Source organism: Arachis hypogaea, chromosome 20 (genome assembly GCF_003086295.3).
Source record: "Arachis hypogaea cultivar Tifrunner chromosome 20, arahy.Tifrunner.gnm2.J5K5, whole genome shotgun sequence".
NCBI lineage: Eukaryota > Viridiplantae > Streptophyta > Magnoliopsida > Fabales > Fabaceae > Arachis > Arachis hypogaea.
The window spans coordinates 138,322,262-138,394,350 of NC_092055.1; the positions used below are offsets into that span (position 1 = coordinate 138,322,262).

The 72,089-nt window shown below is 34.0% G+C and overlaps 5 protein-coding genes across 12 annotated transcripts in view; 1 reads left to right on the forward strand and 4 right to left on the reverse strand.

The window, feature by feature from the left end:
• The window catches only part of LOC112782478 (uncharacterized), a 3,560-nt gene extending 1,726 nt beyond the window's left edge, over window positions 1-1,834 (forward strand). Inside the window, exons 2-4 of the mRNA XM_025824871.2 lie at window positions 1-425; window positions 730-1,015; window positions 1,549-1,834. The exon at window positions 1-425 is cut by the window's left edge and continues 197 nt beyond it. Coding sequence (XP_025680656.1) covers window positions 1-425; window positions 730-1,015; window positions 1,549-1,599 — 762 coding nt within the window. The 3' untranslated portion in view covers window positions 1,600-1,834. The remainder of the gene's footprint in view (window positions 426-729; window positions 1,016-1,548) is intronic.
• A 2,324-nt stretch (window positions 1,835-4,158) lies between these two features.
• LOC112783085 (transcription factor MYBC1) lies at window positions 4,159-6,532 on the reverse strand. The gene has a single exon (XM_025825850.3). The coding sequence runs from the start codon at window positions 6,065-6,067 to the stop codon at window positions 5,084-5,086; it is 984 nt and encodes a 327-aa protein (XP_025681635.1). The 5' UTR covers window positions 6,068-6,532; the 3' UTR covers window positions 4,159-5,083.
• A 10,856-nt stretch (window positions 6,533-17,388) lies between these two features.
• Window positions 17,389-24,834, reverse strand: LOC112782823 (calmodulin-interacting protein 111). Of its 4 annotated transcripts, none has more exons than XR_003193145.3 (11): window positions 24,450-24,833; window positions 24,177-24,338; window positions 22,798-23,666; window positions 21,968-22,172; window positions 21,130-21,337; window positions 20,052-20,512; window positions 19,029-19,455; window positions 18,799-18,879; window positions 18,494-18,717; window positions 18,222-18,406; window positions 17,389-18,084 (listed from the first exon to the last, which is right to left on the reverse strand). XR_003193145.3 is itself a non-coding variant. In XM_025825431.3 (11 exons), exons 1-11 carry the CDS (start codon window positions 24,744-24,746, stop codon window positions 18,006-18,008), a joined length of 3,165 nt encoding a protein of 1,054 aa, XP_025681216.1. In that variant the 5' UTR covers window positions 24,747-24,834; the 3' UTR covers window positions 17,389-18,005. The 4 variants fall into 4 exon arrangements, 2 of the variants coding, with proteins under 2 accessions (XP_025681216.1, XP_025681215.1); XM_025825431.3 differs by having other exon boundaries at window positions 18,494-18,684; window positions 24,450-24,834; XM_025825430.3 differs by having other exon boundaries at window positions 17,389-18,087; window positions 18,494-18,684.
• Window positions 24,835-25,697: 863 nt separating this feature from the next.
• LOC112783972 (G2/mitotic-specific cyclin S13-7) lies at window positions 25,698-28,524 on the reverse strand. The gene is made up of 8 exons (XM_025827064.3): window positions 28,318-28,524; window positions 27,862-28,000; window positions 27,680-27,740; window positions 27,332-27,586; window positions 27,118-27,243; window positions 26,608-27,015; window positions 26,320-26,498; window positions 25,698-26,232 (listed from the first exon to the last, which is right to left on the reverse strand). The coding sequence occupies exons 1-8, from the start codon at window positions 28,352-28,354 to the stop codon at window positions 26,064-26,066; spliced, it is 1,374 nt and encodes a 457-aa protein (XP_025682849.1). The 5' UTR covers window positions 28,355-28,524; the 3' UTR covers window positions 25,698-26,063.
• A 3,554-nt stretch (window positions 28,525-32,078) lies between these two features.
• Window positions 32,079-37,697, reverse strand: LOC112783786 (stomatal closure-related actin-binding protein 2). Of its 5 annotated transcripts, none has more exons than XM_025826859.3 (13): window positions 37,276-37,697; window positions 35,931-36,248; window positions 35,534-35,662; window positions 35,167-35,259; window positions 34,840-34,980; window positions 34,555-34,623; window positions 33,789-33,872; window positions 33,493-33,673; window positions 33,167-33,280; window positions 33,012-33,070; window positions 32,739-32,873; window positions 32,459-32,608; window positions 32,079-32,355 (listed from the first exon to the last, which is right to left on the reverse strand). In XM_025826859.3, the coding sequence occupies exons 2-13, from the start codon at window positions 36,213-36,215 to the stop codon at window positions 32,323-32,325; spliced, it is 1,473 nt and encodes a 490-aa protein (XP_025682644.1). In that variant the 5' UTR covers window positions 36,216-36,248; window positions 37,276-37,697; the 3' UTR covers window positions 32,079-32,322. The 5 variants fall into 5 exon arrangements, with proteins under 5 accessions (XP_025682644.1, XP_025682642.1, XP_025682645.1 ...); XM_025826857.3 differs by having other exon boundaries at window positions 35,931-36,231; window positions 37,439-37,695; XM_025826860.3 differs by having other exon boundaries at window positions 35,931-36,231; window positions 37,276-37,691.
• Window positions 37,698-72,089: the final 34,392 nt, after the last annotated feature.

Genomic DNA, 72,089 nt, shown 5'->3' on the forward strand with positions numbered 1-72,089 from the left:
AGCAAGTATCCTGTGGTTCGCTTATCTGAAATACCTGCTAAGCAGTTGGAAAATGATAAATCGGAGCACAAAAAAATTGTCATTAGACCTAGGCCTTCTAAAACTAGTTTAAATGAAGCCAGTGAAGCTGGGACAAAAGGAAACACACTGAGAAGTGTGGAAGAGAGAAAGGAGGAATATGATCGGGCTCGAGCACGTATTTTCAGTAGCTCTAGAAGCTTCGACTCAGGGGATACATCATCACCAGTCCCCACAGATGTAAAAAATTCTCTCATCACTAAGGATGAGAATGAAGCTAGCAAGATCCCAATGGCTGATCCAGAAAGATGCAACAGTGTCAGGGACATTAGTTCTACCCGAGTTGCCATTTTGCGAGATAGGGAAAAGGATCGTAGTGATCCAGATTATGATCGTAGCTATGGAAGGTCAGTTCTATCACTTCTTTGGGAATTCAGTTGAGAGCTTTCCCAAAATTGAATGCAATAGCTGCAATTGCACATGCATGTTTGCTCAATTGCTCTTAATTAGAAACTACCTGCCCTTGATGGGTTGTATTTCTGTTATTTGGCTGGTTTATTTGATGGCACTCTTGATTCAAGAATTTAGATAGCTTGTATTGTGATGTTTACACTTTCTGTGCGGTGTCAACTTTGACTGTAATAGTTTGCCTTTTCTTTTGGTTATGTCATAATTTGCCTATTGTCGGATTGAAATGTGTTATTGATGCAGGTATGCCAGGAATATGCCGACATCTGCTGTTAACATGGTGGTGCCTTTCAATTTGCCAAAAGCTCAACCTTCATTTGCTCAATATGATGCTACTTTTAATCAGTTGGGCCAGATGCCACAAACTCAGGCTTCACTTGGCTACGGTCCTCCATCAAGCCCAATGATGAATCCTTTTGCTGCCAATGGATTAACTCAGACAGCTAGGGATGTTGCTTATGTACAATGGCCAAGTGCTGCAATGATGTATGCACATTCATATGACCAATTTAGGCATGCTGTTTTCCAGGTAAGCCACAGTTTAATTTACTCAATTCAATTACTTGGTTTACACACATGTTTCTGTACTAGCTTTAAAATACCGATACATGTTAGAAATAAATTGAATCTTCTTTAAAAAAGGAGGAAAAAAGTAAAGATCATAGGTTTAATTGGCTCTTGGTTGTTTAAATTAGCTTGTTGGATAGACTTGTTGGGTTTGCAATTTGCAATGTTCTCATGCATGGTATCCGGCTTTTGCAATTTGCAATTTTATGTATAACATACCACTCAAAGATTTGGACTTCAGGCCATTTTGATTATCCAACTTCTTGTGTCATTTATTCAAATTGTGTGGTGTATTGACATCTTTCCATCCCAAACAGTTGTGTTTATCTTCAAAATCTGTGGTTTTCATGATAATGCACTACTTCACTTTGATTGAATCCTGCTTCCCTGCCAAGTATTAAGGAATCTTGTTTTCTCTTTTTTATTTTCACAATATATACTTTTATTAATTTTGTATCATGATTCATCTCATAAGGATTTGTATCTGTATTGCAGGCTCCGTTTGGTCAACAGCCGTTGAGCTTTGACTATTCACAAAACTACTAGATGACATTTTAGGGGGGGAAGTTATTGGAATTGGATGCAGAAGTTGTTACCTTAGTATGTTTAGTTGTTTCATGTTAGGTTTGTTCTTGAGTATTCTATCATAGACATTTGTTGCTGTTGTAGTATGTCTTTAACTTTCAGTTTTGATGGGTTATACTAGCATATATGATATCATATCTGGTACTTCTAGTTTGACAGTCTATATAAAATAGTGGATTTATTTCTAGACTTTAAATTTGTGATAAGGTTTCGGTGCTGTTTTTAAATACCTTGTTAAAGTTGTGGAGGCTAATAGAATAAACTAAAATTTAGCTAAAACAAAATTTCATTATTTTATGCTTTTTATTCACAAAAATATTAGAGGGATGAGAATATTCAATTTAAATATTATAGTAATTTATCCCTTAAGGTTTAAACCTTTTCCCCGTTTCTTTTAGATTAATTTTTCTATATTAATTTTTCAATAATAGAAGAGCTTGGAAAAAGCTATTATATAAAAATTAAAAAACTTGCTAGTAAACGAAGTTAATGGAACATGACTCTATTCTATAACACTAGTATTTTTAGCAGTGTATCAATGCAACCTTGTTTTTGAAGCAGTTGTGCTGGAATCTTGGGTTGCAGATCATGATGTCAGAAAAATAGAAAGCCCAAGTCTAAGGCCTAGGCTTTGTAATAAATTTTTATTTCAATGACAAGTCAAAAGTGGCAATATTTGGTTGGTCCACCTCATGTGAACTGTTCCAAATATGTATTTGTATCCAGTTGAAGAAGCAACGTATATTTATCAGGATATCTGGTGGTCCTCTTCTAAATCTAAGAATAACGCTTGGTCCATTAACAATATATATATATTATTGTACTTCATGTTATATTGTCATTATCCATTTTATTTTTCATTTCAATTTTGGCCTAACCGTCCATTTCAATATTTATCTTCTTTTTTCTTTTAAACTATGTTAGGGTTCAATTAATGTTTATTTTAAATATTTAAATAATATCACTCGGTCGTATTGGTCAAATGTTCCGATGACTTTGTTTGTTGTGCAAGTGAGGTATTTATTTTTAGCTTCACCAAAAAAATATTTATTTAGATTAATAAAATTCATTGTTCCAAAAAAAGATTGATAAAAATAAATAATAGCATTCAAATCTCACTAATAAGTTTAACATTCAGTATTATCATTTTTTTTTAATTTACAGGTACTCATTTTATAAGAGTTTTACTGGCGCATGTTTGCATATTTTATAATTTAATTAGATTCACTAATATGATTTTTTACAGTAATATAAAATATCTATACTTACAATGAACTAAAATTAAAATTTCATTTTTGTTTTACTATATTTTAAATAACATGAATAAAAAAGAAGTAGAAAACAATAAAGTATAAGCTACATTAAAATGTTAAATTATACACTATTGACGTTGGTTGATTCCCTACTTTTCTTATGAGGTAGCATAATGGGATAGACCTATCTTTGCTTTTGAACTTGGTGTTCCTATATTCTATTAAGATCTTTTCCAAGATAAGGAACCAACACAATTAGTTGATTTATCATAGAAACATCTTTATTTATCTTTTTTTTTTAATTAAAAAAATGTATAAAATCTTTGGGTCTTGGCTCAGGATTAGCAATTTGATTGGTGATTAGTGTAGCATATAGATTCTTGATTATCCGCAAGTGGACAAATTCCAATCCGAATGGTCACCAACTGATATTATTAGGCTGTTTAGGTTTCTACCGAAAGCGACTTTACACTTTAACATGGGACTAAAATTAATATAAAATGTAATTCTGGGATAATTTACCTTCTAAACCCAATAATTATCAAGGAACAAGGGGACAAAAGCATATATTACTCGGTTAAGGTTACCATTCCAATTCTCATGGCATTTTTTATTCACTTCGGAGCAAAATTAAACTAGTAATTACTAAGCTGTTAATCTTGTATAAATCAGAAATGTTTGTTAATCTTGTATGAATGATTAGTAAAAGTATGGTCTATACAGAAGGACTTAAACTACAATGAAACATTATATTATCAAACTTTTGGAAGACCATTCAACCATAGAACTAATCTTTCAAGGATTAAACTGGTGAAAATAGAAATGGATTCATCATTGAAAGGGGATAATCTTAACATGATTGGGGAAAAAAAGTTTACTGCTCAATGAAAATACAATAATATATTGTTCATAAGTCTAAAGGTGAAGTTGAGGGTACTATGACTACACTACTTGAGTGGCAAAATCATTCTAACCCTGAAGGTTCAGCTTACCATTTCAATTCAAAAGTGAAACACCATGCGTAAGAACTAGTTCTAAGTTCATAGACATGAGTGAAAAGTTAATCTTATAGACCGGGCAAAATTCAAAGTGACAAGGTCTTAAACAGTAATAGTAATGCTAGTTGAAAGCTTAAACATTGCAGAGCAAAATGTATGGCAATCATCAAAATTCTATATAAACCCAAATTAATTATTTAGCTAAAGTGTAGGCTACTTATCAAAATTCTGTAGTAATGAACATGTATGCATATGTTGTCATTCAAAACTAGAAAAGAAGGCCAATGTATAGCTAAGATCATTATAGTGATCAAATAATAAGAGTTGGTAAAAGAAATACACAACTAAGTAAAAACATGAACTTATTGTTTTCATTTAAGCAGAGTAAACCTACAAACTCAAAGAAACTAGTTTTACTTGAGTTCATCTGGCATATAGAATTTAACGCCACAGAGTAAGATTAGAATTTTAAAAGATCGCCTTGCATCAGGCATTAAAGTCTTCTATATAGAATCAAACAATGTACAACTCACCTCTAAAGGACACATAACTTGACAAGCAAGAAGACAAGTCTTCCGCATTAGAGGCTCCCAGATTCAGTTGAAGAATTCACAACCAAATGCACCAATAGATACGCTTCCAACTCGCAAGTTTATTGCCAACTGCAGGCCATAAGTACTGAACTCGCCGCAATTCGCTCACTCCTGCCATGAATGCCAATAGAAAACTTCCCAAGAAGTAACAATGTGGTTTATACAGAGCTGCAGCCAATTCCCATAAAACTAATGATGGGATGAATCAACATAGAGGACTAAGTGATTCAAACACGGAGCTATATAGACATTGTCGCAGCCCCAAAAGTGACATCACCATGAACTTCAGTCACCAGGAGCCGACACAGAACATATGGAATGCTACCAACAAGCAAGGTACTAATTACAGAACTGTCACAGGAACAACACCATATTGGAACCCACAATCACTACTCATGCTTCTAGATCCGAAGAAAATGCCAATTAGTAACTCCAAGACACAAATTAACCCCACCTTAACACTAATTAACAACTAACACCTCCTTGCTTAACACCCCAAACATACCAAACGCGAAACTACACCACCAATAACTAAGTTGAGTACTATATATAATAATTATGTTATAGAGAGAACATAACAACCAAATTTCAAATGGTAAATTCAATCATCTCCAGTTGGAAAAAGAGTAAGAACCTTCCTTGCACCAGATGCATTAGCAGATTCCATATCCTCTGCATATCCAGCCACACCTCCACCCATTCTATTGAACTGCTGCTGCTGATTCTGCGGCGGCGGCTGCTGCCTTGACATGAAAGCATGCTCAAAGTGCCCGTTCGGCGGCGACCCAAAATGCCCGGATGCCTGCCTATGGAACTGCTGCTGCAGCTGGACGTGCTGCATCGCTGCAGCACCGGCAGCTGCGGCAGCCATCTGGTGGTGGTGTTGCTGGTGGTGCATTGCCGGTACCGACACGAACGGCAGGAAATGCTCTGAATTAGGCCTCCCGCCCGCGGCCGCGGCAGCCGGGTGGAGGAAATGCGCCGGCACAGGGGAGCTGGCGAAGAGGTGATCAGTGGCGGCATCGGATCCACCGCCACCCGCTCCGCCGCCGCCGGGTCCGGCGGCGGAGAGTCCCTGCATGCGCTTGAGGTAGAGGCGGTACTTCTGGAGGTGGCTGGCGACGTTCTCGCGGGTTAAGCCGTCAACGCTCATGAGCTGCATTATGGTCTTCGGAACCGCGTTCTTGATTCCGAGGTGTGCGACGGCGTCCACGAAGCGCTTGTGGAGCTGTGGGGTCCAAACGAGGCGGGGCCTCTTGAGGGTTCTGGCTGGCTCCTCACCGGCGGCGCCGGAGCCAAGATCGCCGGAGTCGGCAAAGTCGCCGCCGGAGGAGGGTTGTTGCTGATGCGAGGGGGAAGGGTTTGAAGGTGGTTGCGGTTGCTGTGGTTGTTGGTGGTGGTGGAGGTGGTGGTTCGGGGTGGTTGGGGTGGCCGTGGCGGCGGCGGTTGGGGTGTGAGGACTGGGGATGTCAAAGGCGATGGCAAGATCGGGTGTGATTAGGGTTTGCGATAAGGGCATGAGTTCCTCCGGCGGAGGTAGTTCGTCTTCCCATCTGGCAAACCAGTTTGAATCTTCTTCCCTCATTTTCTTTTTCTTGGTTTGGTTTTTGAGTGTGTTTCCGTTATGGGGTTCACTGATTTTGAGGAAAGGCGAGATTTTTGGATGCGGATTATGAGTTTAGCTAATGGGTCTTTGTTGTTTAAGATTAGATTAAGGGAATTAGAAAGAACAAAAAAAAATGGGAATTTTATTTTTGTTTTTGTGTAATGAAGAAGAAAAAGGGAGTTGTGGTGGTGGTGAAGGTGGATACAGGGATTTGATTCTTTTTCTCTCTCTACAATTTGACACAGAAAGAGAGAGAAAGAATGGGGGAGATGGGAGACAGAAGTGGAGGGAGGGTAGTGGTGGTGTGAGTGACGTTCTTGGAGAGAGAGAGACAGAGAGAGAGAGAGAGAGAGAGAGAGAGAGAGAGAGAGGTTTTCGAGGTGGATCTTGTTTTTTTTTTCACATTCTTTTTTATCAGCTTTTTATTGTGTTTTATAGGTACTGTTGTTGCTGTGATGCTTTTTTCTAAGAATGAATTTTATGATGGTAGTTTTTTAATTTTTCATTTTAATTTTTTGTTTCCGGGATTTGGGGGGTCTTCATCAACTTGAGAGTGAGTGTTGCGAGATCTTCTACTTTTTTTGTTTTTCAGCAAGTTGTGGTGGCGCGTTTATCATACGCTCCTCCGTGCACTGCCGTGAGGTGATCACATCGACTTTGACGTAGAATAGATTTTTTGTTGTATATTGCTTATTACAGATTCTCCATTGAATGTTTTAAGTGTGTAAAAGGTCAAGTAACCCATCTCAATCTTTAGAATGATTTATGGAGGAAATCTCATGCCTTAAATTCAGTGGTAAAAAGTTAATGAGATATCATTTATTATATCATTTAATTTTAAAAAGAAAATGTTGATTTTCTAAAATATTTAATATTTTACTGTAATAATAGTCTTAGACTAATGTTGAAAAAAAAATATTATATATATATAAATTAGTTACTAAATTAATTATTATATATTATTAATTTATTTTTAATATATATTTATATGAATAATTAATTTAATAGTTAATCTTTTGTATATACTTAGAACAATTGAAAAAAAAATTGATAATAAGATGTTCGAAGCTATTAATTAAACGAAACAAAATATATGATGCCTAATTTATATGTCATGGTCAACTTATATGCCAGTCTATGAAAAGAAATGTTATAAATGCTATATTAATTAAAAAAAAAATAAATGTAAAAATAGGACAAATTGTCAAACAAAGAAATTAAGGAAATGTAAAAAAAAAAAAAGAAAGAGAAACTATTATATGTTTATTAGATGAGATATTTAAGTATTTGACTATTTAAATGTAATTTGATAATTTATCACCAAATTTTTTTAATGAAATCAGGAACTTATTTTAGTTATGCAAGATATTTTTGACCAATTATTTTAAATTAATTAAACAAGTTATAACAAATAGATTAGTCATTCATATTTCCCAATGTAAAAATTAATTTAATTTAGTTTTAAACATTTTTAATCATAAAGTTTCCAAATTACATTTTGTTATTCAATTTAACTTGTCAAAGATTGAATTGAACTATGAAATATAATCTTAAGAATTAAAGTAAGCATTTTGGAAAACTAAAAATTAAATGAAATCATATTCAAAGACAAAATTTAATATTTACTCGTTGTGTGAAGAAGAATTAATTATGCCAATGAGTTATAACTCAAATGACATAATCTCTCCATACTCAATTAAAAAATTACAGATTCGAATCTCCTGTCTTTGATAAAAAAAAATTAATTATTAATTATTTATTTAAAAGAAGAGGCATAATAAGGAAATGAGTGTGTGAGAGTGATTGGGCCGGCATGTACTGTAGCGCGTGAATTGCAAAGCCACATGAACGAGGTTGTGCAAAGTTTATTGTTTTGAGTACAATAAGGATGAAATTGTACGGGCCTGGGATAGAGTTGAGATCAGATCAGATCAGGAATGAATGAGGAGAGAGAGAGAGAGAGAGATGCAAAGATTCTTCACTTTGTGGGATTTCTTGTTTTGGTGTCTATATAGGGAATAATTTGAGCTGTTCATTGCCTCTGTTTGAGGTTGAGGATATCAACAGTTCCAAAGACAAATTTTGGATTTGACTCAATAATGTGAATTAGGTTATGTATAACATGTATGTTTCTAATTCTATGCACCAATAAACCTGATAATTAATTATTATTGTGATTATTATTATTAGTAGGATTAAGAATCACATGCAAGAGGGGGTCTAAGTTGAAAAAATTGCACAAGAAGGACCAATTGGCAATTAGTGTAACTAATAATTAATGACAAAAGTTTATTACCAAAGCAAAGAGGAAATAAATATTTTCTTCTTCTTTAGATTGATTATTATATATGATTGATTTAATTTGAATACAATAGCATTTATAAAATTTTTCGTTCTATTTATGTATTGTCACATCATAGATCTAATTTTTATTTGTTAGAATATATGCTAACTGTCTAATGACATTTAGATTATATTTATATATTTATATATAATATTCAGATACTTTGATTTAGTTCATGTTGATAATTGTGATAGGACAAAATATATTCATTTATGAACGTATTAAAAGAACTTATCAATGTAAAGTAAAAAAAAAAAGTATTTATAAACTTTGATGTGACCTCTTGGCATATTAAATAAAAATATTAGTTTAAGTATGAGATATCAACATGTGCGGTAAGCATTAATTTTACATAATCTAAATAATTGAGGGAAGAATAATCAGGAAAAATTAATAAACAAAAGGATGGATGAGAAAATGTGATGGGAAGTAATAATATTATTTTGGAACTGGAACACAAAAGCAGGAAATGCCCAGAAAGGAACTGAACTGTTGAAAGTGGGATACCTGTTGGACGCAGATATCGATTTTGTACCCTCAATCACACACTGCACTAAACAACACTAGAGTTCCAAACACTATAAAAAAGTTGATGAATATTATTTCATTAATCATTAGGTGTGTTATCAAATATTACGTTAATTTAATCGGTTAGAATTAATATAAGCATGGCTTGTATTTCCAAATTCTAAAAGTAATATTTTAAATCGGTTTTCAAGATTTTTTAGTAAAACATTTTAATTTTCAATAAATCTTAATTATTAAACTAATTTTTAACTTTTTTTTATTAAATAAATCAATTCTTATGTCAAATTTCAACAAAGGTTAGACAGATTAATTTTTGTTGTTATTTAAAAAAATATAAGTCTATAAAAATATTTAGAGTAAAGTATTGTTTTTGTCTCCAACGTTTGGAGTAAGTTCTATTTGTGTCCCTAACATTTAAATTGTTCTATTTGTATCCTTAACGTTTATAAAAGTGATTCAATGTTATCCTATTATCAATTATGCTAACAAATCAGATTATATTTTTCAATTATTCTCATTTGGATGTATTCATTCTCAATTAGGTCTCACTTGGATGTGTTCGATTTTAATATTATACCCACTATTTGTGTTTAGATTCAATTATATTCCTAGAAAAGTGAATTATGTAAATGTTGTAGAAATTAGTTTCAACATTTGATGAGCTATTTTTCGGAATAGATCATCGATTCTATCCTAGACATTTGTATTCTAACTTCAAGAAGAATTTTTTAAAACTCAAACTAAAGTGCTCATGATGTGTTGCAGGATAACATTGAATCACTTTTACAAACATTAGGATACAAATATGACGATTTAAACGTTAGAGATACAAATAGAATTTACTCCAAATGTTGGAGACAAAAACGATACTTTACTCAAATATTTAAAATTATTAAATTAATATTTTTATATAAACAAATAATATTATATAATAATCAAGATTTATTAAATATTGATTTAGGATATTATTTAAAATGTAACTTGAACTCTTATCTTAAATAAAGTTTTTATTACTAATTGTGAATATAATAGATAGAATAATGAATACTTAGAAAGACTTTAAGTAGAGGCAGAATTATTATCCCTAGAAAGGGCATGTTTCCTCGTGCAGCATTGGCAACAGTAGTGATGGACCAATTGAATCAAAGTAATATGATAAGAAGGGTATCCCCCCATGTGATACCCATGTTTGAACCCTTCAATATACCCAATATCATGACAGGTGTATCTCTTCTATTATTAATGTATTGTGCTTTTATGACATAAATACCCTTTGTCTAGTGCTAACTAAGTACTAGCCACTAGCCTTTTTCTCCTACCCTCCCCCCTTCTTTTCCCCTCACCATTCATGAAAAATCCCCTTTCATTTGGAATCAAAATATGTATAAACTCTAAAGTTAGACATTTATGGAGCACCCTGCCATCATGTTCATGTTGCCCTTTCCTCAATAGAAAAATTTGGACACTACAATGAATAATAGAAATGTGTTTTTAAGTACTCAAACATTGAGCCTAATTCTATTGGTGGAATTGTCACATTTGAGGCTTTGACTTTGAAGATCAAATCACGTCAAATAAATAAAAATATGGATATTTTCGCATGCACAGATCATTTATTTTTTAAAGAAGGAAATTTAGATCTATAAGATGGAAAATTCCATAGTATCCTTATAAAGGAAAAATATCAATACCCATTAGTAATTCATGATGCAAAATCATCATGTGAGGAAAACTAAAAAACTATGCCAATTGTCAATCAATAAGTAGTATTAGTAGTACTATTTAATAATAAAAAAACGTGGCTAAGATTATCTTTGATAAAGGTTCATGTGACTAGACTAGAGGGAGAGAAGGAGATAAGTGTATAGTGTATAGTTTATTAGTTTTAGTTAAGAACGTGGTCCGTCCATGTACTTTCAAGTTTTAACCACGATGCGACAAACAGTATCAACAAATAGTTACGAAACAAACACAACTGTCTATGGATAGGGAACGCTCGAGCTTTTCACTACTATTACTTTTATCGGAGTCCGGAATCTTTTTTTGTTTTTTCTAATTAAAAAATAAAAAAATTTGTTAAAAAATGTCTTCAAGATATTATAAATGAACTGAAATAAAAAGTTTTGATTCGAGTTAAATCCTAAAGTGGTTTCTAAGATTCACAAAATGTATCGATTTAGTCTCTGACTTTTCAATTGCACTAATTAAGTTCTCCAGATTGGAAAAAATGCATCAACGTGGTCTCCCTCATATTTTTCGGTCATATTCCTTGCCGGCAGTAATGACGTGGCGAATGAGTGCCACGCTGGAGGATGGGAAACATCGTCGTATTGGATTTTGGCGCTAAACCTATTAATAGACGACACCGTTTCAAGTAAGTATTTACAAAACGTTCAAACCCCCTCCCCCAATATTCAAAGATCACTTCGTCTTTTTCATCTTCTGCGAACTGAAAGCACCAAACCCTGGCATTCGAGAGCGCTGGCGTGGTTTTTCGGAGTGAAACAATTTGGAGTTCAGAGGAACCTGGTCATCGTTGGCTGAAGATCGGTGAAGGAAGGAGCAAAGATTCTGCGTGAAATCCCCTGTGACAGAGGTAGGCATGCAGTATATTAGATAGTGTTGTTCTGTTTTACATAGTGGTAAGGTATCCATCATTATGGATTTTACTTGAAAAATTGGTGTAAATTGATGGGAAACCATGGATGCTATGTTAGTAGCTAGGGTTTTTGCATTGGGTGGTGCGGGTAGGGATTATTGGAATGCTCCGTTTTCAAACAAAAAATATGGGCATTTCTATAATGGCATAGTGACTGAAGTAGTTGTTAGTTAATAATTTTGGAATATGATCTGTTGTTGTTTGCTGATTCCATATTTTAGTAAAAATGTATTTTTTTCCAATACAAATGGAGAAGTTGCTGGATATAATATTCCATCATGGTGGAACGTTTAAGAAGAATGTTGATGGAAAGTTGGTTTACTCACCTGACAATAGAGCTTGCTTAGGAGATTTAGATGAGGATACACTTGATGTCTTCTTCGTTAGGAACTATTTCAAGGAGTTGGGATATGACAAGGTAGTTGAGTGCTGGTCGCTGGTTCCGGAGAGGAGCTTGAAGGTTGGATTGAGAACTCTGACCACTGATGATGAATTAAGGAAGATGTGCTTCCATGCACAGAGGAATGATGGAGTAGTCGATGTTTATTTCGAACATGGAGTTTCGACACCTGAACTGATAGAGGGGAAAGAAGCTGTTCAGTGTCTGGATTATATTCCAGAAAAGGAGCTTGGTGGTGACTTAAACAAGAAGAACACCTTTGAGGATACCTTAAATGAAATGCCACATGACAAATGTGATCCTGACCCAGTTCCTCTTACTCCAATCTCCATTCTAAACAGTCCAACTGCAATCCCAGTTCCTGCTAACACCCCCACCACAAGACCTATCCATGATGACACCAAGTCCATGGCTGATCATGAGAATCCCAAACTCCATCATATACCCAACTCAAAATCCAATACAAAGTCCAATACAACCCCAACTGTCAAGCAGAATAAAAAATCCAAGCAGAACCAGAAGCTCAAGAAAACTCAACCAAAGCCCAAGCCCAAGTTTACTTCAAAAATCAAGCCCAAATTTAACCCGCCTAAAAGAATCACAAGATCTCAGGGAAGGGGACATTGGAGTGCTAACAAAGGGAAGCAAATTTTTCATGTGGATTTAACTGCAACCAGATCAAGCAGTGATGAAGGGAGTTCAGAGGATGACTCTTATGTCCCTGTGCAGGAGGCCAGCTCTAGTAGTGATGATGAGTTGGTTACATAACCAATTAGGAAAGAGGTCAAGAAGGTTCAGAAGGCCTCAGCCATGGCCAAAGAAAAGGAAAAGATATATAAAGACACTATTATACAAGATGATAATGCAATTGTGGCAGACTTATCTGATGTAGAGGTGGACCTTGGTTTTTTAGGAAGTCCAGGAGACGGATTGATGTATGATGCTCTTGACCCAGGTGCAGAATCTGATGGTGCCAACTCGTGGCACTCGGAGGATATGAAGACTCCTCCTAATTCTGAAGATGAATTGGAATCTGATGGAGAATCGGATGAATTTCCAATCTTCCAGGAGGGCCATAAATTTGGTGAGTTGCAACTGCAAGTGGGAATGAAGTTTAATACTAAACAAGACTTCAGGGATGCTGTGCGAGAGTTTACCATTCAGGAGGGTAGGAGGATTAAGTTTTGTAAAGAATGACAATGTGAGGTGTAGGGCAGTGTGCTAGGTGGAAGAGTGCTCATGGGTTGTTTACGCCTCAAGGGATCATGAGGACTCTTGCTGGCAAATCAAGATTTTTTATGACGATCATACATGTCCGAAAGAGAATTTTACTAGAGCTGCAAACAGAGCTTGGTTGGCAAGTAAGTTGGTCAAAAATGTTAGAAAGTACCCAAACTTCAAGCAATGTGAGGCTGCAACATACTTTAGGTCAAAGTGTGATCTCATATTGCATAGGAATTCATTAGCCCGAACCTTGGCTGATGCAAGAAGTGTTGTCTATGGGGATGAAAAGGCACAGTATGCCTTGTTAAGAGATTATGCTGAAACGCTGCTAAAGACCAATCCAGGATCCACTATAAAGATTGGGGTTACTCCACTACCTGACAGCCAAGTTATGTTTGATAAAATGTACATCTGCTTGAGTGGTTGCAAGAAAGCTGGGTGTCGACCTTTAATTGGCCTCGATGGTCAATTTTTAAAAACACAGATTGGTGGACATATATTATCATCTGTCGCACAAGATGCAAATCACCACATTTATGTGGTTGCTTGGGCTATAGTCAACATTGAAAACAAAGAGAATTGAAAATGGTTTTTGGAGTTACTCCACGATGATTTAGGAGACTATAAGGCTAACGGGTGGTGTTTCATTTCTGATATGCAAAAGGTTAGACAGTTTATATTGTAAGCAAAATGTATATCTGTTTATTGTATAAACTATTTGGTTCTATGTCTTATTTGGTATGGATAATTGCAACTTGCTGATTTCACTTGTTATGTACGTTATGTAGGTTGTTTGGTTATTTAGGTAGTCTGAATATTTAGGTACTTTGGTTATTTAAGTAGTTTGATTATTTAGGGTGATTGGTTATTATTATTTAGGATGATTGGTTATTGATATTTGGTTATTTTGGTTGTTTGGTGTCTACTATATCTTTCCATCAATTGCAAGGGTTGATTTTGGCTGTAGAGGAGGTCATTCCACAGGTCTACCATCGTTTCTGTGTATGGCACCTGTGGCGAAATTTCAACAAACAGTGGAAGGATCTTGAGCTGTGGAGACTCCTTTGGGATGCTGCAAGGTCAAACACCTTCCAAGATTTTATTGGCAACATGGACAAGATCAAAAGAGTCAGTGAGGAAGCATGGACATACCTTAACAAGTGGCCTAGGCATTCATGGACGAAGTCTCAATTTAGCCATAGGACAAAGCTGGATAATATATGCAACAACGCATGTGAGGTCTTCAACGCAAGGATCAAAGAGGCTATGAGCAAGCCAATCATCACACTGCTTGAAGAGGTAAGGATGTTCGTTATGAGGTCCATTGCAAAGAACAAGATAAAGTTGAACAACTACGTTGAAAAACTTCCTCTAGTTATTCAGAGCCGGTTAGAAAAGGTAAGGAAATAGTCAAAGAACTGGGTTCCTATATGAAATGGAGATGAAGCCTATGAAAAGTTTGAGGTCCATGGACAACCAACAAACATGGTGGTCGATCTAGGCAAAAGACTTTACACCTGCCAGTTCTGGATGTTAACAGGTAATTTTTGTTACATTTACATTATTATATTTTTTTCATTACATTATCATTATATTCATTTTAGGTTGTTTTTACTTGAATTATTAACTGCCATGGTCTGGACTTGAACTGCCTTTTGTTTGGTGTGCTGTAGGCATTCCCTGTGTTCATGCCTGTGCTGCTCTTGCACGGGTGAACAAGAGACTAGAAGATTTCTGTCACCCCTTGGTCACAATGGATTCATATAGGAAGACCTATGAACATTACATTAATCCTTTCCCAGGCCAATCCATGTGAGAAAAATCAGCATATAATAAGCCCCAGGCTCCAAACATCAAACGGAAACCAGGAAAACTCACAACCAAAAGAAGAAAGGACGCTGATGAGGGTACTAGTGTAAACAAGAAAGCTAAGCAGAATGTTACCCTAAAGGGACAACTCAAGCCATTCACATGCACATATTGTGGTGTAAAGGGCCACACCAATAGGGGATGCAAACAGAAGAGAGCTGATGAGCTTGCTGCTGCTCTTGCCGTTGCAGCAGCTACTGTGGCAGCTTCCAAGGCCAAAGTTACTCCTACTGGGAGTACACCTGCAGCTGAAGCAAGCAACACTGTCACTCTGGGACCACCAGCAGCTGACATTCCACCACCAGCCTCTGCACCGCAAGCTGAAGAAGTTGAATTATCCCAACCAAGCTATGGTGGAACACAAGATGAGGTATAAAATGTCCCAACACATTTGTTGTTTACTTCCTAGATTTAACTCTCCTTTTCACACTAACTCATACAAATTATCACACTTTACGCAGGCACCACCGCCAACAACAACAAGGCCACCTAAATTACCAACCAAACGGAAGACCTCACCACAACCAGTAACTATTTCTGTCGATCTCATGCAAGGAACAAGTTCAGCCACATCTTCAAGGATGGCAAGGTTCATGAAGTTTGTTCCAACACCACAGTTTAAGGCACCAAGGAAGAAAAACCCTTGATTTTGGATGTTCTAGCAGCCGATTTCAGAATATATATGGGATTTAGGCATTGGTTGATTTTTTTGGCTTTTTGTTATTTCTCAAAAGGAATGGCTCTTGACTAGACTGTATGGTTTATTTTGATTTTCTGGTAATAAATACTTTAGCAGAGTTTAAACTCAAAAGTAGCTGCTTCAGTTTGTTTATCCTTATGTGGTCAAATGATACTGTGTTACATTGACAATGTCTTGTTTATAATCTACAACTACTATTATCAATTTACCTCTTCTGTTCATTCAGTTTGGATTCTATTTTTGTAAAATCTATCTACAAATAACACACCAATAACACTACTCTGTGAACATCAAATTTAACAGTTACCATCAAAGTATCACATCAGTATCGACATCCAAGAAGGTATTGGGTTCCGTCCAGACCATCGGAGCACAGGACGTTTCCCACACCCACACCGGTTTGGTACTCGCGTGCCTCTGCTCTGACTTAGCCTCGCATAGAACTTCCCTCTCCTTCATCTGCACGTCCAACCATCATCCAACCAGCAAAGCAATGGGTACAAGAATGAGCAGGGAAGAAGAAGAAGAAGATGATGATAATGAAGACGAAGAAGTGCTGCGCTACTTCTGAGTTAGGGTTTAAAAAGGGATCAGGGACCAAATTTGGACATAAACTTTCATTGGCCACATCAACTAACCGTTAGACATTCCAGCGTGGCACTCATTCGCCACATCACTACCGCCGGCAAGGAATATGACCGGAAAATATGAGGGGGACCACGTTGATACATTTTTTCCAATCTGGAGGACTTAATTAATACAATTGGAAAGTTCAGAAACTAAATCGGTGCATTTTGTGAATCTCAGATACCACTTTGGATTCTTTGGGGTTTAACTCGTTTTGATTCTTTTAAAATATTATCAGTATGCTCAGAGTCTATTTAGATGGACATTTTTTAATTTTAAATATTATAATGAACTTCTGTTTCAGAATATTGTTTGTATAAATAATTATGTCAATTATATTTCTGAAGAAGGTGCTTTTGGGAATTAAAATTTATTATTTTTAATAATCAAACTTTCTCTTTGAAAATCATTGAATTTGCAATTTTTTCTAAATAAAACATCGTTTTGTCATTAAAAATTTTAAATTCTCTAAAAAAATATTCTCTCCTTTAATTGATCCAATCAAAACGCTCTCAATGTATTAAAAACTTAAAATTTTATATTTTCTATTAAACATTCCTTATTTATGGTAAGACACTAATTAACAAAATCATTTAATAATAATATTGAAACACTCAAACACGGTTATCCCAATGCTTAGTCTTTCCTCCCACTTATTAATGTCAAGGATAAAATTATCAAAGATAATAACAACAGAAGTTTAACTACTTTTCTGTACTGATAGTCTGATAAATAGGTATTCGAATTGTATATTGGACTATGGCGACCATTCAATTCTGGGTGAGAATGGTCAATATTCAACAACATTGACTAAACCCATTACCATATGAATAACAAAAAAAAAAAAAAAAAAAAAAATTCTACAATACACATGCGGATGATCCGATGCTATGTCATGTTGCCAACAATGTTTAGCATACAATAAACTTCAATGCATAAATTGTGAATCTTTAGCTAAAAGAATGATTGAACTAGAAAAATGTCATCATCACAGACCTTAAAATATAATTTTAACCAAAAAAAGAGAAAAAAATTGTCAAGTTTCATCTACATGATGTGACGATACCTGTAGCGGATACAAAATTCTCCAGCAAAGCGGCATTGAGACTGGATAGCCAAAAAGAGCAATATGTACAGTCATCTGTCAACTAAGTAGTTAGTTACAAACATTTAGGTGGCAATTTCCTCAGATAATAGCACCACCTCTCACATTTATAAAGTAACAAACATTGATGAAGCACAAATTCCAAATGAAACCATAATCAGTAATTATTCTCAAAATATTTTCATACTCATGCAGAAAGCCTGACCAATGATTCAGTCATGGGGTTTTGAGCACAAATGTATGACATCCCTATTCCTTTGACAAAAAGGGCAAAACTGGGACGCATTATATCAGGCATTGGAGTTGCTCTTATACTTGTCTTTCTTTTTTTTTTTTACAATACCTGAAGCCTTGGTGGTGCACATATGCCTCAACAAATGAACCCAGCAGCAGCCATATGAACACAGGCTTCATCTAGTCAGTTTGCAAAAGAGATTCCCATGATTAAGATTGCACTATGGTTAACCACTTCGGGCTGTCCACAAATAAAGAATGACTGCTGGAATAGGAAGGAGCAATGCGCAAGATTTTAAGACATTCCTGCTTATCAGAGTTTGTAGAGGGAGGGGAGGGGAAGAAGATAATTAGTCATGACATTCTTTTGGCCGAACACAGGCAAAACCCAAAAGAAACTAAGTATGATGATATAAACATTGTCAGAATAAGAGGTGGTTTACCGAACGTTGAACGAAGTATATCCACTTTTGTGCGGCATATGATCAAGTTCATTTGTATCACAGCTGCGAACAGCCCTTTGAAACTTTGCTGACAGCTTCTGGTAGGACTGTACTTCAGATGGCTGGACCTGATTGATTGCCTTCTTTAAATGCTTCATTGATATAACTGAAGCACCAAGGTTCTCCTGATAACATCACAGTAAATTTAACACATAAATAAGTTATAATGTTATATGAAGACAAATCCATCGGAAATCATGTGGAGTACAAACCTCAATCGCTGCAACGGCTGCCTCTCGACATATTAGTGATATGTCAGCCCCAGTACAACCATCTGTGAGGTGAGCAAGTTCTTTAATGCTTACATCAGAATCACATGGAATTTTACGCAAATGAATGCGAAATATATCTTCTCTGTCTGTCTCATTTGGAGGTCCAACATAAAGCAGGCGATCAAAGCGTCCTGAAAAATCTTCCTTCGGTTATTTGAACCTGACTAGAACCATTCAAGAAACTCACCCTCCTTCGTGGATGCTTGTGCACATATAAGATATAGAGTAAGAAAAGTAGTGCGTACCTGGTCTTAAAAGGGCAGGATCAATCTTATCTGGCCTATTTGTAGCAGCTATGACAGTGACATTAACTCTTTGATGCAGACCTGGCATAAATGATTGTCAAAACAAAACTATGAACCCCGCACAAAATCTAAAATATTCCTTAGAATGTCATTTCCTGCTATTTCAAAGGTTGAATATGAGCCAAAAAGTAATTTACTAGTTTATCCAGTGTTCAAGATTCATCACTAACCATCCAATTCAACAAGAAGTTGACTCATGACCCTATCTGACACTGAAACACCATCACTTTCCTTCCCACGGGTTACAGCAAGACTATCAATTTCATCAAAAAATACAATGGATGGGGCATTGGTCCTTGCTTTTGCAAACAATGATCTGACAGCCTTCTCTGATTCACCAACCCATTTGCTGAAGAGTTCAGGACCCTTGACAGCTAGGAAGTTCAGCCCAGCTTCAGATGCAACTGCTCGTGCCATGAGGGTTTTGCTACAACCTGGAGGCCCAAACATCAATACACCTGTAGGAGGGCGAGTCCCAATACGGTTGAACGCATCACGGTGCCTCTGGGGCCACTCTACAGCTTCCATTAACTGAGCTTTGACTTCATTTTGACCACCTACATCTTCCCAATTGACCTTTGGAACCTCAAGGATTACCTAAGCACAAAATTTGAAACCAATTTTATGCCTCACCTTACTTTTTTATAAATGATTTATTAGAAGGTGGGGATTGGTAATCCTACAATGTAGCAAATCGTGGTCTGTATCTATCCCAAGATGCGGTTAACCATCAATTATAAAGAATAAAATAAAGATCAATAGAATAAAATCCTGGTCTATTTTGAGGCAGAATGCATGGTAAATTTGTGATCAATGAAAAATATGAAGAGAATTCATTTTATTTTTGTCAAAATTTCAACATACAGGACCTATATAAATTATAAACTATTCCAGTGACACCCAATAAGAATTCATAGTCAAATGGATGCACTGATTAGAGATGACAAGCTGACAGCTCTTGTACACAGAAATTCAGAGGGGCAGAAAGTGCATTTCTCATTAGAGAGTAGACTTCAATGATCCAAATATTTACGTTTCTATGTTTGAAAACCCAAATTTTCATTATATATGAAAATTAAGGATTACATTTTAGCAAATAAAAAAGGATGATCAGGGATAACTACCAGAGATATATATTTTATTAGAAGCTGACTCCTGAAATACAAACCATGGCATTAAGTTATGAATCATACCTCTCGCATGGCACTGGGTCTTATTTTCATTCTAGCCTTCTGAAAATCTTCAAAACTGACTTTCAAATTGTGGTCTTTATCACTATCAGAAATTATTTCCATAGATTCCGAAGTTGTGTCCATCATGCAGAGCTGTAATACAGCATTGGAGGCCACTGATGTATCAGATTCTGAAACAGATGAAGTTGCAATACCTGATTGATTTCTGGAGTTTGTTTCGCCATTCATCAATGTGGGTTGCTCTGTTATATCATTGGAAGAATCACCACAACTCTTCTTTAAATTAGCATAGCGTCTTAGACAAATCAGCGCCGCCTCATTGCAAAGGGCGGCCAGATCAGCGCCCACAAAACCATGAGTGACAGTGGCAAGGTGTTCAACTTGTAAATCTGAGAGAGAATGATCCACTCCACAAAGAAGAGTGAACAAAATATCCAAGCGTTGTTTTGGGGACGGCACACCTGCATATAGATTTTTGCGGAGAAACTTGATAATGAATGAGTTCTTTAATGGATTCATTAAAGTAAATAAAAGGACCGATAGATTTCTATAGCATATGCTGCATTTATCACTTTTATCAAATATGAAGAGAACAATATACTATGCTGCAGCTTCATAATCAGTCACTACATACAAAATATCACAGCTACACAGTTGAAGGCAGATATTGCTTAACTTAGTACCTTTGGGGTAAAAAGATTCTCAGTATTCCGAGAAAGATAGTGATAATGTGTCCAACATTCCAAGTGAATAGTAGTTATATATCAGACTTGGATGTGGTTAAAAGTAGCGTTGTTCATTTAACACTGTGATTTTGAGAAGGCCCCAACCATGTTAAAGTTATGATAGTGGGAAAGAAAATTTGTGAGGAAGCACCAATTCAACAGTTAGGCTCCCATCAATGTTCATATATATATATATATATATATATATATATATACACATAATGCAAGCTCTAATCTCAATAAACAGCTCATTGACATGTACCCAGTTACATTAAGGAGAAATTAGGCTCTGTATTTATTTTACGAAAGAAACACATTAGATGCTACTCGGAAACATTATCTTAATCTCTTACCAATTTCGATTTCTTTGTCAAATCTTCCAGGTCGTCGGAGAGCTGGCTCAATATGATCAGGCCTGTTGGTGGCAGCAATTACAAGCAACCCTTCGGTTCTACTAATTCCATCCATCAAATTCAATAATGTTGCAACCATTCTTTGAGATAGCTCTTCACCTCCATCTTTTCTTGCAGGGGCAATTGCATCTAATTCATCAATGAATACCTGTAACGTAGATCCCATTATTCTATTTATGAGAATCATGAACATAATGATATCAGGTGAAATAATCAAAGATATGAGTTTATAAAGATCAAAACCTTGAAAATAATCAACAGATAGTGGAGTTCTATCCATACATTGAACTACGCCATATTCATACATGCTAAGAATGGAAAGGGATCCTCCCTTTCAGCAATTTTCAGATTATTCCAAAATTGTCATTCGATAATTCAAACATGCTTAATCTCACCTCTCTTTTTTCTCTACTGAATTGTTCACAGCACAGAAAATCCTTATGGAACCGAAAGTTCCTACATGAATTCCTTACGACCACCAGCCAACAATTTAACAAGAACAACAGAGAGCCTCATCCCACTAAATGGGATCCATTACATAGATCAAATAACAACATTACATCTTATATGTACTTAGCACATTAACATAGTCCCGAAACTTAAGGGAAATTAGCGCTATAAGATTAATATTAAGACTTGAATGAATAACTTCAAAAACCATTTTTCATGTGATATGTAGCTCAAAGATATGTGAAGCTCAAAACAATATCTAAAATTATTTCATAAAACACATTCTCTGAAATTAAGAAACTCTTTATTTGGGCAAAAGAAATCTAACCACAGCAGGTGCAGCTTGAATTGCTGAATCAAAAACTTCATGCAATGCTTGCTCACTTTCCCCAAAATACTGGGTAACAATTTCAGGTCCATTTATTTGGAAAAAATTTACCCCAACATCATGAGCACATAATTGAGCAAGGGAAGTCTTCCCTGTACCAGGTGGACCATGTAGAAGAACTCCTCTTGTGATACGTAAACCAAAACTACATTTTCAAAAATGTGAAGAATAATAAGTTTGCTGAATTGCATTTACAAATGCATATAAGATATGAAGCACATAGCTAAGAGAATAGAGAAAAGTACTTTTAAGTTTGAACTTTAATAGAATCATTGACTTGAATACCAAAAATACAATTTTAGTAACTACCCATTCCTACCATTAGACAAGAAATTTACTAAATGATAGAAGGTTCAAAGGAAAAGATAAAAATTTTATGCTTAATGGAATTAAATAATAATAACATGCTAAAGGTGTGTAGACCAAATAAGGCAATCTTTGCTCCCATATGTCTCACGTGGGATGCAAGCTGGGCATCAGTCCACATATTTCCTTACATTGTTTTGCTACTATTGCTTATTTTCAGAGGCGAAAATGAATCATGGCAATTTGCTAAACATTTTTATCTGGTTAGCAATTTCCAAATATATCAAGCAATATGCTGCCGGAACCTTGTAAAAAGTCAACATAACTTGAATACATTGAATGACAAATGTGATGCACAGAACCATACAAAATGTAGTGCAAGGAGGGAGGGAGAAAAGAAGAAGAAGATTATCAATAATGCATTGTATACTCAACAATGAAAGAATGCACCATATAATACGTACCTTGATAAAGCATCCTTTACTGATGAAGAAATTATATCCTTTAAAACTGAATATTCTTTAGATAGACCACCCAGTTTAGAAATATTATCATATATGCTAGGATTAGCAACCTCTGCTTTACGTTTTTCACTGGGCAAATCCCTTTGAATTGACTCTTTAGATGCTGCATTTGATTGCAAAGATAAAAATACCTTTGTTTCACAATTGACAACGATTGCCTCATTCACATTTTCTGCTACATCAGAATCCTCAAGACACAAATTATTGATCCCATTTGATGAATAATTATCAGCTCTATCAACTGGTGCCTTTTTGGCTCCTATCACTTGGAAAATGCACACCTCTGAAAACATTGGTACAGAGACAAAATTACCTAGCAGTAAATAACGAGAATATAACCATGAAGTTGCACATGCCTGTAGTAATTTTTTCGAACTTTCATCTCCTAATGCATCCATAATATTGAATGAAGCCATAGATTGATTATTCTGAATGGGTATAGTTGATGCTGAATCTTCAAATCTTGGAGAAGACAACACACTAGCATTAGAAAACTTTGATCCATTAGAAGGTGTGCTAGGAGATGCAAAAATATCACTGTCTGACTGGACTTGGGATTTCGTCACAGAGGCTGAGTTATTAATGTCCAATTGAAATCCATCCTTATGAGGAGCAAGCTGTAGATACAATTCCTTGCAATTATATATCGAGAGACAATTACTTTCTGTATAATGCAGTTCATTGCTCCCATTTGCAAGACCAGATAAGTACTGTTTCTGTACTGGGTAAACAAACACTATTGTACCCAAAGGAGGACATCCCATTGTACAAGAAATATTTGAGGACAGACGTACTCCATTCTTCAAAACCTATGTAGAATTGTAAGGGTCACAAAGTAAATCATTTGGCAAAGATAGATATACTGTTTATACATTATATGAACCCTATCATTATGGTGAAGCCATTGTCTTTTCGCATATAAGCCACTATCTGTTTGCTCCTTTGAGTTATGGCATCCTATTTATGTTTAGCATATAAGCCATATACAAACAAATAAACCACATTAGGCAAATTACTAATTAATAATTTTAATAATTGTTTGATAGAGCATTCTGTGTTGTGGATATATGAAGTAATTTTCTTTTATGGTGTTCGCAATTCAGCAAGTTTATTCTACTATGGTTTTTCTAACTTCAGTCTCTTGATGAAATTGTAAAATCAGATATTTCTTAACCAAGTTGAGTACGTTGAGCATAATGTGTAGCTAAGAGAATTACTACAAAAAAAAATGTCAATTTTAGCTTCTTTATTGTATGTATTCCTTTGCATGAAACAAACTACAAATAAAATGGTTTCAATTAGATACTAGGAAGACAAACCTTCGTAGAAGGGAAAACAGTTGCAAGCACAAAGTAATTCCCTGTGACATCATCTTTCAACGTCTTCCCAGTTTCCAAGCCGTAGCATCTAACACATTCATCAACTAATGACTTGAGAGGATTCAATTGCACACTTCTGTTCATTGATGAAGCAATTGACACCTACGATAATCGTTGCATCATGTATGATAAAACTTTTCCCAAACCATAGCATAACAACAACAACACATGATCACAGAAGGAAGGAGAAGAAAGAAGAAGAGAAATGATTACCGAGACAAGAGTACCAGGGGCAAGAGAAGAGGAAACCATGGCAAGTTCGGAGAGCCAGATTCTGGAGTCCCTGGAATTAGGCGCATTATCAACGGCGGAGACTTGGCCGACATAGGCAGATGCTCCGATGAAGGAAGGGTACCTTCGAGAAGCTTCTGGAAGGCAGAGAGAAGCGGCGAGGTCGGCCTCGTCGTCGGGGCGTGACGTCGTTCGAGGAGGAGTAACCGGTGGTGCAGAAGAAGCAGCTTCGTGCTTTGACTTGGAGTGCTTCTTCTTATTCGAATTCGAAGAAGGCATTTTCTGTCTTGGAATTGAAGTCAGAGAAACAGCTTCCCTTAACCCTCTTTATTCTTTCAGGGTTTTAAGTTTTAAGTTTTAACACGTTTGCCTCTTTTTTTTCCCCTGTCTAGTCTTGTTTTATTCAAATTTATTTTAGTTTATTTATTATTTAATTAATACAATTTTTTTTTTGGTGAATTAATTAACATTAATAAAAACTAGAAATTACCTAGTAATTAGTAAACCAGTTATACTTTTTGGGAGTGGGTTGCTTTTTGCCTTGGGTTTGGGGCTTCGTTACTTTCCTTTTCTCATTTGGGCCTCGGCCCTCTTTCAGCCAAAACAAAAAAAGATGAGAGAGAACCGAGAAATGAAGGAAGGAGAGAATGAGAGAACTAGAGAAATTTGCAACTCAATTACTCATATACTAATCAACTATTGTTTTCTTGAATCCAAACTCATATGGCTTCTAAAACAAAATATTCAAAAAGAAGAAAAAAAAAAATATAACAGATGGTTATTGCCCAAGTAACAACAATAACAAATGGTTATTGCCAAATTCCCCCCTAACACATCTAGGGATGGCAACGGGTCCCCATGGAGGCGGGGACATGCCCCCGCCCCCCGCCCCCGTCTCCATTATCCGTCCCCGTCCCCGCTCCGTCCCCGTAACGGGTAACGGGGGCCCCGTATCCGCCGGGGACCCGGGTCTCCGCGGATATCCACGGATTTTTATAAAAATAATAAAAATTAAAAAAAATTAGAAAAAAATTAAAAAAATAGTGTATTGTATATAATTTAATATTTTACTTTCATCAATATCTACTTCAATATTATGAATTACATGTATAGCACTCAAATGCTTAACCAAAAATTCAAAATCAGTAAAATAATAAAAATTTCAGAATAATTATAACAAATGCTTATTCAAATCACAGTAATTATAACAGAAAAAGCAAACAAAGATAATGAAGATGATAACAAATGCTTAATTATAATCATATAAATTATACTTAACCTAACTCAATAATTATAACAAATACTTAACAAAATCATAGTACACACAAATGGGGTATTCTAGTCTTTTTACATAAACGGAGTTTAAACGGGTCTCCACGGGGCGGGGACCTCTATCCCCGTCCCCGCCCCGTTTAATATACGGGGCCCCGTCCCCCGTCCCCGCGGGTACAAAATCGTCCCCATATCCGCCCCGTGACGGGTAAATCCCCGCGGATACCCGCCCCGTTGGGGATTTTTGCCATCCCTAAACACATCAAAGAAACTCTACTACTCTTCTCTTCTTTTTCTACTGCTTCATTCAATATTTTGTTATGGTCAATGTGTAGAGCCAGAAGAGACAGAAGAAGCTTCCGGGAGAAGATATTTAGCTGGTGAAAGCACAGCTACAGCACCTTTCTGTGGATCTGAGTATTTTCTGTACAAAACCTTCAACTTCCCATTCCCAACATTCGAGTGAAAACTCACTAGTAGCTTAGCACAATCCCTGTGTAACAACAACAAACAACACACAGTTAATTAAAGTAACAACAATCATAAACTCCTAAAGACAAATAATATTTTATGTACTTACATAAGTTGTTCTTGTGTGTAACCGGTGTGTAGCTTAAGTGTGTCACTCCAAAGAGGTGTCTTGTTAAGTGTGCATCTAGCTGCAAAAACTGCTGAGGCTGCAACCATTGATGGACAGTACATTAAGGTTGCATAATGCATCATTCCCAACTCAGATAGAAAGTGTGACATGTTCTCTAGCTGTGGTAAATTTAAAAGAAGAATATTATTAGACATTATTATTATTACTATGAAAAAAAGAAGGAAAAAATGAATTAGGTGGAAGGCATATTGTTTCACACACACACACCTGTTCATCTGGAACTGAAGCCTTGATGAAACGAACAAGGAAAACAAATGGAGTAGGCACAGTCAAAGTCCATTCCAGCTTGTCCAATATGACTTTCTCCATGACAAGAATCTGTTCATTTGTGTAAGCTCTATCTGAGAGGCACACAAAGTCATTCACCTCCGGGGGCCAGATTTCTTCATACTTGGATGCCATGAGCATGGCACTGATCCCAACCAATTGGAGTTCCGTTCTTGGCACAGTCTTCACTGCTAAGAATCTATCAATGATGTTGATGGTCAGATAAAGTGTCTCAGGAGAGAGGTCAAACTTGGTGTGCACATCTGTGAGCCAATCAACCAATATGGCTCTCATCTTTTCATTGATCTCTGGCTGTGAGTCCATGTAATCATGTGGACGGCTCTCATTCTTCATTATTCATCATCAATCACCAAACATGCATTATTAAACAATATTAGAATCCTATAAATCCTACAATATAAAAATCAAGTAATCCAATCATGTTGGTACCTCAACTAGCTTATAGAACTTGTAGATGTCTTCAATGTATTCAACAGCAGCAAGCTCATCATTAACATCAGCTGCATCAATGTCAACAATCTGCTCCTTTGGTTTCTTAGTAAGATCACATGCTGCCTGTAATAATAATAAACAGAACTGTTAAATAAACAAAAACATGATTCAGAAATCCAGAATTCGTTTTGTTTTATTTCCCACAATATACCTTGCTTCTGGCTGTGAGGACTGAAGTGAGAGTGTGTGGTTTCTTCTTGGAGTTGACATCTGCTTCCTTTTTATTCTTGTTCACAGGCTTGTCCTTTGGTGTCTCCTTTTCAGAGCTTATATCAATGACTTCCACCACTGCAGGCTTTGGTTTTATAGTCACATTCTTGGTAGCAGCAGGCTTTGGTGCACCCCTCTTTGTAGCAACTGCAACTCCGTGAGGAGCAGGTCCACCCACATTAGCACATACCTGTTTCTGCATAACACAAAAAACATTAAATCAATCATTCTATCAACCATTGAAAACTAAACAACATTCAAGACATAGTGTGTAAAAGAGTGCTTTTACCTTGTTGTTTTCAGCAGCTGCTTCTTTTTGCGCATTGGCAAGAAGTTGTGCACAGAAACTCCTAAAAGAATCACAAAAAAAAAATCACAAATAAGCATAGAAAACAAAAAAAGATAATCATGCTTTATAATTAAGAGAACAAAAACAAGTCTCTTTTTTTTTTAAATTCTCTGTGCACCAACCTTGTAATGGGGCGATTGGGCTTGACCTCTACACCTTTAACAGTGACCAAATTTCCGATCTCTCCGAGGGCTTTACGGTTTCCGGCACCATTCTTCTTCTGCTCCTGTTGCTGCTTCCCTCCTCTTACGATTGCATCACCTACCAAATTGCAAAATCATCCACCTTATCAACCAAAGTTTCAATCTAACCAAAGGAGTAAAACGGAAAAAGAAAAAAAAAGGTCCTTTTATTTGTGCATCCTTTAAAAAATAAATAACATTTGCAGATCCCAAAAATTTCGGATTCAATCAAAGCAGAACAAGATTTGAAAAACCGAAGGAACTTAAAGAAAGAAACACGCGGAGGAACAATCGACGAATAGAATCTTCCACACATAACAGTGAAAGAAGAGAAGATCATAGATAAAAGGTACGTGATTATAAAGAAGGAATGAAAGATCACACAGATACGCATACCTCTTGCTTGTTGAGGAACGATGGGTCTTGAAGCCATTTGGTATACACTTCTCTTTTGTCTTGGAACTGAAAATGAATGTTTCTGAGAAGAATCAAAATCGAAGAAGAGAACGCATACACCGTTGTTCCTACTTTCTGTGTTTTGCTTAGAAAACCAGTGCGCTCTCTCTCTCTCTCTCTCTCTGAAAAATGGATGAGACGAGTAAGGCAGTGAAAAAAACCCTTCTCTTATGAAGCTGCACGAAGCGCCGATTCCCGCTACAACGGTCGATTTTTTTTCGTGGCTCTTTACCGTTGGATCTCTTAAGATTGATCGGACGGTAGGAGCGTTGCTTTGGAGAATTGTAGCCGTTGGGTTTTCAAAAACAAAGGCATGGATATACGCTAAAATAATACTAGTAGCAGTATTAGGGAAAAAAAGTATATACTTTTTCAATGAAAATTAAGAAGGATATACATAAATAATAAATCCATATTTTTTTATTTATCTTTAAAAAAAATACATGTGACTCCAAAAGGGGAAATGATTTTTGCACCGGTGTATCTCCTGAATTAAAGGTTTTATTAAAAAAATTAATTTTGATAACTATTTCTTTTGCTTGCCTTATTACACTGGAGTCTGGAGATACGCTGTCTCACTTGTGACTTGCCTAATATATATCAGAAGAAAATAATACACATACACATACACATAGAAAAAATAAAAAATAAAAAAAAACTATGTTTATATATATAAATCAGCCATCAAAATTAGTTACTAATATAAATTATATATTAAGATATAAAATATACAAAAAAATGAGTTAAATAATATATTTTTATAAACAAATACATAATGATATTTAATTTTAGTTACAAATAGTATTTTTGAATAAAAAATTATTATCCTTCTCTTCTTCTTTTGTTAATTACTTTTCTACCTATTTTCATTTTTTTATCCTCCTTCTTCCATCTAATATCACAACTTCACTCCTCTTTGTTGTTGCTGGTTTCCACCCTAAATTATAAATCTTAAATTCTAAATTTTTAGCCAATCAAAAGAATAAAGGTTAAAAAAGTAAATTCACAGTTAAAAAAATTATTTACTTAAGTTTTAAATGTTCTTGATATTTTTAGTTTCGAATGTTTCTATCTCACATTCATTTCTTTTCAATTTTTCACTAATTTTTAAATTATTTTGCTAAACTAATATTGATTCCTATAGTTTTTCTTTTTATTTAGACATTATAACGTGATTTAAATTCGTTATCATTTGGTCTCACAATTAGAGTATTTTTGGAAACCATAAAAAAATAAAATAAAAATGGCCTTTACCTAAAAAATATAATTAAAAAATTTGCTATGTCATTTCAATTGCTTAACTTAAATTATTGGTCATATTGGCTTGCAGAGGATCCCATGCTTTATTCTTCAAAGCTCTCATTTCGATAGGGTCAAAATGTAAACGATGCCAATGTGCTTTTGATTTCTGGTATTTTGTTCCACACAATGCTTGATGTGGTGTCTCATCACTCATGAAATTTTATATATCGATCTTTGGACAAGATTCGTTATAGTTATCAATCCCATATTCTGATAGTTTCAATTCCACGTCCATTATTTGAACAGGATTAAAAAAAATAAAAATAATAATAATAATAAATGACCATTTGTATTCATGAAAGATACCAGCGTTGACAAATGTATTCATATAAGAATAAAACGACAATTGTATCCACAGAAGATAGCTTCCGTATGCTAAGAATACCCTAACAGATAAATTGTGTAACCAACATCTGGGTACTCTTGGCACACGAAAGCCATCTTCCGTGGTTATAATTAATAAAATTGTGAAAGAGTAGGAAAAGTAAAGAAAAGAACTTTTATTGATTGTTGATTGATTGAATTGTACTGAAGTGACTAAATATATATAGAGCATTGTCCTATAAAAGATAAAAGCAAATAAAGATAAGATAAGAAGATAAGAACAACTAAAGATAAGATAAAGATAATAAAGACTAAAATTATAATTAAATTTATGTATTCTGTTGGGCTGAATTTGTGGGCTGTGAGACTTCTTTGTTGTTGTCATGGGCTAAGGTAGAAGAATGGTTTAATATGCCCCTGCAAGCTGGAGGATGAAAGATATCGAGAACTCCAAGCTTATTGAGATTAAGATGGAAGGGTTGAGGAGACAAAGGCTTTGTGAAGATGTCAGCTAATTGCCCAGAAGAAGGAATGGGGAGAAGTTTCATCACTCCAGCTTGAGCTTTTTGTCGAACCAAGTGACAATCGACCTCTAAATGTTTGGTCCGTTCATGAAAAACTGGATTAGCAGCAATATGAAGAGCACTTTGATTATCACAATATAAAACTGGTGGGCGGATAGGAGAGATACGTAAAAATTGTAACAGATTTATTATCCATTGAAGTTCACAAGTTGTGTTGGCAAGTACACGATATTCTGCTTCAGTGGATGAGCGGGCAACGGTGGTTTGTTTCTTAGTCTTCCAAGAGACTAAAGAGTTGCCTAAGAAGAAACAATAGCCTGTTAAAGATCGCCGAGTGTCAGGACATCCGGCCCAATCAGAGTCACTGAAGCCGAGAAGCTGAATTTCTGATTCTCTTGAAAAAAAAATTCCTTTGCCGGGGCTAGTTTTTAGATATCGTAACACATGCTTGGCAGCTTGAAGATGAGATTCAGTAGGAGTTGCCATAAATTGACTTAATTGTTGAGTGGCATACATGATGTCTGGTCGAGTAGTGGTAAGGTAGATAAGACGCCCAACCAAACGGCGATACACAGAAGGGTCAGATAGCAAGGGACTTTTGTCTTGATATAATCTTGTGGAACTATCCATTGGAACAGAAGCAGGTTTAGCACCTAATAAACCAGAATCCTCCAAAAGATCAAGACAATATTTTCTCTGAGATAAGCAAATTCCCTTTGCTGATTGGGCTACTTCAATACCCAAAAAATATTTTAAAGGGCCCAAATCTTTAATTCGGAAGTGCTGGTGCAAAATAGACTTAATAGAAGCAAGTTCAGAAATAGAATCGCCAGTGAGAACGATGTCGTCAACATAGACTAGAAGTATACAAATTTGAGCACCAGTAAATTTAACAAATAGACTATAATCAGATAAAGTCTGCTGATATCCATGGGATAGCAAAAGATGAGAAAGTTTGTCATACCACATACGACTAGATTGTCGTAGACCATATAATGACTTTAGTAACTTGCAGCATTGATTTGGGCGAGGAGATGTGAACCCAGGTGGCAAAGTCATGTAAACATCTTCAGAAAGATCCCCATGTAAGAAAGCATTATTGACATCTAACTGATGTATGGGCCAATGCTTCATAGAGGCCAATGCCAAAACTAATCTAATGGTGGCAGGCTTGACAACAGGAGAGAAGGTTTCCAAGAAATCAACACCTTCAGTCTGGGTGAATCCTTTGGCCACAAGGCGAGCCTTATATCGATCAATTGAACCATCAGGCTTGCGTTTGATGCGATAGACCCATTTTCCAATAATTGTTGTTTTATTCTTATATGGGTACACGAAAGCCATTTTCCATGGTTATAATTGTCGTTTTATTCTTATATGAGTATATTTGTCAGTATCTGTATCTTTTATGGGTACAAATGGTAATTTATTCATAATAATAAAAAAATAAACTGGTAAAAACAAATTTATGAGCAAACTCATGAAGAAACGTTAGCACATACATGATTGAGGTGCGCTGAACATTACAACTGAACTAGAAGGAATAAGCAATTAGCCACAATGAACAAATGAACTAATAGAAAGAGTTGAGTTTGTTACAACATGATTAGGCAAACAAAAAAAACATGCCTAAAACAATGCAACCCCAATTAGTGGAAAAAGGAAAAAAGAAAACCCCATTACAAAGCTGAAATCATATCTTTCACCAACAAAACAAAGCACACATGTATACTCACACCAAGAATATGATAATACTCACTTTGCTGAAAACTCATCAAGTCAGTTAAATTTACTCCTACACTAGATCATCTGGACCAGCAAGCACAACCTGTTAAAAGAAATTTCATTCAATTTGTATGCAAGTCCACAAAAGATGACAATAATGCAAACATATGAATCAATAGATAACCAGTAAGAGAAAAGATGCATACATTGCAATCAAGAGCATGTTTCCTAGCAACCATAATGGCTGCATTTCTGTCTCTCTCCGACTCGAAGGTTAATACGAATGAGAGCCCCTTTCTCGCTTGCCAAAAAAGTGTCTTTGCTGCATTACTGGCATCACCTCTAACTCCACATAGCTTTAGGTAAATAATATGTTAGTTTAACATATAAACCACATGAGCTTAGAAGATGATGAATCTAAAACTATAGAGTAAAAAGATGGAACAATATGTGATACAAGAAAAATGGCCAATGCTAGAATAGTACCAGCATTGATGGAGAGTAAATCTCTCTAGCTTTTGTAATCCAACCTCTACATAGCTTTATCCGCATTCTCCCCACACCGAATGAATGAGTAGAATGTGATGAATGATCTTTTCCGTTCATCTGAGAAATAACTACCTGGATAATACAAAGAAAGATGTTATGTTGATAAAGACAAGTTTGAGCAGAAAACAGTTTACAGTTTATAGCTTTAGTAATCTTTTCTGCTAGGAAGAGTTAAAATTACTGAATGTGAAAAGAGCAAAGATAACATACATTAAAATCGATATTAGATTTTCGTAGAAGTGTATCCACATGGCTTCCAAGTCCTGAAACTGGTACATACAACATATGTCGATGTTACCCTTTCTTTTCCAGATTTAGATGTATCCTGAAACCAAGAACGAAAGATAAGGCAATAACAAACCAACCTGTTTGAATGGGATTAGTTGATAGTGTGAGTTTCTTGCCATTTGAGACAACATCAACTTGTAAGATTCTCCCAACATCAGAGGGGTCTGGAGCATATATTGATCTGTTTGCACCTGAAAATAAAGAGGAAGATACGAAATTCAAATAAGATAGATATACAATATTAAACATGAATGTTACAAATATAAATAGTAATTCACCACCATAATGGGAGTTTGGCACTACTTTCATGAAAGCATCATTGCATATTTTACTTCATCTGTACAAATATTACAACCTCTGAATCTTGAGACATGCTTGAAAATCAATTAAGGATGTGAGATACCTGAAATAACCTCCCTCCAGCTACCTTCGGATGACAAGCGATACCATTGAAATGAACATTTTGAAATTTGTGGTACTTCATCTGAGCAAGGCTGAACTCGCAAGTATGAGCCCAAAACTTCAGAACCACCTAACTTATATAACTGATATTTGTTCTCTTCACTCATCTTGGTCATTGTTAGCTGGAGTGGAAGAAATTAAGTTATTGCAAGAAAGGGAAGTGAGACTTAAGTTAATGGTTTGAAAGGGCTTAGGGAAACAGTTAATTAAGCAAGTAAAAAATATATATTTACGAACCTCCTTCTGAAGCTTAATTGAAAATATAGATTTTTCTCGAATTTGATCCCTTAGAGCACGGAGTTCATATTCCATGGCCATCACCTGAAATCATCACAAAGTTAGTGTAAAAAGTGAGTTTCATTCTCTCCACTTCAAACAATATTCAAATAGTGATACACTGTAGTTTATTGGAGTTTAAAACCATAGCATAAGATTGTAAGAAGATTCATAGCCTATTAGTCTTAAATTTGATGTCTGATACAATTAGTTGCACTGTATCCAAAATGACTTGTAGATTTGGAAATTATGATAGACATAAGATACACGTCTGACACCATAGTAATATATCACTACACACAAGATATGACTTTAAAATGTAATAAATAATCAGATATGTTTTAGTCTATTTTACACAAAGCAAACAAAACTTCAGCATTTAAAAACATTTCTATGCATTTCAAGACATGTTGGCAACTTTGCGTGATATCAAATGTTTCAAAAATCAATTATAAAATTTTCCATTGTGTACAGTTTGCAGCAAGAAAGGGGAAAAGGGGAGGGGAGGGGAGGGGAGGGGGGGGGGGAGAATAGGTGGTTGCCAAACAGGACATATGTATGCGAATTAATACCCAGGTCAATGATATAATGCAGAGAGAAAATTATTTGTCAAGATATATAATTAATTGTTATTGCCATAGAATGGAGTATAATGAAATTAAGCAAAATAAAATATATAATAAAAAACTATCCACCCAAGCAGTTGAGGAAGCAAAAGCAAATTAACCTTGAATGGCTGATGCAACAACTTGATTCTTCTAGCCTCTTGAACTTCTTCTACTAGTCCATCCACATCCTGGGAGTGAAGAAGAAAAGATAGTGTATATTTTCCATGCTCAAATATCAACGAGGAAACAATATTAACATGTATAATTGAATCTAAGATCTTCTAAGGATAATAATACTTAGGCAGAAGTGTCCATTACAAAGAATATTAACATGTATAATTAATAATTGTATGCTCAAATAGCATCTTTTTCTCTCCTAATGGGGGAAATAAAGAATGTCTAACCTTTGGTTTAGAAGCTTGGGAAACTTTTTCTTGTTCCTCAAGGGCCTCCCCAATTCTCAGTACCACTGCCCTAGCACTCTCAATTTCAGCGCAAGCAAAAGACTTCTCTTGATTAACCAACTTTTTAGCATCTTCAGAAGCCTGTAGAACAAAGATGGATTCAGATTTTGAAAAAGAGTCAACATATTTTAATGGAAGAACCAGAAAGTTTTCACTTTCAAAATCCTTCAGGAAGAAAGAGTTCCAGTAAATCATAACCATAAGCTTGAATGGAGATTCTATAGATCTATAACCGTATAAGAGAAGTGGTTAGATGCCAAAGCCAACCTGTTTGAGAAAGTTTGCAAGCTTCTTCACTTCAAACTTTTCTTGAATCAATTCTCCTTCATTTTGAGTTAATTTAACAGCCAAAGCTTCCACCTGTAGATTGTTAAGTAGGAGTACTAAGTATTAGTAGCATTCATTGATCAAGAAGAAATAAAGGGTTTTCTCATACACGCTGAAATAGTTCCAAAGAATATGTTACAAAAATGGGAGGGAAGAATGGAGGTATGGTCCACAATAATAACCCAAAAATTTTTAAGAATCTGGAAGGCTCAAGTTCATGGATCCATCAGCAGATGATGAAATGTCATGTCAATGTTTGAAGATTGCACACCTAAACCATAGAATAGTATGTTATAAAAAAACGAACCATTGCGATAGCTTTCTCCACATCCTCTTTATTTATTCCTGCAAAACAGCCTCTTAAAGATTCTAATGCATCTCTTAGCTTCTTCAAAAGAACATGTCCTTCCAGAGATGCCACCTCTCTTAGCTTTGCCTAAATTCCATGAAAAAGCCATGATCAAGTTGACAAAATATGGACAAAAGTGCATAAGATGAATGAACTATTCAAATTTGAATTGAAGTTGGTAGCTATGTTCATATCAACAAATGCAATCCTCAAGTCCTAAAACTGGTGCATTCCTTTTTTGTCTGGTTATCTGTATTTGATCAAATAGATGCATGTTGGGAATAAAAGTTTTTTTATATTAAGGAAAGTAAATGAGATATATAGTATAGGCCACAAGCAAGTGAAAAAGATGAACCTCATTAGACAACTTAGCAGCTGCAGCCAAGTTCTTGTCAAATTTACTCGCAAGGTCACGAACTGAGATGCGCTTGTGTTGGTCATACAAATTGGAAGCTTCTTCATCAATGACATCTTTCAAGGAAGGTCCCTGGTTACCCTGAACTGGTTCTTCCACAACTTGATTATCAGCTCCCAGTTTATACTTTGGAAAACCGTTAGAAATAAAGCTCACGTCTGCAGAAACCGGTGGTACTGCTTCCATTGGCATCTTGATTTCAACTTCAGGACTAATCTTGGTCATGGTGAAAATGCCTGATCTGGTAAGAGAATAGTTCTGAAATAGTATGAGAACTTCAGTTCAGAGTATCTCTGTAATTAGTCAAAAGCAAAACTAAGTTCAAGTAAGACTCCGTTTCTTCCTATGACCTTATGCATAGTTATTCAATTAAAGATGCATCAAACACATTCGACCTGGCGCCAAGTGTACTTAACAACAACTTGGAAAAACACTTCAAATTCACCTCCACGCAACTAGCTTCGATCGAACCACAATCAAAGCCTAAGCAACAGGAGTTCATCAACTTTTGTTGGCGATTCGGCCATCAAGTAGGATTACCATTGTAAATGCAACCATCCAAGATCTTTATATTATCAATCTTCAAGCAATAGCAGTAGCAGTAGCAGAAGGTGGATAATAAAATCTTGAAGTCTTTTTATCAACCAAAGATTAGAGTTGGAATCTTGTTAGAAGAAAATAATGTGATGGTGGGTAGGAGTAGTAGTAATATTGAAAAACACTCAAAGGGAAAGTTGGAACAACACAGACCAATTGCAATGTGGTTGATTTCTAAATTCATTTCTTTCCTACTTTTAGGGATCACAAGCTTAGTCACCATTTTCAACTAACATACACAGTACCAAACCACATTATCAAATCAATTGTGAAGTTAATTCAGCTATTTGCAATAAATGAAAAAAAAAATGTAAATCAGATGAAGTAACTGAGGGAATGGTTTCTCCTGCCAAACAAACACACAAACGAACTCATGAAACCACAAAGATCTACACACAAAAAGAGGAGAAAATATTTTGCAGACAACGACAGATGCTCACAGCTAATAGTATTAAATAAGTTCTTTTTTATAAAAAAAAATATTTATATATGAAAAGAAAAAGATAATTTGAGATCCAGCAAGAAGAGGATCATCTATTGACCATGGTACTGAAAATCATTAATTACCAACTTCAAAATTCAGAACCACATTCCTGAATATCATTATAGTAACCTACATTCCAAATTGTATCCCATGCCTAAAAGAAAAAATAAATTACTAATTCAAAGAAACCAAAAGAATTCTTACTTAGAAGCAGTTGTAGTAGTACTTCAGAGAGATAAAGCAGCTGCAAATTCCATTGCATGCAGCCAATGCAAATAAAAAGAAGAAAAAAAAAACCTCCAAGATGCAAAAGAATATGGTAATGAAAGTGAGAAAGTTGGAAAAAAGAAGTGAGAAGAGAACTCACATAAGAATCTAGGAGGCAGCAGCAAAGTCCAAAATGGATTAAGTTACAAAAACATAGAGTCAGAAATAGGTGAAGGAGCTGGCTCTGTGCAAAAAGAGAAAGACAGGATTGAAGAATGAGGATTGAAGAAGAAGAAGAAGAATCTAAAGGATGTGCATTGCGTTGCTTTTGGAAAAGGTGAAAAGAAGAAAAAAAAATGAAGAGAAGAGAAAAAGGAGAAAAGCTTGTGCTTGTGCTTGTGCTTATGCACCTGACTCATTTGTCTCCCCTCTCAACAACTTCAAAATCAATCTCTTTTTTTTTTTTTTTCCATTCGCTCCATCATTCTTAACCTTTTACCTGTTACCGCCCTTTTTAGTGGGCGCTACCGTGAATTGCTCCCACGCGCCGTCCCCACCTCCTCCGCGAGTGGGAGGCACACTTGTCTAAGAAAGATTCTTATGCAATTTTAAGAACTTAAGGAGTATTTAATTTGATAACTAACCTTGTTTTGTTTTATGTATACATAATTAAATAATTACTAATAAAATTTAAATAGTAAGAGCAAACAGTAAAACAAACTAAATCGTTATATCAAAATCCAATAAAAAATAGTAGTGTGACAAAACATCTTGAAAATTAAAATAAAAACTAAAAGTGCTTATCAATAAGAACAAAAAAATCGTTTAAAATAAAATAATATATTAATTATGATTATTAAATTTATAATTTTTATTATACATAAATTTTGTTATGAAAAATTTAAATATTTATTTATTATATTTTACTATGTTTTTCACTTTTAGAAGAATTTAATCAAGTTTCTAATTGAGCGAAGGAGCGTGCACACGCGCGCGTGCGGGTAGGCAATCATCCCAGTTACCCAGCTGTTTTCTTTATTTATTTATTTATTTATTATTTATTTGGTTCATTTTACTGCAGAGACTGGTGTGTTTGGCGGGTTGTCGTTCTTTTGACTCTCGTTTTTCCCACCATACCCCAACGCTTTTCCAATATTTACCTAAATGCCACCAAATGGAACAGCATACATTGTTTAATGTTGATACTATACTCTAGTATTATACTACAAACAAATAATCTCGTATTTATATCATGCATGTCTATACGTATGTCCAATCAGTACAGTAGCTTGGATTTTAGGACAGAAACAATATGATAGGGACAGGGACAAAATGTTGGTTTTTCTAGTTAGGCCAAACATAATAATGGATGGGCACAAACAAAAATTATAATATAAAAACAAAAAAGGTTAGCTAAGCATAAAACTAATAAGGTAGATTAAGACTTTATCATCCTTATACAAATATTCTCTTTCGAGAATTCAATCAGAGATGGGAGAAAATAAAACTTTTCATGCATATATATGATTGTTATAATTGAAACTCGGATATGGTTTAATAAATAAATGTGAAAAAGGAGTTTTCATGTGCCTTTATGGTAATATTTAAGCCACTTCTATTATTTTCTAATTTAATAATTATCGTAAAAAAAATTAACAACTGTTTTTTTATTTAAAAAAAATAATTGAAAGTCCTGATTCATCTTTTTAATTATTCTTTTAACTTTTAAAGAAAGATGGTTTAAACTTTTTTATCTTTTTAATGTTTTCAAAAAATATTTTTATTGAATATTACAAATTTAAATATTAAAAGACAATTAGGAGAATGAATTAAAAAAATATATATTTCAATTTCTATATGACACAACTATGTTTGTAATGAATTTATTTTTTCCCAATTTTTTACATAACAATATTACTTGAAAAGGATGCACAATTTATTCTAAAAGAATAAAATATGATTAAATTTATCGTCATGTGTCATTGATTGTATCTCACATGGTATAAAAGACATTTTTTAATTTAGATATAGAGGAGAAAGTGGTGTAAGACGTAGTTATGAAGTGTATGGGTACTTTACGCAGTTGTGGTGTCAAGAGTAAATTGGACCCTCCGATTTGTGTTTAAAAAATTAAAAAAATTTGCAGTACACAAATCGGACCGTCCGATTTGTGTTTTAGACAATTAAAAAAAATAATATTAAAATCGGACCATCCGATTTTTCCTCCCACACAAATCGGACCATCCGATTTGTGTTCTTAATTTTTTTAATAAAGAAATCGGACAGTCTCTTTTCTTCACTTGATAGTTCAGAAAAAATTGTCCCTACATTCATGTCTAGCACCACCCACTTTCATAACCATGCACAACACACACAGAATTTATATATCCAAAAAATTGAGCCTATAAAAGAAGTATATATTTAATTCACTTTAAATAAAGGAAGAAGAAAATGGTAAAGGTCGGATTTAGTAAAAAATTTGAGAGATATTTTGGTAAATTTATGTGTTTGTATTTTTAATTTTGAAAAGTTAAGGATAGGGCTGGCAATGGGTAGGACCCTACCCTAATCTTATTCGTGGGTTAAAAATTTCATTAAAATTATACCTTATCCTATTCGCAAGTTGAGAATCTCTCAACTCTAATTCTACATTTATTCTAAAGTTCTAAACTCTATCCTATTTGCAGAAATATCAATTTTTTTCAAAACAAATATAAAATTTAATCATTCTAAAATTCATAAATATCAATAAAATAAAAAAATAAAAAATTAAATTAAAATTAAAAACAATAAAATCTTAAAGTTCATACAAGAGAGACTCCGTAGGCGGATGAAGAGCCAGGAGCGGGAGCCCCAACTAGAATAGGTGAATTATTAACCAACTATTCCACCTCCAAGGATGGAACGATTCGTCTTTGAGCATCGCTGGCAATAAACCTCGTTGAGAGAGCAGCACGAACCTAGGTTGATTATACAGGAAGAAAGGGAAGATCTTGGTTCTGGAAGAAGCGGGTTCCGGCCCCCGCCGCCATATGAGTCGGAGACTATTATAGTTTGACTCTTGTGGGAAATTCTAGCGCATTAAGCTCAGGAATACGTTTATTTGCTAATATGATGGCCGGTCATAGTTCAGTAAAGATTTTAAGTGGGTCCGCTTGGACTATGCTATGTATGAATGATCATCGCCTTTCTTCAAAGTCCATTCTTTGTACTATAGGAGAAAGATGGCTTCTTTCTCGCGTCTATTTTCGAAATAAGTGAGTTGCTATGAAGTGTCAGGAACGAAATCCAATTGCCCCTTTTCCGATTAGAAGGCTATAGGCCAAGGGGAAGGTCCCTAGACATGAAAGCCCCACTTGGAGACTTGCATTCGCTGCTGACTGATAATGCCCGCTTTACAAACGGAACACAGTGAGTTTTGCCGCGGGTCAACCCAACCCCTAGGCTATTACGGGCTATAAATCCATGTGTTTGCTCACTTATTGAAAATCATTATATGAGAAAGGTCGTGAGAATGGATCCTTTCAATTGTTATAAAAAAAAAATTGAGGGAGTAAAGTCTGATTTCTAACATTTTATTACTCTCTTTCTCTCTCATATTTTTTCTTGGTCCCACTTATAAAATTAATGGTGAGAGATTACAGTTTACTCTCTCAATTGTTAAAAAAACTTGAGAGAATCAAAGTTGTGGGTTCAACTTTCACCTCATTCACTATATACCTAATTTTTATAAAATATGTATGATATATGGGGTGCGAGTAGGATAAAGTAGGGTACACCTTAAACCCATACCCTACCCTACCCGCAGGCATACTCAAATCGATCTCTACTCTACCCGCAGCGAATCGGGTAGCCTACTCTATCTAAATGGATTGGGTCGGGTTAAATACCCGCGGATAAAGTATATATTATCAGCCTTAGTTAAGAATGTTTTGAAAATATATATGAAGTGTTTTTTTTTTTTTAAAGCCATTTCATATTTTAAATTTAAAAAGACTAATACAATATTATATATTCTTACTATTTATTATACGTACATCTATTAAAATTATTTTAAATGTTAAAAATAATTATTTTAAAATCACTTTTAATTTTATTTACTGCTATAATTTTTGAAAACTCATCTTTGAAAAACTAATTTTAATAAATTACTTTTAAAAAAAAAAAAGTTTTACGAGATGAAATAGAGATGGATTACATAATATGCTAGTGTGGGGTGAAACTCTACTATTGGCATTCATATTCATAGAAATAAATCAAATAATTAAAAGCATCCATGTGACATGAATGAACTAGCTGTTTTATTGGTAAGATCCGATCACTATCAAGTTTGGGCCTATAACACTTTTAGTTGATCAGTCAATTCTTCACTATATTCCCTTAAATTTTGGGATTAGAAGTTAGAATCGCTTCTTTAAATATATAATATATGATATGATATCATAAGTGGAAAGTTTCCTTTATCTGTGACTAATTTTGATAGTGAAAGAGCACCAACTGTAGTTGTAGGCATGGATGTAAAGATAAATGCAATAACGTAACTAATTATACCAGGGATCATGCGTATTATTAATAATATAATTATCCCAGAATAAATTGACCTATATATATATAGCATAACAAGGTCCGTTGCCGAATTAGAGTATTATATGATTTAGAAATTTAATTTGTAGTGAAGTGGACGTAATCATTTATATACTAAACATAATTTATCAATAAGAAGACACAAAAATGTAGTAATAAACACGTATATTTTATAAAAATCCAAAACAATAAATATGAATATAAATTAACTTCTGCATATATTATCAGATCAACAAAAAAACTAACTTATATACCAAATAAAATAAATAAATTTTTTACTATCAAACTATATATCCTAACCTAATTATTACTATAAAAAATAAATTTGTCTCTTTTTATGTAAATTATTATACATAAGGTACATGATTTTACAATTTAGACATAATTTAGTAGACATTTATGTAATAAATCATTATCTTCTATCACAATTTAGTAGAATTTTTGGACACTATTAAGTCGATACACTTTATCACAATTTATAAAAGAAAATAATACTTATTAAATTGTGGTAGAGAGTATTAATTTACGTTCAAATCGAAAAATACCTGCAATAATTAATTTGCCTACAAAATAAAAAAAATGGTTTAGGACAATCTAATAATAAAAAATCAATTACATTTATAAAATCAATATATTTGGACACAATTTGTAGTCGCACATAAATTATTTTATAAATTTATTAAAAGATTGAAAACGTCTATAGATAAGAATTAATAAGAAACAAAATAAATTGTTACTTAAAAAAATCTTAATTAAGATCAATATTTAATTAATAATAGTAATAATAATTAAATTCACATATCTAATCATAATCAAGTAAAAGTTATCCTAAAGATTATGAAACTTGTTAGAAACAAGAGGGTTATTTAAAAAATGTATTATTTCAATCCGTGAAAAGGTATAATACATAAGAGTATATATAGGTGTTAAAAAAATCAAAATAATAAAAATATATAATTTTATAATTAATATACAAATATTCTATATAAATATAAATGATACTAATTAATCTAAATTGATTTTAATTATTCTCTAACATCTCCCCTCAAATTCAATGGGAGCTAAAGATACCATTTTGAGTTTGAATACTAGAGTCCAAAAACGAGTAAGATGATGAGCTTTCGTGAAGATATCAGCGGTCTGATCCAGAATCTCAACAACGACGAGGTGAACAGCATCAATAAGGAGACGTTCGTTGCCGGACAAAGTGACAATCAATCTCAATGTGTTTGGCATGTTCATGAAACACATCATTATGCGCAATCTGAATAGCACTGCGATTGTCACAAAAAACATCGGTTGGGGATGACTGAGGAGCACCCAAATCTACAAGAAGCCAACGAATCGAGAAAATCTCAGCAGTGGTGTCAGCGAGAGCACGGTATTCAACTTTTGTGCTTAATCGAGTAATGAACGTTTGCTTCTTAGCTCGCTAAGAAATGAGAGCGTCGCAAAGAAACAAACAATAACCAGTAGTAGAACGATGATCAGTGGGATCACCATCCCACTCAGCATCTAAGTACGCCTGAAGGGATAAAGATGAATGGGCAGAAAAATAAAGGCCATGAAATAGGGTGCCTTTGATGTAGCGAAGAATGCGAAGAACTGCCGCATAGTGAGTAGTACAAGGAGCTGACAAGAACTGGCTAAGAACATGAACTGGATAGGCGATGTCTGGTCGGGTGACAGTCAAGTAGACGAGACCTCCAACTAACTGTCGATAAAGAGTAGGATTATCCAAAACAGTGCCATCCATAGGGGTAAATCGAACATTAGGCTCAATGAGAGTAGACTCAGTGTGACTATCTGTAATCCCAGCACGAGCAAGAAGATTTGAAGTATACTTAGTTTGAGAGAGATAGATACCATCATCTGTGGATATGACCTCGAGACCAAGAAAATAACTGAGAGAACCAAGATCTTTCATCTCAAAAGTATGGTGAAGGGAGGCTTTGAGATCAGAAATACCATCAACATCATCTCCAGTAATGATCATGTCATCAATATACAAAAGTAGAAGAACAACTCCACATTCAATTTTGCGAATAAAGAGAGCATTCTCATGAGGGCTGCAAGTGAAATCGAAATTGCACATAGTAGTGTTGAACTTGTCAAACCATTCACGAGTAGCTTGCTTAAGACCATAAAGTGTCTTGCGAAGGAGACAGACTTTGCTAGAAGAACAAGGACAACCCGGAAGTGGTTTCTTATAGACATTCTTTTTCAAATCCCCATTAAGAAATGCATTCTTCACGTCGATCTGACTGAGAGACCATTTTTTTACCGCAACAATGGCAAGAGGAGCTCAAACAGATGTGAGACGAGCAACAGGAGCAAAAGTCTCTTCATAGTTAATACCATACTCTTGCATACAACCTTGAGCAACCAATCGTGGCTTACAACAGTCAATAGAACCATCAAAGCGAGTCTTGATCTTGTATACCCATCTACTATCCACAACTTCCTGATCAGAAGGAGGATCAACTAAATCCCAAGTGTGTGCTTTTTTAAGTGCTGGGTTTCTTCCTGCATTGCTTGCTGCTAATTTGGATTTGTGGAGGCTTCTTTGAATGACTTAGTTTCATGTTGATGAAGAATAGTAGAAAAACAATGATAATCAAGAAGATGAGGAGGTGGATTTCTTTTCCTAGAATAACGAGTGGAAGGAGGAGGCATGACGGCAGGAGCAGGATTATCGTCTGGTCTGGAATCATCGGGAGATGGAGAAGGCAAAAGAGTAGGAGGCTGTAGAGGTTGACTCGAGATAAAATTTGTAGAATCATCACTAGGAAAAAGATTAACATTGGGGTTAGTGAAAAAGGATGACTAAATAGGAGGAATGGACTCAAATAAGGAGAACTGAGAAAATATGTGATGCTCCCAGAAGACAACATGACGAGATATACGAATTCGTGTAGAGAGAGGATCCCAACAACGATAACCCTAGTGTTCAGTGCCATAACCAAGGAAACAACACATGCGAACCCGAGGTTCAAGTTTACTATGTTCATGAGGCTGAAGAAAAACAAAACAGACACAACCAAAAACTTGAAGAGAACTGTAATCTGGAGCGGTATGATAAAGACGCTCAAAGGGAGTAACGTAACCAAGGACAGAAGAAGGAAGTCTATTGATAACATGAATAGCAGTAAGAACAGCTTCACCCCAAGTACGCTCAGGACACGAAGAAGAAAGAAGCATCGCACGAACAGAGTCAAGAATGTGACAGTATTTGCGTTCAACTCGTCCATTTTGTTGAGACGTACCAGGACAAGAAAACTCAAACAAAATATCATGTTCTGCAAGAAAGATTAAAAATTTAAAATCACGGTATTATAGTATTATCAGTCGAAAAACTAATGACTAAAAAAATAAAAAAATAAAATGAGTACTATGCGATAGTCAAAAAAAAAGTAAAGCTGAATAATCATAATGAAAACAGTATCGAGTCCATAGAACAGTACAGACCCCAAACATCAGAAGAAGATCAGCAAGCAAAGGATGAATGAATTAAAAGATAAAGCAGATTGTTGGCAAAAATGTAATCAAAAGACTAATTATTAACCTGACCCAAAATACCTTGAGACACAAGAGGATGCAATTTTCTAAGGAGCTGTGGGCAACACGATGATGTCACAAGTGAAGGGTAGATGGAGAAGAAGTAGCACAGAGATTTAGTACAGGAGGAATATGAAGATTCTCGAATTCAAACAACCTTCCGACTTTACGTCAAGTCCTGATTGTCTCATCCGATGATCCTGTACACAACAACCAAAAATGAAAAAAATTGACATCAAAACCGAGATCAACAAGTTGACTAACAAAAATAAGATTAAAGTTCAAATTGGAAATATAATAAGTATCAAAGAGATTAAGAGTTGGCTGGGAAATAGAACCCTTGTGTGTCGCGTGCAGACAGATGCATTTGTAGTAGTAGACATAGACGAGAAAAAATGATGCAAAAGTAAAGATCAGGACAAGAAAACTCAAAAAAAATTCGCAAGAAATAAAAAAATCACGTATCATATTATCACGTCGAAAAACCTTAATGATCTTGGAAAATTGAGTTCTAATCATAGTGGCAAAGTTAATATAAATATGAGGTAGCTCATGGCGATTAGTCATAAAATAAACCCAAGTAAAGCGTGAATAATCATCAATGAAAACGACAAAGTATCGAGCTCCTCCCATAGAAGCAGTAGGAGCAGGACCCCAAACATCAGAGTAGATAAGATCAAAAGGAGAGCAAGCAAAGGATGAATATGGAAAGATAAAGCAGATTGGCAGGACAAGAAATGTAATCAAAAGATAAAAACCGAAAAATACGAAACAAAGGATGCAATCTAAGAGTGGGCAACACGATGATACAAGTGAAGGAGATGGAGAAGAAGTAGCACAGAGATTAGTACAGAGGAATATGAAGATTCTCGAATTCAAACAACCTTCCGACTTTACGTCAAGTCCTGATTGTCTCATCCGATGATCCTGTACACAACAACCAAAAATGAAAAAATTGACATCAAAACCGAGATCAACAAGTTGACTAACAAAAATAAGATTAAAGTTCAAATTGGAAATATAATAAGTATCAAAGAGATTAAGAGTTGGCTGGGAAATAGAACCCTTGTGTGTCGCGTGCAAGAGGGAACCATTAGCAGTATTGACAGAAGATGCATTTGTAGTAGTAGACATAGACGAGAAAAAATGATGCAAAAGAGACATGTGATTAAAGCAACCGGAATCAAAATACCATTTAGAATTACCTGGAGGAGTCGAAAAAGCAGCAGGAGCATTACCAGAGAGGGAGAGAAGATGCTTAAGAAGAGACGAAATATCAGATAGAGAGACAGAGACAGAAGACGGGTTGAGAGGAGTAAAGGTGGTAGATTCAATAGTAGCAGCAACAACAGAAGTAGACACATTCTTGAAAAAGTTGGGATGAGAATGATATTTAATGTGATCAGAACGTGGTGGACGAGTAGGACATGCAGTAATAAAATGTTCCGAGAGCTTGCAGTAATGGCAGAACAATTGTGGACAATTGTAGTTAATGTGACATTTCTGTTGGCATTTACGACATTCAATAGGAGGACAGTCTGAGAAGAGGTGCCCAGAACGGTTACAACTTCGACAGAATTTACCATTTCTATCTATGGCAGTAAAAACATCTGATTTTTCCATAAGTAGATATATAGATCAAAGAGAGGAGAGAAAACTACAAATTCGGGGCTGAAGACGAGAAAATAAACGGCAGAATAAAAAAGAGCTCACCAAAAAAATCTTAGGGAGGGTCCCACTGTCTGCCACGTCAGACCGGTAGGCCACGTGGTAACGCGTGATATGCGAAGGAAGACGCGTCAGCGCTGACGGGAAGAGGGAGGTGGCACATGGGTCGGTGAGCGCGGGCCGGGTCGAGCTGGCGGGGGCTGAATCGGATCCGCGTGCGCGTTGGCATTAACACGTGGCTCTCTTGGTTCCGTTGATCCTGGGCGTGGATACAACGGTGCTGGAGGCATCTGGAGAGAGGAGAACCTGAAGTGGACACCGGTTTTCAGGCAGCGCGTGAGGGCGCATCCGAAGGGGGTTGGCGGCGAATTTGGAGGCGTCGAAACCCTGACGACGAGACAAACACACTGGTACCGACGGTGACGAATCAAAGCGTTAGAAAATGATCGAAAACTGGAGGCAAAAAACACTATCAGAAGAGAAAAACAAAGAGGCTATGAACGAATTTTCATGAAAAAAGAAAAGAACCTATGTTCTTGATACCATATTAAGTGGTTGTTTGGGCGTCATTATTTTGATAGAAAAAGATTTTTTACGATGAAAAAAGATCTTTTTTTATCTTTTAGCATGTTTGGCAAATTTCTAGTAGTAAAAGTAAAAGCACTAGAAAAATAAAATTAAAAAAACATCTTTTTTTTGAGAAGCTGTAATTTACATCTTTTTTTAAAAGATCTTTTTCTCTTTAAAAAAAAGATGTTTTTCATGTAATAAATAAACAAAAAAAAAAGTACTTTTATATTGTTATACCCAAACATAATTGATAGATAAAAAGATCTTTTTGCATGAGATACCCAAACATAAAATTACTTTTACTTTTCCATAAAATCTTTTAAAAAAAGATAACTCGAAAAAAGATATTTTTTTTAGAAGTTCACCCAAACAAGCTCTAAAAACAAAAGAGTTATCTGAAGAATGTATTATTCAATTTATAAAAAAATACAATACATAAGGATATATATAGATATTAAAAAAATCAAAATAATAAAACATACAATTTTATAATTAATATATAAATATAAATGATACTAATCCATCTAAATTCATCCTAATATTTTCTAACAAAACTAAATTACTATGAAATGGATTGGAAGTTTCTTAACTAATTAAAAAGCTCTAATTAGATGCGCAAGAAGCTAAGGAGGAAAAATAATTTTCGGCAGCAATCCCATTGGCAGACAAAACTACTACTGATATAATTAATGATGATACGTAGTTTTTTTCTTTTTTATTAATAAATGTATTTAGTGCACTGGTCAAGCTTATCACAAGTAGAATTATTTTTTTAGTTTTTTTTCTCTTAATAGTATAAGTATATATAAAATTTCAGTTAACTAATTTTAAAAACAGATAAAAAGTGTGGAATACTTATTAACATAATAATACAATAAATTTGTATTGAAAATTAAATATTAAGAATTTTCAATGTATCTATTGTATATTTAATAAAAAATAAAAAATATTTTTAACAAATATTATTAGCAATTTTTTTTATTTTTTGATATATTTTTTCTATTTAATACCTTTAGCATCCTAAGTAAAATCTTAATAATAATAATAATAATAATAATAATAATAATAATAATAATAATAATAATAATAATAATAATAGCTTAGGATCCAATACTCTCATCTCTGAATACATGTCACACATACCCCACATGCCGTTTTGGCGTCAAAATCTCACACAACATCAAAAGTGATGATGATTGGTATAATATCGTTCCATCAATGTCTCAATACGTGCCTCCAAGTGTTGCCAATTTATGTACACATTTTCACTTCAACCTCTAACTATATCCATCACTATATAAGCATATTTTATATAGCCAAAGGAATCATTGAAATGATGGCAGTCATATAATATAATTCACATGCTATTATAACAGCCATTTTGGACTTATTATGCTTTTACCAAAATTAAAAAAAGGAACCTTCTTAATATATTACCTTTTTTTATTTAATTATTTTATTAGTTTTTATAATTTTATCAAAATTTTAATCAAATTTTTATGATTTAAAAATTATGATACTAGATAAAAAATTGTAATTAAATTCTTACTAATTATTATTTTTCAGAAGAAAATATAATAATTTAAAAATATTTATTTTAGAATATTTTAAAAAATTGTATTGTTTAAAAAAATAATTAAAAATGTTTGTCTAATGCAAAAACCCAATTATAAATTTTTAAATTATAAAAACCTTATTAAAAGTTTGATAAAATTAAAAAAACCTATAGAATAATTAAAACTTAATTTTAAAACTCACCCTCTTTCAACTTCTATTAGTTGTGGTGGGGGAGGATTAGGTAAAGATACAATCAATTTACTTACTGGCACTAATGATTATTAGAGCCTTTTGCAACCCGCAACAAATGGCACTAATAACACATTAACCATATACTTTATTTCTTATTAGCCTTCTAGAGATACCGGCCACATACCACACACTACTCTATTACATGGTTTTTTTGTTTGATAAATAATTTAAATTAAAAATATGAGAATAATAATTTTTTATTTATATATTAATTAGGTGTTTTAATTCATATGTACTCAATCTATAATGATTAATTTAATTGTAGATGTTGCATATTTTTACCTTTTTTATCCTCACCATACTTAAATTTTGATAAATATAAAAATTAAATACCAAAATTTCTAGATGTGTTATTTTCTTAAAAATGAGTAAGATATTTAATATTATTTAATATAGCCATATGTAATATCCTCATAGTTGACATGACACTTCTTTTATTTTATTTTAGTTTGTATTAATAATATATATTATACAAACAATTGTATGAATTGTGTTTATTATTTTATGTGTCTACTTGTGGAGCATTACTATGAATTTTATACCAAAAGCACTTTAAACAGGACGTGGACCTTAAATTTTAATGTTGACTTTAAGTTATGTGATGATAAAAGTCATAAAACAATCTGTGAACAATTTAATGAGCTAAGCACTTTCATCACTTCTATGATTGAGCAATATAATTTTCCTCTTAAATATGCGGCTTAGTTAATTTTGTCCTTTACAAATAATCATCCATTTAGTAAATTAATGTAGCATTAAAACCATATTCTCTTATAAATCGAAAGCGATTGGGTTTGATTTACCACGGATTCAATTTTGCCATGGTTTTTCTTTAGTAAATTAAATTACTCTATTTTGATTTATTAAGTTTCATGCTAAATCAAATTAGTGTAATTCGATTTACGTAAAAAAAAATAAATTAAGTTACACTAATTTAATTTATATAATATAAATCAATTTAATTTTAACATATTATTAGTGTAAAATTGTTTTACATGTTTATCTTAACATTACATTACAAAAATAATTATATTTTATTTTGATTATATGAATAATTATCTAAAAAAATAATTATAATTATACAATTGTATAAAATATTTTTTACTGTCAATATATAAAAATTAAACTATATATAAATATATTTACGATGAACATATAACTAATTTTTATTTAAAATATCTGTATAAATTTAAATTCTATTATTTTATTAAGATAAATTATCCTAACAATAATGTGAATATATAAGATTCTAACTTCATGTTAACTTGCGCCGAATTGTGTTTATATCATAACATTACGTGCGTTAATTATAAAAGAACCTAACAATAAAATAATAGGCATATATACGGAGTATCATGAATTTATAAAAAATACCCAAAAACTAGCAGGCAAATATATAAAATTCCTTAATCTGATCTTGTTTCTTTCCCTTTTTTTTTTCCCTGCTTTTGAGTTGTAGGACTATATTATTAAATGCATGCGATAATGACATAGGTGTCTTTAATATTGTGGGAAAGCTACAGATATGCATGGAGGGAACCCTCCCTCGGGTCATAGTCTCATAGCATTCTTCATGACAAGCACATGGTAGGGTCCAATAATCATCATCACATCACGATAATAATAATAGATACTACATAGATTTATAAAATTTTGAATAAGATATTTTTGTTTTTCGTTAAACTTTTATTAATTTTTTTAAATAAAATTAGTTATCTTATAATAAGTTTTAATTCATTAAAGAATTATTTTTTAAAATAATAAAATGAATAATTAATTTATAAGAATAATTTTCAATTTTTTGTTAATATTTCCTACCAAATTTCGACTTTAGATATAGACATATAGTGAGGTAAAAGAAGTTAATTTTGTACATTTATATATTGGCCATGCACATACATCTTTAAGAATGTCAACTAAACAAATTATTTTCTTTTTCTCAAAAAGAAAAATAAACATATAATAAGATGATAGTTGTAAATAAAGTGTAATTTAAATCATCTGAAAAAGAAATAGAGATAACGATAACGTAGATCATGTCTTGTTAACAACTCGATCTGTTCTAGTTTCCTATTTGATTTTCTTATATCTATTATAATTTTCGTGATATTTACAAGTAGGCTATTTTTTATTATTATAGAAGTAAAAGTAGTGATATATCTTAATATTATAATTTTTTTGTGTTTTTTAAAATTGTGAAAAGTACACAAATAAGAGGGTCTGATTTCTGTACTTCAATTTTTTTATTTTTTTTAACACAAATCGGACGGTCCGATTTGTGTACCTCTAAAAATCAGACGGTCCAATTTCTGTACCTCTAATAAATCAGACAATCCAATTTCTACTTCTCTAATTAATCCATATTTAAGAATAACACCCTAATAATCCACATTTTAAAAAAACACCATTACTACTTCCATATTAAAAATAAAAAGTTGATTTACAATACATTCACTAATTAAATATCGGCAAGTTTATAATAAGGAAAATCTTATATGATATCCGGTGATAAAATATTAGAAAAAGACTCGTTTAAGTTTTTTTTCTTTCTTTATAAAAGCACAAATATAACAAGTCTAAATAAAACAGACAAAAAACTATCTGAGCTGCTAACAGTTTTATATTTATTATATTAACAAGCTAATAAGCTTCATTCTCTCATATGTTCTAGAACTAGTATTAGTAACTACTAGTAGTAATCTATCCATATAAAATAGGATAAAATATTATTTTAAGATTTTTTTATTTAAATAAAAAAATTTAAATTATAAATTTTTTTAAAAAAAATCTTAAAACATGAATCTTTTAAACTTTATAATATATAAATTGTCTGAGAGTGATGTATGTTAAATAATATATTAAACACCATATTTTAGAACGATTTATGCATAGAACTCCTTTAAAAAATACATATAAATCGTTTTAAGATAATGTGTTTTTAAAGTTATATATAATTCGTCTTAAGATAGCATGAGTTATGTGATTTTGACCTAAAGCACTAGGAGTAGCACAATTTATGTGCAAATACATAAAACATATAATCCTAACGTAATTTACGTACAAATATCTTAATCTCCAACACTCTAGTACAATTTACATGCAAAAATCTACCCTCAACACCCTAGCACGATTCACGTGTATAAAACTAAGGTACAATAGTCTAGCACGAATTATGTATAGAGTGATACCCTCAATAACTTTCCACAAGTAATGTTCACAAAGAGAGTCCCTATTAACGGCGAGAAAACTCTTGGAGAATAGGAGAGTTAGGGAAAAAAAAAGTCAACAGCGAGTGAAAAAGAAAATTCATTTTAGTCAACGGCAGAGCCACGGCCAAGTGGAGATTGTGCACGGCACAAAGGGCTGTGGAGGGCGGCGACAGCAGCTATTAATAGTGGTAGTTGAAGCTTCAGTGGGCGGCAGAAGGGGTAGTGCGCGGTGGGGCCAAGCAATTTTAGTGAAAGATTGTGAATAACGAATGAAACATGTACCAATTGAACGGTATTGCGCACGTTGCGAGATTTATCGACAAAGAAGTCAATTGTCAAATTGGTGGCAAGACATGTGTGCGCCTGTTGTACTTTTGGACTTTCCAGTAGCCTTTTCTCTGCTGCACAGTCACACGTATCAGTCAATTATAGTCATTCTCAAACTGCACACAATTTCTGTGATACTTCAATTGATCGGATTCAAACACTTTATACTCAACACCTCGACTAATATTATAACTCTTCATTGTCAATACAACTTCCTCCTTACTTTGGAGCCACTAGCCGATTTGAAACTCCTCCATGCCAAGCATATTAGGCTCGTCTCCGTAAATACCAGGCAGATGTTGATTTGAAAATGTCGGTTGATTCATCATCTCAATATCCAAATTAGAGAAGTGTGAAGAGTATTGTTATGTCTGAGAGCTTGGCTGTCCTTGCGATCTCCCAACTCGTGTTGTGTCGTCTTCGCCATCGGTATCATCGCCAATAATGGGTGGTTCCGAATCTGACCCATCATCGCCTATAGCCTCAACAAGTGGATCCCTATCTCTGACCTCCATGAATGTCGGTGCACTATCCAATACAGGTGTTGCTCTCATTGCAGCTGCAAGCTCCCCGAAGGTACACACATCACCCAAATCATCTGTATTATCGGCCTGAAAAAGCAGATCTGCTGCAGATGATGGAGACGAAACATGGGCAGTAACATCGTGACCGATTGGAATGGCGCTAGAACCCCTTTTTAGCATGCCGGTCGACGGATTCCGAGCAGATCCACTTGAGCTACTCTCCACATCAACCATTCTCGCAAACAACTCCATAGCCCCCAAATCTAAAAATCTAGATTGACTGTGAAATATAACATGCATGTCGTCATCACCTAACATCTCATACTTTTCAAACTTAACATAACCTTGCTTAAGTGAGATAGGAATCTAAAAAAATAATTGCTTCACATGTTTTTCACCGCACTTTTCTAACTTCTATAATATACTATTTTTTAAATCCAATAAACTCGTTGAAGAATTTACAACACTTCAACCTGCTTTTAACTAGTAAATGTTACACCCTTACTTGTATTTTCATCAATTTTTTCTCAGTGATGAACTAACAAAAACACACTCTCGACCATCTTCCAAATCTCTCAATTCATCTATGACTCGTTATACATCATACTCATTTATTTATAGCCTCTTTAAGCACATAAATCGTTCCATGGTCTTGAGCTTTATATTTCTCAACGTAAATCGTCACAGCCTAATGTGTCTTAAGGTATTTGCACATAAATCGTGTTAAGGTTATGTGTTTTATGCATTTGCACGTAATGATATAAATCATGCTACCCCAAGTGCTTTAAGTCAAAAACACGTAACTCATACTACCTTAGGACGAATTATATACAACTTCAAAAGCACATTGTTCTAGGACGATTTATGTATATTTATTGAAGGAGTTCCATGCATAAATTGTCATAGAGTGTGGTGTTTAATGTATCTAACACTTATCACCCTGTGGCGATTTATATATTATAAGGTTTAGGAGATTCACGTTTTAAAATTTTATTTAAAAAAATCTGGTAAATTTGATCTATTTTTATTTTATTTAAATAAAAAAATCTTATTTTGATTCTCAATATTTGAGTCAAATATTAATTCGGTCTATAATATTTTAAATATTTTATTTTAATATTAAAAAATTTTTAATATTTTTTTATTTTAAATAAATTTAATAATATTTTAATATTAAATTTGACACTAATAATTAATATATTTAAGAGTCAATAATATTTGATTTTAATATCTAAATAAAATTAACATATTAATAATTACTAACTTAAAAGTTCTTTTTGAATTTAAAAAATTGATGATTAATGGATAAGATTTAAAAAAATTTTACAAAAAGAAATTGAAAAAAAAAGTATTTTAAAAAGTTTTTATTATATTTTTTTAATAGATTTAATAATAATATTATTAATGTCTGCGTTATTTATTCTGTTAACTATTTGTACAAATTTAATGATAAAATAATATTAAATTCATTTAAAAAATTTTGAGAAAAAATAAAATATTTGAAAATTAAAATTAAATTAAATACTAAAAACTAAAATAATATTCTATAAAATAAATTCTTAATAATTAGGATGTCGCATATGGTTAGACATAAGGACAGACAGCCTATAATTACTACGAATACTTCTTTCTTCCTTTATTTCTTTTGGTCTGAAGACAATTTTATTCATTCATATATATATTTGACAACATTGCTTATTTGCTTTCATATTGCGTCTTCAGGAAACAATTTACATCACTTTTTTTCACTTTTCTTTTTTAGTTTATTTTAGTACATTATGTTTTCACTCTTTTTATTGTGGTTGATATATTTAATTAAAGAAAGTACATGATATAATAAAAATATAAAATATAGTACAATATTTGCGTTGATCAAATTAAATATTTAACCAAATAAATTGTAGGATGTATGCATTTTTTTTATTTTCTTGAACTAGTTTGTTTCGGGTATGGAGAGTTATCGTTGATAGTGGTTTTGGGTCACAACCCAAAAAACAATAACATAAAAAATGTTGTGTACCTTATAGTTTGGATCTCAAACCACTTCATACTCATATCTGATGGAAAGAAAACAGAAGACAAATCTGGCCCATGTAGCCCAACAATGTTTTGTTTGATCCGCTCCTTGCAATTTGAATACAAAAAAGAAATTGACAAAAAGCGTGAACGACTGAGAGGAGATGAACAAAGGAGCCAGGAAGAAAAAGAAACAAAAAAGGTAAGTAGCATTGGGTTCTGAACAAAAAGTGTTGGAATTGTTTTTCCCTGTTTAGTTTTCCTTATGTTACAAAGAAAGTGTAGATTCTGTCAAAAAAAAAAAAAAAAAACAAAACAAAAACAGGCAGAAAAAGAGGATGATGAAGAAAATATAGACGGATTGATAGAAAGACAGCAAAAAATCTAATTAAGTAGATACAGTTTAAACCCTAAAGTGGTATGCCAATGAACCTTGGTTCTAATGGCATTTTTCTCTCCTCTCCACTTCAAGGTCTAGGGTTCAAATCCTAGAGAATGCAATTGAGGGAAAACATGATAAAATATGTGAGGAGTGTGTGGGTGTGTTGTGTACCTAGGATTGGGGGTTGTCCAATCCATTTGGGTACCTAGAATTTAATTAGTTGTTTGTATCGAGAAGATTTCTAAGATTTTAATTACATATTATATTATAATGGTCTTTGAGATTAAAAAAAATTAGGCCATGTTAGTTTTCACTCTTTTTTTTTTTGTTGAATTAGTTATCAAGTCGTGAGAAATTTGGTACATACTCTTTTTTGTTGGACTAGATAGCATGACATTCTTTTAGTTTTGATGCTAAATACTTGATAAAATGACATTATTTAACCTTAATGAATCATAAAATGTCTTATACCCCACAAAAAAATGCATTACCATTAATGTCGATTCATCAAGTATTTAGCATCAAAACTAAAGCAACGTCATTTCATCTAGTCCAATATGAAAATGTTGAGTTTAGAAAACTGAAATGATGATCAAACATTATTAAAACATAAATTAGGAAATTATCAAAATATTATTAAGTGTTCAAATTGCTTTCAATAGTTTGTTTGATGTTTTTATTAGTGTGCAGGAAAAAAAAATTGTTTCTTGACCCAAGTGATGAAAGTCCAGTTTAGTTACTAAACAAGTTTAGCCCAATAATAATTATTCACTTTAAGTGGCTAAACAATTAAAAGGCAAAGAAACTCAAAGTGACCCAAAGCCTTCATAAACCATTCGGTGATCACAACGAAGTTTTCTCAAGTAACCAAAAGTCTAACACTGTGACTTTATGTCTTGGTAACGGAAAGATAAAATTCAATTTAATTTAATTACATTGAAAGCTTCACACGTTACTACAAATTTACATTGAAAGTTTCCACCAAAAGTTTCTCTCTTCTCTCTCCTCTCTCATTCAGTCACATCTATCACTCAAGAAGAAGATAGAAGAAAAATGAAGTCTTAAAAGAAAAGCCTATAAAGAAAGGCTAAGAAAGATCTTTACCACAGAAGGAAAGATTTGAAGAAAGGCTCGAAGATTTGTTGCCAAGAAAGGAAAAGATCGGCCTCAGTCAGGAAGCAAATCTATCCTGGTAAAAAAATTTATTTCCGTTTTCGTTTCACCAAGAAGAAGATAGCCTCTGAGACTCAAGAAGGAAGAAGCAAAAACAAAAATCATGAAACTGTCCTAGGTCAGATGTTCATCAACGCTCAGAATCAATTATTGGGGCCAAAGTCAAGATCAATAGCCAAGATTGAAGAAGATGCATGAAAAAGGATGAGAGGGGTACATGCAAGCAGGTTCGGGTTTCCTCTCTGTTCGAACCGCTACTGCTCTAAAGTTGGAGAAGAAGTTGCTGGGTTGGTTGAACCGGTTTCAACCTTGGAAGCTTCCCCTGCTATATTAAGGGTGAAGGCCAAGGGTTGAGATCAAGGAGAGAAAGTGAAAAAGCACATAGTTCTCACAGCTACCCTAAAGCTCTTTGAGTTCTTCTCCTTCAATGGTGTTCATTTTGTTTTCTTTTTCTTAGTTTTGTCTGTCTGAGTCTCATGGTGAAAAAGGCAAACATGGTAAGGTTTGTAAGAAAAAGCCAGTGAGAGAAAAAAGACGGTGATCAAAATTAGAGAAAAAGCCATATATGTCTCAGAGTTTCTTTGTACATCTTTCTATTGTGTGTCATGATCATGTGGAGATTCCCTTACAAATTGGGTTAGCACTTTGCTGTTGAAAGTTTGGTATGAGTCTAAGTCAAATTCAGATTGGGGTTAGAATTTGGATTTGTCCTAGACATATTGGATAGATCCTAGGGAAGAATTGGTGTTTATAATTTTGAAAAAGATAGTGAAATTCCATCATTGTTGTGATGGAGACCGAATGTAGGCTACATTGCACCTAGTAGCTAAACCAGGATATATCTGGTGTCATATCTTCTTCTTTGCTTCTTTTCTGTTTCTGGTACTTAGGATACAAAATGAAAAATGTCTCTCAACTTGTTACGAGACAAAATAAAAATGTCTCGCAACTTGCTACGAGATAAAATTAAAAATATCTCCTGAAGTCAGTTGAAAAAGTAAAAATAATATTTTGCGAAAAGGAAGCTAAGATTCAACCCCCAATTCTCTTAACCACTTATTACCATCAAAAAATTTTGTTAGGTCATGCATGGTGTGAAGAGTAACTCAATCGAAAGGAAGTGAGAGAACTATGATGTAATTTTTTAATCTTAAAAACGTTTATGGTGTAATTGAAATCTCGAAAACTTTTTCAGAGCAAGTGGCCAATTTCAAAACCCACTCTAACTAGTTATGTTACTATAAAATCATGGAAAGGTATCATAATATTATAGAGTAAATAACCATTTTTGATCATGAAACATCTAGACGCTGACAAAACTGATCGTCAAAAATTTAAACTAACTTAGTAACCAATCAAAGTTTAGTTTCGTTTGACAATTCTAACCAAACGTTAATTTTGAATTAATGCCGTTAGTTAAGTATCATATATTCCAATACGAAAATAATTCATTTAATTAAAAAAAATTGTGAAATAAAATAAATAACTCCTCCCCATTCTCACCCAGTCACCCTCCACCACCACATAATTCCCTCCTTCCTTTGCCCCTCCCTCCGCTTCTGTCGCGGCCGGCAACCCTCCTCATGCCGCATGCTAAGCCTCCCATGGCCGACAAGTTCAATAAGCAAAAGTGGGTCTACGAGGGCCTCATCACTGAGTTCCTCCCCAGCAGCATGTTCTGCGTTTGTCTCGATAACCAGAACCTCATTTTTGGATATATTTTTGGAAAAATCCGAAAGAATTTCTTCAGAATATTATCCGAAAATCATGTCAAAATTGAGATCAGTCGCTGTGATTCTTCCAAGGGACATATTATTTATAGGTTTAATAATAGTAGTTTGTGTTAATATTAACATGCACATCAATTGTTTGTGAAAATGTCTCAATGCAACTCAAAGAATTTGGACCCTCTAAATTTTGAATTTCACTTTAGAGGGTAAATTATGATCTCTCACCATTTATTTTATAGGTGTGACCAAGAGAAAATATGAGAGAGAAACCATTCAAGATTAAAAGATCACACTTTACCCTCTAACGTGAAAATTCAAAATTTAGAGGATTCAAATTCCACTTGAAATTAGGTTCTTAGTTTTTTGTGTGATTTGGTAAGATAATGATGAATTTGTTAAACTAATACTTATTTCATTTCACAACATTTTGTTAATTAAATAAATTATTTTCATATTGGAATATAATTAACAGTGTTATTCCAAAGTTAACTGTTGGTTAGAATTATCAAACCACGATAAATTTTAATGAGTATAAAATTAGTTTAAATATTGGGTGGTTTGTTTTGTTTAGGGGTGTGCATGAGAACCGGGTGAAACTGAGTTTGATGTGACCCAGATCCAACTCGAAATATATACTGTTAGACCCGAATCTGACCCTAAATCCGATGAAATCTATACACTTTTGGGCCACGATTATACCGGGTGAAAATCGAGCCGTTAACATTACATTACCTTCATACCTTCTTATAAGCTAGCATGTGAAAATATCCAAATTTTCAAAACTCCAACCATTATTTGACATGGTAAAATTTACTTAGAAAAATATAACAATAACCAACTCTTCTCTAAAATTAAAGCATAACCATAATCAATACTAATATTATCTAATAACACCAAATATTTAAATCAATATAAATAACACAATATTATGCATTAGTCTAAAATCTTATGCATTTTAAACATAAAACATTAACCTATAGCCTTATAATAACTAATAACACAAAATATTAAAGTTTACGATACTTAAATTCGACATAAGAATAGCCATCATCCATCACTAATAACACAAAATATTAATTGTGTATGATGACCGAGCCGACTTCGGGTGGCCCGAGCCATGGCCCGGACCCGACCCGAAATAATGACCAGGTCTATTTTTGAGACACTTACCCGACCTTAGACCCGATGAAATCACACAAAAATAGCCTTTAAAGTGTTCAGGATCGGGCTGGATCTTCGGGTCGGGCCGGACCATGCACACCCCTAGTTTCGTTAGTATTCAGATTTTTCATGATGAGAGATAATTATTTACTTTAATATTATATATTATTCTTTTTGGTTGCCCATTTAAGAGTCTGCCACTGGCCAATGGGTTGCTGCATGCACAAGGCGGAATTCGAACCCCCGACACTTATTTAAGTAGACTAGTGAGCTGATCACTCGACCAACCCAAATTGATTAATATTATATATTATTATGTGATACATTTTTAATACTTTGTCTCAAACTTCCTGAAGAACTCCATTATATGAACCCTTGTTGTTTCGGAACTTCGTTCGCAAAGGAACCGGACGTTTGACAGGCCAGCCCATTTTTATGGGCCGCATTATCCTGAAAGGAAATTGAGCTTTGCTCTTCTAGGTGCTATAAAGAGACAACTTGCCGAAGAGCCTTGACTCAGTGGCATTTCACCCCCTCCCCATTACTAAAGGTCTAGAGTTCAAACTCTAGAGGATGCATTTGTGGAAAAATATGATAAATATGTGAGGAGTGTGTGGGTGTGTTGTGTACCTAGGATTGGGGGTTGTCCAATCCATTGGGGTACCTAGGATTGGGGGTTGTCCAATCCACTGACCAAAAAAAAAAAAAAAAAAAAAAAAAAAAGAGACAACTTTGTTTTTCTCTACAAGCATGAACATTAAAATAATGGCTAATTGATCAAAGTCATTGTTTCTTTTAATTATTATTAAAATATTTTCGTTTTTAAACTATTCATTTATGTATTATCTTTTTAAATATGTTATTTGTTTTATAAATGGTTATACTATTCTATATTTTTTACAATTAACAATTAAAAAGTACATTTTAACAATTAATTTGAAAAATAATTGTATATTGGTAAATTACCCTTAAAATCATTTATAAGAATTAGCCTTACTCTAGTATAAATAGGTGAAATAAGAGCTTTAGATCTTGAAACAAGTTCACAAATCTTAATTTTGATAAACACACATCTTATGATCTTATCTACCAATTGCCCCAAATGCATGTGTGTTGCACCAAAAATGGACAAAAGATAAAGACACGTCAGTGTAACAATTGGGGTTATATACCCTTTAAACTAAGCTACTAATAATGTATTGCCTGGTGTCCTACCACAGTATCATAGTTTTGATGAATGATATGATAAGTGGTTGAGACTTGGACACACTTTGGTGCTTAAACCCCAACCCAAGCAACCATCCCAGCATAAGGGACATGCTAGCTGCTAAAAAGCCTGGAATAACTATTAACCATAATCCACATGCTGTGCTCTGTGCTCATCAAATCTTAACCATGGTTAATTATTAACACACATCAGTCATCAAAGAGAGTTTATTTTTTAATTTGTTGGTAAATTTAGAAATATCTATCTGCTGGGTATGGCTGGCAGGGTGGCAGGTTCAGTGAGGTCACATGTTATCTCATGTGCCTTGCTTCTGTTTCTTCCTCCATTTTTGTCCCCTTCCCCTTCCCCTCCAAAACACGAACCCCCACGCGCCTTTACGCTTCACTCCCTCTTTACACACTACATTTCCTGAAGACTGTGTGTATCACGCGCAACTGGATCGAATGGTTGTTTCAGGTTCATCTATATATAAATCTGGAAAATATTAATCTCTTGTGAAATGGCGATATCGTCCGCCCGCTTTATTTCCCGTTTTACCCCCATGCATGTCCGTAAAATATTGGAGCCAATGAAAATATAAAATAATGTATTTTCGTCCGGCTGCTTTATTTCCCGTTTTGCCCTCGTGCATGTCCGTTGCTTGATGAGTGTATTCTTGACGAAATGACATTTCTAGCCCTTAGCATTACTTTGTGGCATCCTTCAAACGCTAAGCAATTGATATGGTCTTTATTTTATAAGAAAGATTAATTATAATCATTTGTTATTTGCCGGCATAGACATGAAGAGCAGTGGCGGAGCTTGAACAAAATTATTTTGTTACTAATATCACAAGAAATAAAAAAAAATTATAATTATAAAAAATTAAAATATTATAAGCCGTGAAATATATAAAAAAAATTATAGTTAGAACTTAGAACAATAAATATTAAAAATTATAATATTTATTAAATATTTGAATACATTTTTGTAGAGAAAATTCAATTAAAAATTTAATAAAATATAAAATAAATATTAAATTCAATATATAAAAGATTATCCAATTTATTAAAGACTTGCAAATTCTCCATTAATTTATACAAATACAATTAAACTAATATTTATTTAATTTTTTTATATTTTGTGTAATATGAAAAAATTTTAAAAACTAATAAAATCTAAAATAGCACTAACTTACATAAAAAAAACTAAATATATAAGTTTATAGTTGTACAAAAATAGTGAGTAATAATGAGATTGTGTTAGTATCAAATATGAGTTTGTTAAGTTATCAAGCCCATTCTAACAATTGTCCATGATTAGTCCAACATGCATGTTAAGTTTAAAATAAAAATATGTTGAATGAATGGTAAATATGACAGTTAAACATAGGTCATTGTGGTTAAAAGAATATAATGCTAACTAATTGAGGTCATGGTCCCCATTGTTCTAAAGAAGTTCTACCACTAATAAAGGGTGTTCATAGATCAGATTGCTTGAATTTAGAATAAAATAAGAATTGAATTAATTAAATTGTAATTGGTTTAGATTAGTTTGGTTTAATATTTTTTTGTGTACGTATTTGAACCGAATTAAACTAAATCGATTCAGAACGAATTGGTTTGATTTGAATAAATTAGGTACCCGATGAATTAAAAAATAAAAAATGAGAATTCTTCTAACAAAATAATGTAAATATAGTAAACATGTAATATCAACTAATACTAATATTTTAACAATAAAAAAAATCCATAAATTCATAATTATAATAGAATTAGGTTAATTAGTGTAAAATTATATATATATATTATTAGAATTTATATTTTTTTTAATAAAAGGATAATCGAATTTGTAGGTTGGTTTAGATTTCGCTTTTTCAAAATCAATATCTGAATCAATCATGATCGAATATCATCAAGTCATATTTAATTATACCCAATTATTCATTGGTTCCGAACCAATTTAATCGATTTAGTTCGAATTCAAACGGATAGTCAGATTATCTAAATCGGCGTAACTCAAATACGATAAACATTTATCGGTTAAATTTATGGTTTACTTTTTGCTTAAAGAAGATCCACCCTTATGCAATTCCATTTCCACGTAAATAGTGTGAATGGATCGGATGGTATTTGTGTGGTTCATTTAACATGATCAATAAACTCTACTAAAAAAATTAGAGTAAGACATTTAGTAGTGTTTTCTGAATTAAAAAGGAACAATTAGTTTAAGTTCATCTTAAATACTATTTAGTATTTATACTAAATCATTATAGGAATCTCCATATGATATGATGAGTCTGGTGATTGTCTTTTCATGTAACTTGTTAGAAACAAGAGACTGAAAGAGTAATTTGAAAAGTGTATTATTGAGTATGATGAAAGGTACAATATACAAGAGGTATTTATAGGTGTTAAATGAATTAAAGTAATAAAGACATAAAATCCTACAATTAATGTACAGATCTATTATATATCTCTAATTTTAAGGTCAAAATATGCCACATGTCATTCTCTCATTACAATTGAAATCAAATATTTCCCTCCAAAATTAAAGAATTCTCCTCTCTTCTCTCTTCCTTTCTCTATCTCTTTTATTTTTTCATTTACTCTATCTCTCTTATATATCATTATCAATGACTAATTACGAATTTGACAATCAAAATATACAACATAACATTCTCTAATTATATTTAAATTAAATTAAAATTAAAATTAAAATATAGCTATGTTATATATTAAATTTATATATTACTAACTAATTTAATAACTAAAATGTGTCACATGACACTCTCTTATTAAAATTTAGATAAAATATTTTCCTCTTAAATTAGTGAATATTCTTCTTATATTTTCTTATCTACCTCTCTCTTTTTTTCTATTTCTCTTTATCCTTCCCACACTATATATAATTTATAATTCATATTTTATATTAGTAATTTGACAAATCAAAATGTATCACCAGATATTTTTATTATAATTAAAATAAAAAAAATTTCTTAGCTTCCAAAATTAACAAACTCCCTCTCTCATTCTTCTTCTTTATCTTTCTCTCTCCTTTCTCTCATTCTTTATTTTTTTTCTACCTTTAAGTTCTACAAAAAATAGAATTAACAACATAATATAATTTAAATTAAAAATATTATTATATACATATTTTTTTATTTAATTTTAAATTTTTACTGCTTATCTTTTTAATATATATTTTCACTTTTTTTTAATATTTATTACATATAATTTTAAAAAAATACTAATATTGTGATTAAAAGTTAAAATTAAGATTAAATTATTTTTAAAAAAAATAAGTTAATTGTATAACTATCAATATAAATTTTTTTTATGTTAATATCTAATTATATTTTTATATATATAGAAAAAAATATTATTTTTAAATAGCAAATATAAAAATTAATTATTTCTATTTGTACAACAAACTTAATATCTAATCAAATATAAAAATATACACGTTAAATTCTTTCAAATTTTAGATAACGAATGTTAAAATTAAGTAAAAAATTAAATTCTTTCATTTGAAAATAATAACTAAAAAACTTATTATTTAATTTTGTTTAAGACGCTGGTCTTCTTAGTCGACGGGAACTTTTGTCCCTTACGACCATTTTATAAAAGTAGTTTAATGTTATAAATTTTTTGTGTCATAATCTATAATACTAGGATCGACGTAATTTTAAAAAATTTATATTCCCGTAATAGTATTACAGGTAAAAATACTAGTATACTATAAATATAGACGATACTAATTGATCTAAATTGATTCTAATGATTTTCTAACATCCCCCCTCAAACTCAAGTGGGAGCTAAGGAGACCAATTTGAGTTTGGATAACAAAGTCCGGAAACGAGTCGGGTGATGAGCTTTTGTGAAGATATCAGCAGTCTGATCCAGTGTTTCAACAGCAATGAGACGAACAGCATCAATAAGAATACGTTGCCGAACAAAATGACAATCAATCTCAATGTGTTTGGTGCGTTCATGAAACACATCATTATGGACAATTTGAATAGCACTGCGGTTATCACAAAAAACATCAGTAGGGGACGACTGAGGAGCACCCAGATCTTCGAGAAGCCAACGAACCGAGATAACCTCAGCAGTGGTGTCAGCGAGGGTACGGTATTCAGCTTCTGTGCTTGAGCGAGCAGTAAACGTTTGCTTCTTAGCACGCCAAGAAATGAGAGCGTCGCCAAGAAACAAACAGTAACCAGTAGTAGAACGACGATCAGTGGGATCACCGACCCAATCAGCATCGGAGTATGCCTGAAGGGTCAAAGAGGAATGGGAGAAAAATAAAGGCCATGAAATAGAGTGCCTTTGACGTAGCGAAGAATGCGAAGAACTTCTGCATAGTGAGTAGTACGAGGAGCGGACAAGAACTGGCTGAGGACATGAACTGGATAGGCAATGTCTGGTCGGGTGACAGTCAAGTAGATGAGACCGCCAACTAACTGTCGATAGAGGGTCGGATTATCCAAAACAGTGCCATCCATAGGGGTAAATCGAACATTAGGCTCAATCGGAGTAGACTCAGTGCGACTATCTGTAATCCCAGCGCGAGCAAGAAGATCTGAAGCATACTTAGCCTGAGAGAGATAAATGCCATCATCTATGGAGATGACCTCGAGACCAAGAAAATAGCTGAGAGAACCAAGATCTTTCATCTCAAAGGTACGGTGAAGTGAGGCCTTGAGATCAGAGATACCATCAACATCATCTCCAGTAATGATCATGTCATCAACATACAAAAGTAGAAGGACAACTCCACGTTCGCTTTTACGAATGAAGAGGGAATTCTCATGAGGACTAGAAGTAAAACTAAGACTGCATATGGTAGTGCTGAACTTGTCAAACCATTCACGAGGAGCTTGCTTAAGTCCATAAAGTGCCTTGCGAAGGAGACAAACCTTACGAGAAGGACAAGGATATCCCGGAGGTGGTTTCATATAGACTTTCTTTTTCAAGTCCCCATTAAGAAATGCATTCTTCACATCCATCTGACTGAGAGACCATTTTTTAACCACAGCAATGGCAAGGAGAGCTCTAACAGATGTAAGGCGAGCGACAGGAGCAAAAGTCTCTTCATAATCAATACCATACTCTTGCGTGCAACCTTGAGCAACCAAGCGTGCCTTATAACGGTCAATAGAGCCATCAGAGCGAGTCTTGATTTTGTATACCCATCTATTGCCCACAACTTCCTGATTAGAAGGAGGATCAACTAAATCCCAAGTATGTACTTTTTCAAGTGCCTGTATTTCTTCCTGCATTGCTTTTTGCCAATTTGAATTTGTAGAGGCTTCTCTGAATGACTTTGGTTCATGTTGATGAAGAATAGTAGAAAAGCAATGATAATCAAGAAGATGAGGAGATGGATTCCTTACCCGAGAAGAACGAGTGGGAGGAGGAGGCATGACGGTAGGAGCGGGATCGCCATCCGGACTGGAATCATCGGGAGATGGAGAAGGCGGAGGGGCAGGAGCCTCAAGGGGTGGACTTGGGGTAGACCCTGTAGTATCATCACTAGGAAAGAGATCAACATTTGGGTTAGTAAAAAACGGTGATGGAGTAGAAGGAATGGACTCAAAAGAGGAAAAACTAGAGAACATGTGATGCTCCCAGAAGACATGACGAGATATATGAATACGGCGAGAGATAGGATCCCAACAACGATAACCCTTATGTTCAGAAGCATAACCAAGAAAACAACACATGCGAGCCCGATGTTCAAGCTTATTGTGTTCATGAGGCTGAAGAAGGACAAAGCAGACGCAACCAAAAACACAGAGGGAACTGTAATCGGGAGAAGTACGATAAAGACGCTTAAAGGGAGTAGTGTTACCAAGAACAGAAGAAGAGAGTCTATTGATAGCATGAACAGCAGTGAGAACAGCTTCACCCCAAGCACGCTCAGGACAGGAAGAGGAAATAAGCATCGCATGGACAGAGTCAAGAATATGACGGTGTTTACGCTCAGCTCTGCCATTTTGTTGAGAGGTACCAGGACAAGAAAACTCGGACAAAGTACCCTGTTCAGCGAGAAAATTTAAAAGTTTGGAGTCACGATATTCCATAGCATTATCACGTCTGAAAATTTTAATGACCTTTGAAAACTGAGTTCAAACCATAGTGGCAAAGTTAATGTAAATCTGAGGCAACTCACAACGATTAGCCATCAAATAAACCCAAGTAAAATGTGAATAATCATCAATAAATACGACAAAATATCGAGCCCCTCCTATAGAAGCGATGGGAGCGGGGCCCCAAACATCAGAATGAATAAGATCAAAAGGAGAGCATGCAATAGAGGAATTATTATTAAAGGATAAGGCAGGTTGTTTTGCAGTGCGACAATAAATCCAATCTAAAGACTCATTTTGAACTTGACCTAAAACACCCGTAGATATAAGAGGACGCAATTTTCCTAAGGAGCTATGGGCAAGACGACGGTGCCACAAGTGAATAGTAGATGGAGAGGAAGCAGCACAGAGATTTGTAGAGGAAACATGAAGGTTCTCGAGCTCAAATAAGCGTCCAACCTTACAGCCAGTCCCGATGATCTTTCCCGTCCGACGATCCTACACACGGCAACCAGAAATAGAAAAAATGACATCAAAACCGAGTTCAACAAGCTGACCGACAGAGATAAGATTAAAATTCAATTTTGGAATAAAATAAGCATCAGAAAGATGAATATTGGACTGTGAAATAATCCCGTGATGTGTTGCATGCAAGAGGGAACCATTAGCAGTATTGACAGAAGGTGCATTTGTAGTGGGAGACAACGACGAAAAAAGATGATGCAGAGGAGACATATGATTGAAACAACCAGAGTCAAAATACCATTTAGAATTACCTGGAGGGGTGGAAAGAGTAGCGGGGTATTACCAGAAAAAAAGAGAAGTTGCTTAAGAAGGGTTTCAATATCTGATGGAGAGACAGAAGGTGTGTTGAGAGATGTGGAAGAGGTGGACTTAGTAGCAGCAGCAGCAGTAGAGGCAGGTACATGTGGAGAGTTGTTGGGACGAGGTTGATACTTGTTCTAATCTGAACATGGTGGTTGAGTAGGACAGGTAGCAATCAAGTGACCCGAGAGCTTACAATAATGGCAGAACAGTTTCGGGCAGTTGGAGCCAATGTGGCCTTTTTGTTTGCACTTACGACATTCAATAGAAGGACAGTCAGAGAAGGAATGCCCAGGCCGGTTACAGTTGTGACAGATTTTGGCCTTTCTGTCGGTGGCAGCAAAGACAGTTTCACTTTTAGAACGAAGCAATCCCAAGCGCGTTTCTTCAGACTTGAGACAAGGAAGAGCATCTTCAAGACTATGTAAGGGATTCTGATGAAGAAGAGAAGCCCTGACCAGCTCATAGTCATCAGTAAGTGCTATCGGAAATTGGATGAGACGTGTCCGGTTCCGATAATCTTCATATGCCTTGGCATCAGTGGAATCTTTAAGAACTGGCTCACAAGAGGTCAACTGATCCCAAATAATCTCCATCTGAGCAAGAAAATCAAAAACTGCTTGGCCACGTTCTTGCTTAAGGCTATGAAGTTCCTTAAGCAGTTGGTACTGATGAGAGAGATCAGAAATAGTGTAACATTTTGCCAAATGATCCCATACCTTTTTAGCAGTTTCAAAACACCCAAACTGTAAATGAATGCCAGGAGTAGAAGTGTTGCGGAACCAAGTGATAATCTGATGATTTTTACTATCCCAATCTTCCAATTTCTCTGCATAGTCCTTCTCCTTCTCAGCATCCTCCTTGGATTTGTAGGCACCATCTTTGGATTTGTCAGTCACAGTTGGCTTAATAGGACAGGCAATATCACCAGTCATATACGCCATAATTTTCTCCCTTTAAGAAATCCTCGCATAGCTTCAACCCAATGCGCATAGTTGGAGCCATTAAGGATAACAGGGATAGGCTGAAAGACATTTGATTTTTCCATAGTAATAGAAGAAATAGCAAAAGGGAAGAAGAAAACTGCAAATTCGGGGCAGAAAACGAGAAAATGGAGCGCAGAATCGGAAAGAGCTCACAAAAAACTTTAGGGAGGGTCTCACTTGTCCGCCACATCAGCGCCACGTCAGCGAGACAATGACATATGGCGGCACCTGAGAGGAGGGAGAGAGACATGCTGGTAGCGAGGTGGAAGCACGGGTCAAACGCGGGTCGGGTTGGGCGTGCGCGGGTCGGTCAAGGATAGCTTCGTTGCGACGCGTGGCAGCACCAGGAGCGTTGGATATGCACCGAGATCAACGGCTGCTGAAAGGCTAGAGGGCGAGGAGGGCTCGCTTCGCGACACGTGGGAGCGCGAGGATCGTCCGATTGGAGCCGAGATCCAACGGCTGCTGAACCTTCAGAAGGAAAAAGAATGGAGGCGGGCAGCAAGATTCCGGCGGCGCATGACGGCGCGTCCGGTGGCTGCTGGCGGCGATCTCAGCGGCGTTGGAAAGCTGACGAAGAGAAGAACACGATGATGCCGGAGGTGACGAACCAAAGCGTTGAAAACAGATCAAAAAACGAGAGAAAAGAGGCACGGTCGGATGAGAAAAAGCTATGAACAAAAATCATTGAAAAAAAAAAACCTTAGGCTCTTGATACCATGTTAGAAACAAGAGACTGAGAGAGTGATCTGAAAAGTGTATTATTGAGTGTGATGAAAGGTACAATATACAAGGAGTATTTATAGGTGCTAAATGAATCAAAGTAATAAAGACATAGAATTCTATAATTAATGTACAAATATACTATAAATATAGACGATACTAATTGATCTAAATTGATTCTAATGATTCTCTAACACAACTGTTGCAAGCAGCAAACTAACAAGTTTTGGTACAATTATTAGAGATAGAATATCAATTATTCCACATACACAACAATACTCAATAATTATTATTGTTTCTACGTAAATCACCAGTTAAAAAGAAAGAAGGATATTCACATGTACATGTTATTAAAACCAAGCCAGTTGGCTTCGGTTCTACCCGCACCTTCGTTCTAACATACAATTAAACCATATAACTGCCATAAATTAATCACGAATAACATTTTAACACAACTGATACAAACAACAAACTAACAAGTTTTGGTACAATTATTAGAGATAGAATATCAATTATTCCACATACACAACAATACTCAATAATATTATTGTTTCTACGTATATCACCAATCAAAAAGAAAGAAGGATATTCACATGTACATATTATTAAAACCAAGCCCCTGCACCTTCGTTTCAACATACAATTAAACCATATAATTACCATAAATTAATCACGAATAACATTTTAACTTAATTATTTGACATGATTCATGTGTTAATGTCAAATCCGCATCTATATATATAGTAATCATTGTTGTTCTCAAATCCCGACAGAGACTTCATTTGAGCTATATAGTTATAGTTACATATCATCTTATCAAAGTTTGCCCTCCATAATATGATTGCACATGAGACCTAATAATTATAGAAAAAAGGTTTTACAATAACAATGGAAATTAAGATGCTTGCTTCACCCCCTTGTAATCCATAATGAACTTGATTAGAAGCACTGAATTTGAATTGCTGGCTAACCTTCGTTAGGTACGTACCACACCTGAAAAGAAAATTTGAGGGATACATCACACTGTTTTCTAAAAGCTACGCTTCAACTGTCACCATATGTATATAATAACTGATGGTGATGGTTTGTTCAATTCCAATATTATTTCTACTTTTTAGAGGAAAAAAGGCCTGATACTTTACATGTATCTAGTAATGTTTTTCCACATATAATTTTCTAGTATTATATTTTTAATCATTATCCCAATCGAAAATTAAGCAAACATGATCAAATACACTGTAAATGTTTCCTTATGTGTTGCTTCACAATTACGATACCAAAAAGATAGGTTGCAAACTACTCTCTAAAGACTCTATGTGTCTATTTATTTAATAATGTTATCTCAGACACATACACTACTGTTTAAACTTCAAACTTAATGGGAAGTTCTAAATCTCTAATTGTACCAACTATGAAGGTCACATTAAATAAATAAATTTAAAGTAAAACTAAGTACATTATTTCAGGCTAAAGGCCATTGACCACTAGATTATTGATCGTATTTTTTTAATGAATTTTATCTCGTTGTTGATATATATTTTTCAAAAGGAAAAAGGGGGCAGTAACTCCACAAAGAGTGGCAGAATTTGAAACAAAATTTTGGGATCACATTTAACATAAAAATTTAATAATAATATTTATATCAAAATAAAATTTATAAATATAATTATTTTTTTAATTTGTTACTAATAAAATAATAAATAAATAATTATACAAATAAAAAATATAAAATAATTTATAATAGTATTTTTTAAAAATAATTTATAATAATATTTTTCGAGTTTTTAGTGATTTGAATAGAGGGTGTTGCTTGTTGAATAAAGAGCTGCGAAAAAAGAAGTAAAACAACGTATTTTTTTTTGAAAAATGTACTTTAAATTATAGTAAAATATTTGAGTCAACTGAACTATTTTTTATTTTTTAAAAAATTACTACTAATTTTTTTTATAAAAAATTTAGGACTCCATTGTCTGAATTAAGTTCTGTCATCACTGTTAAAAAGTAACATTTGAACTATCAAATAAAAATATCCAAAATAAAAAAACATATTATTATTATTATTATTATTATTATTATTATTATTATTATTATTTGAATTGATCCCAGCAACTTCAAGAAAGCAGGTGCAACATAATAATATTATAACCATAATTATTAAACTTCGCCTGCCAATCAACTCAACTAGGATACTGGATTACTAATTCGACGTATAGGTATTTAGTAGAATTCTATGATTCAGTTATAATTAATTAAATATGTATTATT

Bases quoted from the DNA above. Each gene is read 5' to 3' on its own strand.
- LOC112783085 (XM_025825850.3), bottom strand. From the start codon at position 6,067: ATGAGGGAAGAAGATTCAAACTGGTTTGCCAGATGGGAAGACGAACTA.
- LOC112782823 (XM_025825430.3), bottom strand. From the start codon at position 24,746: ATGCCTTCTTCGAATTCGAATAAGAAGAAGCACTCCAAGTCAAAGCAC. The intron at 24,339-24,449 runs GTAATCATTTCT...CGATTATCGTAG, and splicing joins CCCCTGGTACTCTTGTCTCG to GTGTCAATTGCTTCATCAAT. The intron at 18,407-18,493 runs GTTTGTACTCCA...TGATGTTATCAG, and splicing joins CAGCCGTTGCAGCGATTGAG to GAGAACCTTGGTGCTTCAGT.
- LOC112783972 (XM_025827064.3), bottom strand. From the start codon at position 28,354: ATGGCTTCAAGACCCATCGTTCCTCAACAAGCAAGAG. The intron at 28,001-28,317 runs GTATGCGTATCT...GCAATTTGGTAG, and splicing joins CGTTCCTCAACAAGCAAGAG to GTGATGCAATCGTAAGAGGA. The intron at 27,016-27,117 runs GTACCAACATGA...TGAATAATGAAG, and splicing joins AGTTCTATAAGCTAGTTGAG to AATGAGAGCCGTCCACATGA.
- LOC112783786 (XM_025826859.3), bottom strand. From the start codon at position 36,215: ATGACCAAGATTAGTCCTGAAGTTGAAATCAAGATGCCAATGGAAGCA. The intron at 34,981-35,166 runs GTTGGCTTTGGC...TTTGTTCTACAG, and splicing joins TTGCAAACTTTCTCAAACAG to GCTTCTGAAGATGCTAAAAA. The intron at 33,281-33,492 runs GTATCTCACATC...CTTTATTTTCAG, and splicing joins CTGGAGGGAGGTTATTTCAG to GTGCAAACAGATCAATATAT.